This window comes from Solea senegalensis, linkage group LG20, assembly GCF_019176455.1.
Source record: "Solea senegalensis isolate Sse05_10M linkage group LG20, IFAPA_SoseM_1, whole genome shotgun sequence".
Taxonomy (NCBI): Eukaryota; Metazoa; Chordata; class Actinopteri; order Pleuronectiformes; family Soleidae; genus Solea; species Solea senegalensis.
Window position 1 is genome coordinate 9,888,464 of NC_058039.1, and position 54,657 is coordinate 9,943,120.

The 54,657-nt window shown below is 41.6% G+C and overlaps 1 protein-coding gene across 1 annotated transcript; it reads right to left on the reverse strand.

Annotated features, from left to right (window-relative positions):
• Positions 1-786: 786 nt before the first annotated feature.
• Positions 787-48,955, reverse strand: calcr (calcitonin receptor). The gene is given in 20 exon segments (XM_044051977.1): positions 787-1,446; positions 1,448-1,620; positions 4,708-4,749; positions 6,088-6,306; positions 6,392-6,458; positions 6,643-6,703; positions 7,601-7,754; positions 10,597-10,723; positions 14,082-14,173; positions 14,771-14,883; positions 15,087-15,197; positions 15,282-15,447; positions 16,619-16,731; positions 16,818-16,928; positions 17,092-17,239; positions 17,341-17,426; positions 19,805-19,912; positions 20,090-20,237; positions 23,121-23,187; positions 48,802-48,955. Coding segments are annotated over 19 exon segments (2,130 nt in total). The 5' UTR covers positions 23,166-23,187; positions 48,802-48,955; the 3' UTR covers positions 787-1,400.
• Positions 48,956-54,657: the final 5,702 nt, after the last annotated feature.

Consider the following 54,657-nt stretch of genomic DNA (forward strand, 5'->3'; position numbering starts at 1 on the left):
TGTGCTACTGTAAATGTCGATCCAGCACAACGTTGGCTGGAAATAGTCCCAAATGCATCACCTGATGCACTTTAATGAACATTTCCTAACAACTCAAGCGCTCGGCTACAACAGGAAAGTCAGAAAATCCATGTAAAGCATTAATATCTTTGATTTTCACATGTTGACAGTAAGATATAAAGTACCTTTTTCTTTGAACGCGTTCCCTTTTTACGAAGATTTAGTTGTAACTTTAAACTTTTTGCACGTAAGGGAATGCACATTTTGCACATTTTCAGTTGAGGAGTTCAAAACAAATATTTCAAGTCTAAGCTTTTTGCTATTGGCTCCTCGCAAGGATAATAAATGATTTTTCCCCGGGTGAACGTAAAAGTCTGTTATTGAATATGTGGGCTCACTGGGCTTCTGAGTAAATTTGATGGATAAATGCATCTTTTATTACAGTTGGAGCAAAACTGGTGGTTTTGTTACGGACACAGAGATTCACTGTGGTCCCGGGTTGAAATTAACATTTCAATGTGCAATTCTTAACTTTCGACGCCCATAATGACGACAAAACAACAATGACACCATCTCAGAGATGAATGTGAGCGATTCATTTCATCTTTTTGTTTTCTTTGTGTGTTCATAGCTTTTAGTTGTTTTTTTTCGCTCCTCGGCTCCGCGATGTCCAGCATTGGCACAAATGCAGCAACTGCAAAAAACAACAAAGCAGTTGTGGAGCGCGGCGTCACACAACAAACACACCTAGAATAAAACCTAAATAAAACAAATATTTAACCTTTTTGAAACATCCCTCCCCTCCAAAAAAAAATAAAATAAAACATGACGAAACATACATTATGTACACAATTCAGAGCAGAGAGGGTCTTCTGAAAGTTTGACTGCTATCATGGCACATCATATGATCCGGTGCGTGCGTGTGTGTCTTTTTGCGTCAGGATCCCACATCTGTCCTCATCTGGACACAGAACCGCTCGTCATAGTTGCCACAACAACAACACGGTGCCCTATGGTGTTGGTGAGGTTCGGAAAGGATTCTACTTCAGCCTCGAGCACCTTTTTTAAATCAGTCACTGTCGTGTTCAGTAGCACCAACTCCAACACACACCCACTGACGTCTTCTCTGTCTCCAAAGCAGCACAAGCCTGTGAGCACGTCACAGTATAGCAGCTTTTTAAAGAAGTGACACGTGTCAAAAAGCAGCTGTTGGTCCCGTGTCTCGAGTTGAGAGACACCAGAGTTCTTGATAAAGCAGCTACAATGCCGATGTAAAGTATAATTAAGTGTCAGATTCACAGCAAATCTGTCTCTGAGCTCTTTATTTCCAGAACTGTGTCATCATCATCACCATCACCATCCGTGCTGTACATCTCTGTGGCTGTTCTCACGCTCGTGACTCAAGCGTACGTCTCTCCTGATTTTAGCGCCACGATTTCAGATTTCCATGTGGCGCCCGTTAAATTGTTCACTGTTGCAGTCGTGGTGATACATGAAGGCGGGCACCTCTGTGATGGAGGTGGCTGTGTAGGACGTGGAGCGCATTGAACAGTGGTCCTTCCGTCTCTGACCCCACTGCATCTTATACTGCATCCACTGTCTCTTTAGAGCTGCCTGCACCTAAACGACACACACACACACACACACACAGGAAAAGGAAAAGTCAGTATTGCACCATATATGTATGTATGTGTATATATGTGTGCATGTATATATGTATGTATACATATACATACACATTTACATTATACATACATATGTATGTATACATGTATGTATGTGTATATATGTGTATGTATATATGTATGTGTGTATGTATAAATGTATGTATACATACATATATACATTATACATACATATGTATGTATGTGTATATATGTATGTGTGTATGTATAAATGTATGTATACATATATACATACATGTGTGTATATATGTATGTATGTATATATGTATACATATGTGTATGTGTATATGTATGTATATATGTATACATATATACATACATGTATGTATGTATGTATGTATATATGTACATATACAGTATGTAAATAGTTTATGGAGATTACAGTAGGAACATTTAAATAACAGTATAATGACAGTATTATATTGTAAAGTTTATATTGTGTACAGCACAGTACTGTAATATTATTTTCAGTCAAACTGTGATTACAGTAGTGACACTGTTGAAAAAGCAACTGTAGCTGCAGGTATTTTAGTGTAATTTAAGGGGGGGTTCCAATATTTGAGTTTTTCTTAGAAAGTGGCCCTAATGTGGAAGTCAAACTGAGTAATGTGTCATCAAAAAGTCATTTTTATGTTGGCTGCACCTGGATAAGTACTCTGGCAGTCTCATTGACGGGTGTGATTATTTACCTTTTTTTGATTTTTGCATTCTCCAGCTCAAAGTTACACAAACTTTTATTTTATTTTTTTTCCTCCACCATTTTGTTTTCTGGTCTACTTTCACTTCCAGCCCCAAAATGGCCGCACCAGATGTCCAGCGCAGGATGCGGTTACGTTGCAATAGGACTGAGACGAGGTTCATGGGAACACCATCTTGCGACAATATTAATCTGACCAATTCATGGACGCGTGTGTGCGTCGCTTACATGGGAACTGCATCATCAGAGGCCGGTGAGGAGATGCACACGACACACAGTAGTCACATTTCCTGAAGTGCGGCTCAATCCTCTCCTTTTTAATTTTATATTCTTTCCGACATCTGCTCCTGTCATTTCTTGAGATATCATTGTAAATAGTCTGCGTGTGTTTTTAATCATGACACATGCAGCACATGTTGACATCATTATGACATCAAAGAGTCACAGTTCTGACTCTCCTCCTGCAAATGTTGTACAAAGACAATCCATATTGTACAAACACCAAAGCCCATTATCATACCGAGAACATGCTCCGCCTAATCCCAGTATTTAATCTCATTTGTGATCAGCGCTCGTGTACAAATTGACGATTAAACTCCCAGATATGAGATCTGTTTAAGCTGAACAGCAACTCTTGTTTGTGTGATATACTGTAAGAATTTCAAGCAGAACGTGACACCCCTCGAGAATAAGATGCCTGCGATTAAATCCAAAAATGTTAATCACATTTTAATTTGAAATGTCCACAAAAGATTGTTCTTCTCTCTGGGGTGAAAACAACAACAACTAAACTAATTTCAGACTCAAACTGTTTGAGTTTTTGGTTTTCCATAACTTGATCAGTAGATCAGTGGTTCCCAAAGACTGGGTCGGGAACCACAGAAGGGTCACAGGAGATTTTAGCTCAACATTTACATGTATATGCTTTAAATAACGTGCAGAAAATGAAGCTCTGAGATGATTTTATGTCTTGTCACCAATTCTTTTTTGATTGGGTCTTTTAAAAAGTAAAGAGGGGAAATACTGTGGTAGATTTACTTTAAATGGGACTATAATCCACAAAATGCACATCACACCGAAGTGATTAAGACACGCGAGCATCTTCAGGAAAGTGTTACCGGACATAGTCTGTGTAGTTTGTGGTTGGGTTTTGGCCTGTAATAATCTAATCTTATAATCTTATAGCTTTACCTAGTGCATCAAGAAGGTGATCTATGGTTAAGGCAGGTTGTCAGACTCCAGTGTGTGAGGAGCAGACGGCTCAGGCACTTAGATCATCAGGCAGCTATTTCTCCGCGCGTTACAACTAATGCGCTCTTGTAATATTCCTGGAGTGAAAAGTGAAAATTAAGTAGTGAAATCTCCCCCTAGAGACAATGATGTGTTTTTTTTAAAAGTGTTTCTCTGCGTGAGAGCGAAAACGGAGCAGAGGAGCGGATTTAAATACTCAGCATGAGGTATCTGGCACGAGGAACGAGCATCCTACTGAGGGGTTGTGTTTGTTACACTCCGCCTGGAAAATAGGTCAGGCCTTAGTTCACGCACGGGGGAAAAAACGGAATGTTAAAGTGTAAACAATGTCTGGCACGTACTGTCTTTCCGCAAGTGAAAGGGTCAACAAACAAACAAACAAACGAACGAACGAACAAGAGTTCCTTTCCTTCACCCGCATAATGAACAATTCAGCTCCCTTAATCAGGACATGGGTTTCTGGGGCTGGGTTCAATCGTGTTTTTTGCTTTCAAGGCCAAACTGCACAGACCTTTCCTTGTTTCTTCAGTCGCCCCATTGTGTCGTTGGGTCACTGAGACAAACGGCAAAACATTCTACATGGACGCTGCTCTTTTTCTTTTGTTTGGTCTCGTTATAAGAATTAGTGTCCCGTTTGAAATCATTAGATCGGTGCGTGTTAATACTGTATACCCGCATCAATTAAATATGCAAATTGGGCCAGTCGCAGTACAACATAATACTATATAATGTACATAGCACTGAATGAATTACCATCTCTAAACAGCCAAACTAACTGTCCAAAGGTATAAATATCTGTCTACCGGCTCACCACTTAGATGTGTTTTCAGAATATTGAGAATATTTTCTATGAATTATTCAATAATCCTGACTAATTAGCATGCCTTGGACACATTTCCTTCCATTTGCACGTAGAGCCGGTCGTCTCATTCTTGTAAGAGTATTGTTTCCATTTTTAGGAAGTACAGTGAATGCTTATGTGCTTCCCAAAATAAAAAAAACAAACAAAACGACTTCAGTTCACTGCAGGGGAAAGCACGCTGACAACGTGTGAATGCATGAACTGTTCCTTACCTCTCCGTTGAAGAAGCAGAATATTGTTGCCACCAGTAAACCCTTGGGGGGAAAAAGACACAAATATACTAAATTAAACTAAATAAAGTGCATTCAATTTCACAAAAATGGATGTTTTAATTAAAAACCCAAACTGATTAATTAAAGGTTACATTTTTAATAAAAGGAAACAGTAATTGGAGGATATCTGGCTGAGCTCTGTAATCTCTTTCCAGCTTGAATAACAGCTAAAGCTCATTTGTGACTGGGCCACACGTTGCTACGTGCACAGCTGCAGCCACATTTATAAATTCTGCCAATTCTCATGGTGTCATTTAAAAAAAAGTGCGGCTGAAGTGAGTGAGCACAAAGCAAATCCAGCTACAGAGACCTTCACAGGAAAGCAAGATAGTCAAACACTGACTTATGTAATTATGAGCAGTGAAAAGAACGTTATATTTTTGATTCATTACTTGAAACTGTCGGAGGGGGAAAGTGGAGACTAAGGTGGTCCACCACAGCCTGTGAATAATGGCAGCCCCTGATATTACTCAAAGACGACCACATTGATTTCCAGGAAATTGGGTGGAAGTGTGAGGCGTGACAAAAATGTTGGAGTAAGTCTGATTCGAGGAGATAAATATGTGTTTCACAATCAGCATGGTTTCCTAAATCCTGGTCCTGGGGACTTCCTGCATGTTTTAAATGTTTCCCTGCTCAAACACAGCTCGGTCAAAGAAAGGTCTTTTGTAGCCGACGATGACAAGCTCAACATTTGAATCAGGCGTGTTGGAAGCAGGGAAACGGAGACAGTGGGTCCCCAGGACACGGTTTTAAATGAATATGCATGCTTTTTTTTTTTGTTTGAGAGGCGTTCTGTCCACACGGAGAAGGCTCTTTAGGGGACCTGAAACTATAGATTTTTTTTTTAAAACGCTTCCCAGAGTGGGAAAATCTCAGAACGCCGGCCTCACGTTTCCGTGTAGACGACACTTTCGGAAAGCGATGACGTCATATTCCCCGTCTCTCTCTCTCGTGCTCATTGTCTTGTGTTTGGGGATGGTTTGAATGGCCTGACGGGCTGTTCTTGATAAAACTTTCTGTTGGACTTTATGTTGTGAGATGGTTGTTTGTTGATATAAACACAATCCGTTCCTCCACAAACCACTGATGCTAACCTGAGGCTTGATTTAGATTCCCCCGTCAAAAATCGATCTGACTCGTCGTCATATAAGTCAGGCTGTCGGCAACAGATTGTTTTTATTATTTTAATTTTTTAAGCTTTTTAAGGCATTGAAACCTGACTAATGCATTAATCTTACAATTTGCCCCTGGTACCAGAAAGTGTTGATGCAGTTCAAGTGTAACTTTTAGAATTGGTCAAATTAACTTGTGTCCCACCTGGTAATGCATGAGTATGTGCATGATATAATCGTAGACCTCCCCAGCCAGCCGGTTCTCCGGCCTCCAGGGAATAATGACAAACTGTATTCCCAGCAGGGGCACGAGGATCAGCGTGGCTCTCACCGCCTTCATGTACATGTTGGACTCGGCGCGGTGTGTGTCTCTCAATTTGGTCACCAGCACTCGTATGATGTTTAGTAAGAAGAAGAGATTCACCTGCAGAGCAAAACAACAAAAAGTACTTTAATTCAAGAAATAAATCAAAATGCAAAGGGACGTTCCAGTGGAGTGACAGACTTACAAGAAGTGCTGCCATGATAGGACCGTGAACTGCGTAGAGCAGATGGGTGTCCACACTCATCCAACAGCTAACGGAGGGGAAAAACACAGTCAGTGGAGTCTGCCGCCCAAAATACACAAGCGCGCACACTCTCGTATTAAAACAGGCACATGTACGGACCTGCGCACTCTCTCTCTGCCGCACGCAGCTGAGCACATACAGTACGTACACATCCGTTGTTTATTTGCAGAAGTTTCTGGAACATTACTCACTTGTCGTCGAAATACTTTTTCCTTGCCACGGCGTGGATGGACGCGGGGACTAGTGGAAAGCCTGGACAGGAAAAATGGGAAAGACATGAGTGAACTTGTGGATTGATTTGTCCCGTCTGTAACAAGCAAACGGTTTTTAAACGACCTCATGAAGTGCGTTTCTGATCGCCGTTGAATGCGCACTTTATTTTTCTAGTTCTTCAACTCGCAGTGTGACATTTCTGCCAATAGCCTGGGAAAAAAATGCGGGAATTGCTCTTGGTTTTCCCGCGTGTTTGCACTTGACAGGGAAAGCTTTGGCAGCAGAACACAACGAGTGGTCGTGATCCATATGCGACAAATGCACAGTAAAAAGGAAAAAGACGTTTGAGTTTGGCCCTGGAAGTGTAAAGTGGATAAAAAAAGAAAAAACGGTATGTTACCTTGAACAGAAACATTCCATCCATCTCTACAAAATATAAAACATACCTCTCATTGTTAGATGTTGTAATGTAGGAATGCATCACATGTTTTTACAGAACGAATCATCCTCATTTTCAAATCTATTCCTCTCTATCGCGGTCGCCGCAGCCGATGATCCACAAAACGACGATGAAAAACAAACACTTGAGGCTATTCTCCCCTCAATCCGTGTACAGTCACCGCTCAGGCCTCTGCAGCATATCACGCACACAAGCACAGGCCTCGAGGTTATCCACCCATTTTTTTTCCATGACGACCACTCGTTTAGTTCCCTCGTCTACTCGTTGTACAGACGGACTGCGCTCATTATTCCTGTTTATGAACGCGTTGAAAAGCAGGACGGAAGCAGCGCTGCGCGACAGAGCGGCTAACAAAGCCGACGGAGCCGCTCCGCATGAGGGTCACGTCGCTCCACTTTGGAGCTTTGATTGAGTCCAATATAAAGCCACACAGTAGAATACACAGAAGTGTTCTTGTCCAAATGGAGACGACTCACCCCAGCCCAGGAGGTAGTACCAGTGTAGATGCTGCTCCTCTGCAAACACGGCTACCACGATGAGCGTGTGCAGGTAGATGCCTTCACAGAGCATCCAGAAGTAATTGCAGCCCAGCATGTACATGTGGAAGAAGTGGAGCACCTTACAGCCAACCTGCAGAGACGGACAACAGTCTTTATACGTCTCTCTAAACTGGCTGCGTTGATGTCTGGTCTTGTGATTGTTCTCGTTTATGATAAAGACCATTTTCTTCACGTATTACTCAGTTTTCCACATAATGCACATCCACCCATCAGAGAGCAGTAGCACGATAGCACGTCTCATAAACTGTTGCATTAAGCCAGACTTGACTATAAATGTGTGACAGAGATCACTTTGACAGCCCACTAATGCTGTAATTACCAGGACCTTTTACGTCAGCTCTACAGGCCATAAATCCTGACGGACAGTAGTGACAGACAGACAGTACAGTCATTTCCACATTTTAACGAGTGTTCTATGTCCCACTTTATTTAAATAATGAGATGTGTCTTGTGTCGTCTGTGTTTTTCACAGGTACACGGGTCATTATTATTGTAAAAACAAAACTTTTGTGCAGTGAAACTGCGATGATTCTGCTCAGTCATTAATAAATCAAGCAACTTAATATTGTGCTCTAATATTTCCCTTTTTGTATTCCAATGCTTTCAGTTGTTGTTTTTGTTGTGCCAGCACACTGCTGTGTTTTTTTAAATTATATCTCTCGGACAGGGTTCAGTCTGCATGGTTTCAAAGCACAAACAAAGCTGACAAAGGCGTTCCACAGGTATCACTGCTAGGCCCCCTGTAATTCATACATATAAATAATAATTATTTCCAAACTGGCCATTGTTCCTTTCTGCAATGTCTGTTTTTTTGATAAACTCACTGGCAGATTTGTGCATTCAAAGCTCGTTTCTAATCTCGGCAAAACAATAAAAATAAAAAATCAATGGATTGAGATGGTGCAGCATTTCCTTCAATAACAGAAACATCCACAATAATCAATATTATCTATTAGGTTTAGCGTGTGGCCACTTCAATTCTAACTCCTACTGGGTTTTATGATATTTACAATTGCAATTCATTCTCAAATTGACATGTGTTTTCGTCTTACCTCAAGACACACAACAGTCCTTTACCTCTAAACCTTTCACCATATGTCTGTCCCACACTTTGTTACCGTTCTCTGTCCAGTTGGGGAGTCGAGTTCCCTCACATTTCACCAGTTCACGACTTGTTTTGCTGTCTGAAGTTTACCGACAGTGCTCTGGTTTACAAATCAAGCCGACTGTAGATCACGTAGACGTTTGTCATTTTTCTTTCCTACTTTGACATAGGCTTTGGGGATTCACTCCTCCACACTACAGCAGACTAGAATTAAAAACTCTCTGAGATCCACTGGCCCTAAATCAGCAGTGCAGATTCACAACAGAGATGCGTGGATTCCAATCAGTTGGTACTTTTTTTCTTTTTCTTCTTCTGCTTTTGACGTCGTCTATAAAACCAGAGCCATTTTGACTGATTGGATTTGTGACGTGTGGCAGTGAATTAGCTTTTGTCCAAAAGTAACGGACTCGACACACAACGTTTTGACAAATGCCAGCGAGGCCAGATGTAAAAGATTTGACATCTTGTCATCACATTAATGATGAAAGCTGTTATTCCGATCGGCTTCTTGGACACACTCAGTGATGGGATGTGACTAAAGACAGCAGTTGGAATTTGCCAGACGCAGCAGGACACGGAACCAAAACCACATCTCCGCTCTCTGCTGGATGTTTCTACTTTGTCGGGCTGGAGAGAGTCCAGCTCAAAGCAGACTGAGGCTTTTGTGTGTGAGACGGGAGCCACATTCTACAATCCTATTGTTTTTTCGTGGCACTTTATCTTCAATTTTTTTGTAATCATTTCCAATTCTCACACACTTATATTAAGGAAATATTTATATATATATTTTTTTTTTTTATATATATCCTTCTGAATATGTTCAGTTTCATTCCGTTCTACATAAAAAGCAAAGATATGGAAAAAAGGACTTTTCATTATTTTGATTTCCAAAAGAGGAGTGGTCCTTGCAGAGTAACACAAGAATTTATGTTCAGTCCCGACAACCGGGCATTCCTGTGAGACAGATTTATCACGTCTATCTATGCGGACCTCTGCGATTCAAAGACTCCAAACCAGCAGAAAGTAGAGAGAGAGGCAGAATAACTTTGCCGTGATGTAGCAAAGTGAAATTGAAATACTACTCTGGATACACTTAAAAAAAATAATATTTATATATATCTACAAACCTTTTACGTATTTAAAATATAGAGCAACTTCATACTTGGCTCCAAACATGGAAGGAATTTTAAGAAGTTCAACTTGGTGTGCCTTTTTAGGTTTTGCATAAATTGTGAATGCATTTGTATCTCATTTGGAGACAATGGAACTAATCCTCCACACTCTGTCTTCACACGTACAGTATAATCCTCGGGATGGCAATGCTGGTCATCACATAGTCGCAATCCAACATTTAGTCATTCATTGTAATTCCATTGGTGTCTGTCTCAATTTTAATTAGTTAATTTCTTTGCTTTATGACCCCAACACCTGCAGACTTTTTACGTTTTACAGCAGCAGTTCTGTTTTGAGTTACAATCTCCACTTACTTTGCAATACTAAGGGAATTATCAGTGACATAGGTACAATGATACACATATGAGTATTAGGGTCACATGTAAAAGAAAAACATTGAAAGAAAGAGAGAAAAAAAAACCCCAGCATGAAAACTGAGATTAAAGAGTCAGAATTCCGAGATGAAAGAAGGCTTTTTCTTAAATCTCAGTATTCTGAGTGACTTTATGCTGTTTTATTTATCTATTTTTTTTAACATGTGGCCCTAATAGTCTTCCATAGATAAACATAGACACATTAGCATTTTCATTCTCTTATTGTTAGCATTTAGCAGAAGCCATGAATAAAGACTCACCGGGTTTCTGACCACCACATCAGGATTGCTGACCACTCCCCCCAGGTTTATGATGGTGAGGGCGGAATTGAGCACATAGGAGCAGAAGAGGTTCTTATGGAGCGTGATCCTTTGGCAGCTCAGACTCCTGTGTGTGTGTGTGTGTGTGGAGAGATGTCCTCATTGATTTTGAACAAGATGCACTGAAATAAAATCTAGTAAAATAACCTCAACACAACTGTACTAAACTCTTCTCGGCTCTCAAACATAGAAACAAAGCTGTTTTAATGAGGATGTCCCACAATTGCACGTTCTCCTCTCGTGTCATTTTTGTGGTCGTTAGGGTAAAAAACAATTGCTTTACTGTAACAGCAAGTCAGGCTGTTAAATAATGCCTAATGGATCCCAAGGGTGCTTCCCCGTGGCCTTGGCCGGCTCTTAGTATTAAGCTCACAATGGAATGCCTGACAGGCAAAGCGCAAAACAACTATGAGTATCAAATGATTTCATCCGTTTCCAGTAGCTTTACTGTCGGTAATGTTTAATAATGTTTTAATCACAGGGCAGAAATCAAACGGGCTGCAGTTTTTATTCGGCGTTAAACTGGGCGTTTATGGGTGAAGGAAACTTCACAGCCAATATGTTTTCACAGAACATGGCCTCCCATAAACATGTCTGCAGTTTAAGAAATGGTATCCTTTTCCTGCCCGTGGCCAGTTTTGTCTTTGCTGCGTCTTAAAACCCCCACGAGACCCATGAAAAGCGGGAGGAGAGCAAGACACACACACACACACACACACACACACACACACACACACACAACTGTACATTCTTCGCGGCCTCGTACCTCAACCAGAAAACATCCCAGACATAAAACGAGACGCGGGAGCTGCTGAAAGCCTGTACAGACAACATCTAAAAGAAGATGTCAAAAATACAGGCAAATCCTTTTGGCAACCTTGCTCATGCTGTCACCAGCCTCGACAGACGTTTGACCAACTCCCAGTTTTTTTTTTTCATGGCATCGCGGAGTATTTTTATCTGGGGAATCTTGACAGTGTTGATATAGCGTCATAAATAACAGAGTGCAGCTGTACACCAACACATGCCATTGTAAGCTTCACATCTGGATCTTATAAGACATTAAGCCTCCAATATTTTAAGTGTTCGGCCGATAAGTAACGCTTAAGAAGAAAGAAAGTGAATAAAGGGACTTTGTTGGCCAATAATCTCGTCGGGATATTGTCTTGATGAGTCGTGAATAAGTGTACCATTGTGTGGCTCATGGGTTTTTCTGTGATAACGCACCTGCCCTGAACATGGCCTCTGGATTTATGAGCGTGTTTAAAACTCGTACAAAATCCGCTCTGGATAACATCTGCATTCAGGAGGTCAGCGCCCGTCACCATGTCAAATTTTACAACTGCAGCGTTCGGAGAAACGCGAGGCCAACAAAGTAACTCATCCAAATATTGTTACAGAACACAGTCATTTTTCCCCAGGCTTCATTTCAGGGTTTTTAAACGTAGTGTGCCATTAAAAACAATGAGTATTAAGTCCCTTCCCAGATATAAACTTACAGTGATATAAAGCATGTCCAGAGACTCCAGACTTTGGTGCAGTCTTTTCCAGAGTTTACATTGGATATTCCCACATTACATAGATACTAACTGAATATCACGTCACTTCTTTTGTGTTTGAATTTCGTTTAATTCATTTATTCTGTAATTATATGTGCTCTTTTCCCCTCCTGGGATTAAGGAGTACATTGGCAGGAACATCCTTAATGAGCAAAGCACCGAGTTGCACACGTTTCTAATAAGACGAGCGCACACCAGCACACTCCATGGATGTCACACCTCCGCCGGTTTGAATCCCAAATATCCATGAAATAAACTGTGCTATAGAACAAAACCAAGTTGGCATGAAATTAGTGAGAGTTAAGTTGTGTGTAAGTTATACTCCGCGAAGCAGCTGAGCTGTTTTCACGGGCTTGCACTAGTTTGCATTAATTTGTGGCAGCGGAGATGGGTATTCATTTTCCATTAGAGTCTACAGTGATGCTTTACACCAGCAGTGTTCTTCTAACATATTTATTCTATATTTAACATTTGCACAAGGTTATGAATGAAACCATCCTGTTTTCTAGTTTAATGTGGCTGAAGGGCAGAATGTTTCAAACTATGCCTGTGCAGACTGAGACCAGTGAGCTGACTGTGACGAGTAATTAAAGAGATTGGAGGAAAACAAAGCCCAACACCATCTGTGTACCGATCAGATCTGCTGACGACAGTGCAAATCTATCCGTGATCCATCATTTTAATCACCCCTGCTTACTAATGAACTGTTAGCCATTTTCACCAGTCACCAAACATCACCATGAAAGCCACACTTAAAAAAAACAACTGTCGAAATCCTTTTCTTATCCTGATAGCCATCAATAAACTGAGCCTAGAAAAAAAGCGAAACAAGATCTCCAGCTATGAGATCTTAAAATATGTCAAGTGATCCTAAATAAATTTAAAAAAATCACATATGGTCTATGGGATCAATATTATTGTTCCCATAGACCATATGTGATTATTATTTTTATTTTTTTTCTTAAATCACATAAGGTCTATGGGATCTTCCAGTTTTCTCAGTCAATTGGGAAGTAAGAATATATTAAAATGAGGAAAATGGAAAATAAAGCACAGCACATATGAGTGGACACCAGTGTCCAATGTCTCCCCTGGTTGCAGGTGATATTTGAGAACTTTTGTTTGGTGCCAAATCGCAATTCTGGAGTCTTTAAAACTAAGACTTCAGATTATTTTGGGCGACGTCACGACTGGTTGCCAATTAATTAATCCACACTTCAGTCCAGTAGGTGGCAGAAATACATTTGTAAAGTGTTTTGCTGACCTCCCAATAGAATCCCCACCCACAGAAGAAGCTGTTTCCTGTTTGCCATGTTGCTATAACAGATATTAACTGGCAGCCAACGTGACCCAGTGTGAACCAAAGTGTCTGCAGAAGATACCCCTGACACTTGAGTGATTTGTGTGGCAGCATTTTTGGACACGGTTATAAATCCAGTTCTGAAGGCCAAGTAAGCAAAAAAGGTTTTCACAGTGCTTCAAAAATCATATATGACCTTATCCTGTTTTTGAATTCATTATTTTTCATAAAGTTTAAATCCCGTCTTAATCTTTTGTGCCCAGCCTTGTCTCATGAGCAGAGCAGAGCTGAATGTTACACCCCCGGAGTCTGTAACCCTCAAAATTTTGCAATGAAATGAAGTGTGAGCTTTTCCATTTCACCAGCGTGTTTCCTCCTTTTTACCCCAAACAACTTCATTTATTGATGGCTATACAGACATAAGGAGGGTTTAAATAAATAATATCAGAAACATGTTTTGAAACAAACGATGGTCTCCAGCTTTAAAGCAGTAAATGCATCTCGAGCTACATGTTCATATTGTCACAATATCACACGGGGGGGGGATATTACATTTCATCCATTACCTGAAGTAGAAGAAGATGGCCAGAGAGATGAGCAGGGATGCTATGGACAAAGCGTGTCCCACAATTGCCATGTAAAACAGGATGTAAGCTGACTGCAAAAAAAACAAACAAGATAGAGATGATGTGCAGCGTCACACGTAGGAAAATGAGAGTAAAAAAACAGATGTGCATGTGCAGTGCATGTGACATGTTCTGTCATTATGTCTCGTGACTTTGTGCCTTTTATATATTGTTGTTGTTGTTGCTTTTTTCTCTTACCTCTCTGGTTTCAGATTTTAATAATAGTTTGTGGGGGGTGAAAAAAACCCTCTCTTTTTGTTTGCACAACAATAGTGAATAGTGGTGCTGGTGTGGTGTTACATTTATGTTGACTAGTTTCATGTATTTACTATGGGGCTGCTTCTTTGGTGCAGATGAATGAGCAGAGTAAAGCCGTTTAATATTATTTTTGCTGTGTTAAAATATACCTTTTTTGGTTCAATGACCCAAAAACTTCTTCCTTCTGTCCTTTTTTATAAATTTCTATTCCTGCAATGAACTCACTCTGTGAATTTACCCACTTCTTTCCATTATAAAATACCTAATAACAAAGGTTTATGGTACAATGTTAACGTCGGGTAACAGGAAAAAAGAATTATGCCGTCATGCAGTAGATTAATTATAGCGCCACTTCATCTTCAGCAGATTACCTTTAACTTTGAGTTGGTGTTTTCATTGCAGAGTGTGTAGTTGGACCAAGTCCTGTTTGTGTCCGGGTGGCGAAACCACTGCCCGTCCTCCCCACAGTACTTAGTGGCCTTTTCTGCAAACAGCAATTAAGTGATAAATATCAGTCATTTGTTGACCGACTATTTCCTCAAACCCGTAGACTCAAGGTAGACGTATAATTAGGTTCCATTAAACCTGGTGAATAATTCAGCATCCAACCAATTAATATTTTATGCTTCCAAAGGTCTTTTAAACAAACTGAACGTATCGCGAGAAGGTGAGCGCTTCCCTGCTCACCTGTTGGGTCAAAGTCCATGAAATAATTGGGGCAGTTTTGAGACGTGTATGTCCCTGCTGGAGTATCGTCCCAGCACAACCAGCCATCCCAGTTCCGACTGCAGTACAACCCTAAAAATAAATAAATAAATAAAGGAAGCGTAAGTGTTAAATGTTCCCAAACATGGTGAGAATCAGAAAAGACAATATAACCACCTGATTTATTATAAGCGGCGTCTCGATTCATTTTCTCAAAGCACTTGTACTGGCTGTCGAGGATTTTCTTCCGCTCGATCTCTTGCTCCTCCCGGTGAACCGCCGGACTGACCGTGGCCCCGTCGGCGGGTTGAACCTCGATGTCTCCGGAGAGCTGTGCAGCTGCCTTCATTTTAGTGACACACATGCACAAACACAGCCTTTATCAGTCAGGATAAGCCACTAATATAATCAATATGCTAATGCGACGGAGAAAGCAAGGCGGGGGAATTATGTGGATGCTAATTTTATTGAATTAAATCATAGCAACCTGGTCATAGATGAAATCTGTGCTTATTGCTAAAATATATTGAAGTAATGTTACAGTCAAAGTGACGCGCTCATAAGCACACGAGCCAAAACTACGCCGTGGTGGCACACCATTTTGTGTTGCTCAATTCCACATTGGCAGACATTGACAAAAATGGAATCCGGACCACAAATGGGACGTTCAGGGAAAGCAGTGATGAACAATTTGTGGTTTTGGGGCTTGAGGACTTGTGGCATGGATATTAAGAAGCAGAATTAAGTGAAGGACATAATTATTGATCCCTCGTCTGCTTCAAAACTGCTGAGTGTGATTCCCGAGCACCGCTGACCTCTGCAGTAGAGGGTGAATGTGTTTGTTTAGAGTGACAGTAACTGTATCCTCAGTTTATAAAGGATGATAATCAATGGCGTCTTGCTTACTTTAGTGTGTGTACCTTTTTAACAATAAAGGAATAGTATGTCACTTGTGCAGCTAGCAAAACAAAAACAAACATCCTAGTTTGATGTCCTGAAGCAGTGTGGGATCATGGGAATTGTTGTCTTGTTGTCCTGTTTGGTTCCCCTTGGGATATGGTCTTTATGAGCTTCAGTGACAGAAAGCACCACAAATGGCAACGAGTAATCATTCCTCTGGGTTTATTGAGTTCCAGAAAGTCCACTACTTAACAAAATATATAAGTCTGGTATTTTTCATCTTTAACCATCGGAGCTCAGAGAATTTTGTTTCTGTATGTTTGTTTAAATGTACAGTATATACAGAGGCTATAAGAAGTAGAGTGACTTGTATCCTTTTTCTTTTTCAGCACAACCTAGAAAATCGGATAAAAAAATATAAACACACCTGAGCCAAAAGTACTGAAAATGTTTAATTTGGAAATACGCCACAGTCACAGTCTAAGTTCACTTGGCTCGTTTTTATGATTAGCAAAATCCAACAATATATACTTTTTTTTAATCACATATTTCAAGGGAAAACCTCGCTTGGACAGACTCGTCATGAAAGAAGTGCATACGAGATCATTTATTACCCTCTGTCTCTTCTCATAGGTGCTTGAACAGAGAGTATAGTTGGTCCAAATCCTTTCGCTCTTTGGTTGGTGAACCCATTGCCCGTCCTCTCCACAATACTTGGTTACCTTCTCTGAGAAGGAATAATTATGTGATTAACACTAATCAGTGGGTGAATTCACCACGAGAGGGTAAGAAGATAGAACTCTTATTGTTCACCTGTGGCCTCCATGTCGGCAAAATAACTGGGGCAGTTTTGGGACGCGTGTGATCCCGCTGGCGTGTCGTTCCAACACAGCCAGCCGTCCCAGTTACGACTGCAGTACACACCTAAAACACCAAGAAATACACACTCGTCACAATAAAGTGGGTCGTTGTCAATAGTTAAAGGGGGTAAAGCCGTCCCAGATACGATTACAGTACAGACTGTCTTTCTTTTTAAAGAAATGATGTTTATTACATTTAAAGAAATGTCAGTGGAAAGTCTCGGTACCTGGTTTGTCATATTTTGGATCGTTCTTCATTTTCTCCGAGCATTTCTTTTCATTTTCAAGGATCAGTTTTTGTACACCGCCGATGTCGACGTCAGTGGCGTCTGTCGTCATCGCTCCGGCAGAGTCCCTTAAAAATTGTTTCTCTTGCTTCATAACAGAAAATGTAGAATTAGTAAATTAGTGTACAAAGAAAGAAACTGGGGCAAACTTCGTCTGGTGTCTAAATAAAGATACGAGCATTCAAATACCTCTAATTTGTCCTTTGACGCGAGCTGACAGGCGGAGCCAATCTCAACCCAGTTCCCCATTCTGTCGCAATATTTGGTCACTTTTTCTGTAAAAGAATAAAATGTTTATTACTCTATTGGCACATTGATACCAGCTTTAACCATAAATTAATTCATTCATTCGTTGTCTACCACTTTCTCCTCCACATGAGGGCCATGGTGCTGCTGTGGCATAGACCATAATCCATCACAGAGCCCACACACGGAGACAAACAACCATTCACATTCACACCTGCGGTCCATTTAGAGTGTCCACTTAACCTCCTGCACGTTTGGAATTTGTGTAGGAACCTTTGAGGGACAGTAAAAAAAGGTTTATCCTAAAAAGCTTTATATACTGTACAGAATTACCAGTGAAGAACACCATGCACTGGTTTAAGTTCATGCCCAGCAGAGAATCTCGATATTCTTTGGCTCCCCCTTTCTCAGTGGTACGGTTTGCTGGCATCACCCAAACCCATAAATCTGACCCCTGAATTTTTGCATCGCAGTACAACTGTGATTATTTAACTTTTTAAATGGTTTTTGGAGTCATTTTCTGGAAGATTCTAAAAATGCTGCGCTTAAAACCACATGTACTTGGGATCCACGACCGGGGCTGAGAATGAGATCACATTATTGCTGACAACACCGACCGTAGCACGGATGCCGACTCTTCTCCGACAGCTCATCAAGTGTTCAACAATCGTCTCCCCCGCAGCCTGGAATCGGCAGCTTCACTTTCTTTCTTTTTTCTTTAAAATGTCATGGGGGACCATTTATGTCAAAGGCATTTTGGGAAGAACCTTTATGGGACTTGTCTTAAAAAAACACCGTCTCGGTTTTCTCATTTGCATTCTCTCTCCTCATCCATCACTCTGAATTTGAGCTCCCCGTCTTTCGTGTAATCCCCCGTTCCCCCCCCTTCTTTTTTCATCATATGAAATGTTCACTCTCACTCTGTCCTCTGTCACATTATGTAATAACAATTCAAGATTTTCAGACTTGCTCCCCTTTGCCAATGAAACAAACCTTCACTATGTTTGCAGGTTAAACCGAAAGTATAATACAAATTGAACTCATAATTGAGTTATTTGCTGTTATTGTGTGGACGTGAAATGGTCGCAATAGGTGAGATGTTTCCCTGGGAAGATGACATTTTACTTACTATGATGTATGAATTTCAAATGTAAGAGGAGATGGATTACAGAATATTAATTCATATTTATATGCACTATAGTTGGAAATGCTGACTTGGCATTCCCAGCCATGAATAATAACGAAAACAGGAAAGTTGTAGTTGGAAAAGCATTCCAAACTAACTAACTGACAATCAGCCGTTTGTGTGGTTGCAGCTATATTTCAGTTAGGGACTTAACTGATGTCCTATGGACTGTTATTGCTATGCCTAAAGTTGCTAGGGCAGCTAATACAAAAGAACAAGTGTGAACCTCCGCCAGGACCAAGAAGGAAAGAGCAACAGAAAATGAAATCTAAGGAAAGTAAATTGCAGTACGAGCTTGCACTGATGCAATGAATAGCAGAGACTTTGGCTGTGGCTATGCTAATAATAATAATAATAAGACATTTATTCACTGCTCAACATACATCACATTTGCCTCGGGATATGATGCGTAACACACAATTACGCAACTGCCTGACACCCGTACGTCATTTGGCAGAAAGGACTTCTGCCGTACGAGGAAACGGTAACAACATCTCGTCTCAGCTGGAATGAGATTGTGCATATCCTCTAATAAAACTCGCACGGTCATTAAATGCCTAACTTGAAATTAAATGAGAATGCTGTGGTTGTGGTGGAAAGTGCGGCAGAGTGAGTTTAGCAGCGATGCAACGGTGATAACTGTCAGATTATGGCGGCCAAGCTTTTAATCTGCATGGGTGTTTTAGGACTTAACGAGTCATCTGGTTTCCGAACAACTTGTAAAACAGCCAGCGACGGTGGGGTATAAATGAATCAGCTAAAGCCAGTGAGGTAATTCAACAACTCCACTTCTATGTGTTTTAGCTCCCCTGATCACCTCACGGATATATTTGGTGAAGGGAAATAGAAAAATTTGGAACATAAACTAAAATCCTTCTTCTTTTTTTATCTCAATTACACTAAAGACTGGATCATTTGTGTGTGCTCCCTGCTGATCTGGAATAATAAATGCAGAAAACTTTTCTCCAGGTTCTCCGCTTTCCTCACACGGTCCAACAACATACAGATTTGGAAATTAGGCAAATTGGACATTCTCAAATTGACCGCAGGTGTGAGTGTGAATGGCTGTTTGTCTCCACGTGTCCCTGGCGACCTGTCCATCACGGTGTGACCCCGCCTTTGGCCCTATGTCAGCTGAGGTTGGCACCAGCCAAGCAGTCGAAGATGAATGCTGAAAACTATTCCAAATCCCGCCCCCTTGGTGTGTGAGGACATTCTTACCAGTTGTGTCCAGGTCGGGATGATCTGGACAGTGTTGTGTTACAGATGTCCCGGCTGGTGTCTCATCCCAGCAAAGTAAACCGTCCCATAAACGTCTACAGAATGAGCCTCCAAAGAGGAAAAAGACAAATGTACAATGTTAAAGAAAAGAAGAAGCCAATCAACTCATTTGTGTCTTCAGTTGTGTGTGTGTGGCTTCTAAAAGCCCTTGAAGTGTTTTCAACATCCACCATTATCCCAAATCGATTTGGGATTAAAAGCCTACAAATAATTTGGACTTCTCACCAGTTGTGTTGTCTTGCTGGTCTTTGTTGGACAGCTCAAGACACCGGTATTGACTCTGGCTCACCGCGGGACTCGGCCCCTCGGTCATTTGCTGTCCAGGCCTGAGTGATGGCTCTGAGATTTGCTCAGTGTCTGTCGCAGCCCTGTGCTGTAGAGACAATACAACATGGACGTGAGGCGGTGGAAGAACACATGGCGTGTAGATGGTAGAGCGGATTTGAGTAAATGATAAAAAAAACTATTTGTATAGCACCTTTCATACAAGGACTGCAGCTCAACGTGCTTCACAATAAAATGGAATATAAAACACAACACAGGGTGGAATGAAAAAGGAAAAACCCTATTTTAACTTTGAAATAAAACAAAAGATGCAAAAAAAAAAACCAGTACAATACAACACAGGGTGGAATAAAATGGGAAAGGCTCGAGTCAAGAGGTTAAAATCCAGTTTTAACTTTAAAATAAACTTCTCCGCTTTCCTCCCACAATCCAAAAACATGCAGATTTGGGTATTAGGCCGATTGGACACTCTAAATTGACCGTTGGTGTGAGAGTGTTGAGTTGTCTGTCTCCCCCTCCACGACCCTCATGAGGAGGATAAAGTGTCACAAGATGGGTGAGATTTAAAACAAGATGGAACGTCAACGCATGAGATACCATCAACATATTAACTACTATACCCCGTAGATATGAAGTGTTTCTAACACAAAACATAGAGCGATCAAAAGACGGAGCGTTGTTATGAATGCAAAGCATTATTGTTGAGGCCTAATAGATGCGTGGAGGCGGAAAAGTGGGAGTCCACGTTCCCCTGACTGTGAAAAACAACATGAAGCATAAACGTCCTGGGAGAGGATTTAAATTAAAATATTCAAATCGTATGCAATAAAAACAACCAAGTGGAAGAATGAGCTTACAAAGTTTTTGAGGACTCTCTTTTGAGCTGATCTGACGAGGATTTCATTCCACTCTAAATTCCGTTCACATTTCCACTGGAGCTCACGGAAGACGCTATAAGCAGCAAGTAAATCTCATCCATTGTTGGTGTTTGGAGGTTTCGTCAAAGCACTGGCTGTGCTAAAATGTTGACTTTTGATAATCCCGCTCACATAAAGATGCCATTTCGCTTTGACTTATCTCAGACACGCCTCTCAGAGTGCCGGGCTCTCACTCGTGCTTCTGAATCATTTGAGGAGTTTTGATTCTTCCCCTGATAGATTGTCTCCACGCTTATTTCACACCCCCAAAAAAAAAACGTTCTTACCTGTGTGACTCAAGGTTAAGACTTGGAAAAAAAAGAAATGGTGATAGCGTTGCTGTCCCGTGTAGCAGTTTAGCAGCCGTACATATGATGTCACTCCAAACATTGAAGTAAATGACGTCATACATACGACCACCAGGCCACCACCAATATCAACAGACGAGCTGGATTTTCTAAAAGAAAGAAAAACATCCTCTCTGTCGCCGCTCCTTTGCTTTTAAATTAGGATTCATTAATCCGTCAGAAAAACACAGAAATATGAAGCAGAAAGAATACATCACACACTGATATCATTCACAACCTCAATGTCAAGGTTGATGCTGAACAGCCAAGGAAAACTTTCATTCCACTCCACAGCATTGATGAATAGTGGACCGACTTGTTATTCTAATGCGGGGCAATAACTCAGGAAGGACGTGTGTTTTTCTGATGTGAAAGCTTCTTTTTTTTTAAATCCTGAAGTGAAACACGTCCACGAGGTCTGATGAATACTTGTCGCCGAGCGTTGGAGAAATGAAGAGCTGCTATTTTTAACCGGGAGCGCTCATTAACCCGACTGGAGTGATTTAGACGAAGGGTGGCAGCTCCATCGACGGGAAATCTCACAGTTTGATTGGTTTTTATTAAAACACTGTCGTCACTGTCACTTTCACAAGAGAGAACGCGGCGCCCCGACGTGTCACTTTAGCGACGACATTGTTAAAACACTTCCAAGTGGTTGAGTGACGACATGACTCCACGTCACGTTATGTGTTTGCAAACACTAGAAACGCACTTTAAATACGACTCCACCATTAAAATCAGGCAGATTTTTGCATTTGGCTACTCCAAACCCCGGCATCCATGTATAACTTGAGGAAATAAATGCATATGCTTGTGTGGATTAAGACGAAGCAGAGCCGTGGTTCTCAAACTTAGTACCAGGTGAGGAAAAGGTTGAGCTCTTGAAGTCGAAACTGCCCACACAATTACATATTTGCAATATATGTATGCACAAGTGATCACTAATGCACTAATGCATCTTGGCCACTGTTGGACATTGTCTCATGTTTAATCGTACTGATGCGCTGTGGCCTGCCGAGGGACTGAAGATGCATATTTAATCTTGCCTATTTACATTCATATGTTGATTTAATATGCGCTCCCATTAGGAATAAATATAGCGACAAATCTACGCCGTTATCATCGCCAGCGTTAAACCACAGTAGTGTGAATGGGTCGAGCAAAGTCTTTACACAGGAGGAAGATTTATGCCCAATAAGATCATTTGCTCTCTCGTTATCCTTCTCCTCTTCCTCACGTATACTTCACACACTGGTGAAGCGAAATTAGATGAAGATGGAGCCCGAGATAAGTTGACTTTAATTGTTTTTATTTCATTTATTATCATTTTTTTTGTCTGCTTAATTTTCTACGCACTCCACCAGAGGATGCTCGCGTAGTGAAGTAGCGTATATGTTTTGCACATGTAGAATAAAGATTAGTTATAGTAAGAAGGGGACAAATGCATCCCATCAATATCCTTTGTGATGAAGCGGCAAAGCAAGTGATAAACTCTAATTCATTTGAAAAACTCTGAGAAGAGAAAAGCATTAGATCACAGCACATGACAAGTCTGCAGCAGTTAAAGATAATTGAATCCTGGGCTGCGCCACATACAGTACATGCAGCGCACAGCGCGGAAAGAACAAAATGAGAACGGTGTTCTTTTAAAAGGTTTATCTTACAGAAATCCTTTTCAATTAAAAAACAATACAGTGAGTTACTCACCACCAGGAGAACCCAGAGGGTCCACAGGGAGCCCACACACTTCATAATCGTCCTCTCACAGGCAAGTCTGAGAAAAGGAAGAGGAGAACGACGAGTTTAAAACTATCATAAAAAAACACGCCAGTAAAGACAGTGTGGCTGCACCAAATCAGCAAGATAAACTCTCATCAACAGCAGTGATTATTCTGAAATGCAAAACACTGCAGCAGGAGCAGTCTGTGACACTGCACACGTGTGTGTGTGTGTCGTAGAGAGAATGTCGACATGTGAAACATCGGCACCAAAGAGTTACGGCGTTAGAGTGTTTGAGGAAGAGGACAGAAACAGACGGAGTCACGATCGCACATAGAACGCCACAGTTGAAGGTTATCCATCGCCTTGTGCTGAGTCTCCACTCCTGCTGGAGTTTAGTAACTGATTGCATGGGAGATTAAAATGAACTTCAGGTCTCTTTGCTTTGGCGTGCCGAGTTCCCCCGCAGTTTGAACACTTCGGACGAACCACTGACTGTGTTTCACAGACCACAGAGGCCCAGGGAGGTTTCTATCGGACAGGAGCAACCCCTGCACCGCGTGTCACGTGAGAAACATTCTGAAGATGCTTTTGGAGGAATAATAACATTACTATGACAAATAAAACACCTACATTTGCAAAGAATTCAAAGTTAGGGTTTCTGATCTCTGACCAGATTTCCCCTCAGATTCCAACTTTCTCTTCCAAATGTCTTTAAAAAAATTAAACTAACTGTAAATATGGTAATTGAAAGTATATGATTTTTGTTCTGGATCTATTTAACTCAGGCTCAGATATATCCCCGCCCTCTGTCTCATCTGTGTATAACGGAGATTATATTATTAGTCTGGTCAGATAATTAACACAAAAATAATAAACTCTCATTCTTTTTTCCAACAAGTAACAGCTCACATCTGCTGCAGCTGCAGAAATCTGCAGATAAATGACTGTATTTGTATTACGTGATTATGCACGGGCTTTGTGGATAAAACCAAGAGATTTGATTGAGGAATGAAACATCAATAAACATTTATGAATCAACAGTAAAAAAAAAAAAAAGAGAAAATAATATATTAATGGACAAAGAATAAAAGGGAGCTTTTCTGTTGAAGATGAATGGTTTCACCCCTGAAAAAGAAACTGTATTTTTTTTCAATTTCAGGGCCTATTGCTCACAGAATCTCAACCCCGGTGCCTCTCACTGTTTCTGCTCAGCTGTTTTGAGTCCACATCTGAACCGCGCTCATTATTTCCAGTACAATAACAGCGTTTACAGTTTACCCATGTGGACCGTGCCTGCCCAAACCATTCCATAGCTTTGCTTTGAAAAGAAGCAAGAGAAGAAAACCCAAAGAAACATTTAAAAAAAGTCCAATCAGGGACAAATGCATAACAAAAGACGACGTATGGATCTAAACACAAGTCTATCTGTAAAAACCATCATTATGCTAAAGCAGAGAATTCACCGCGGTCGATCGTCAGATAATCGCCTCCGGGTGAGCACGAGCATATGAATGAGTCGAAAAGTGAGATCCATGTTTCTGCAAGTCCAGCAACAACAGATAAACGGCTTGGATGTCTGACCAGTGTGGCCAGTGAGGAAAGAAGTCTCTCGAAGCAGTAAATTAGGTGACACTATCACCTACTCTGCATGATTGGCCTTGTGTATGTAATTGTAATGGTTTGCTGTCGGAGAGAGGAATAACGTCTGGAAGAGACAAGAAGTGGAATATGTGTAAATGTCATTTTAAGTCACAATTCCAACTCTCTGACCCAGAAGAGACGCTCAAGCGGAGTTTCTTTTAAATTATTTTTATTGATTTTCTTTTCTTTTTCCTTTTTTTTTACTGCAGGGATTTGTTTTAGACAAATACAATTTTAGCGGTAGCTTTATGCATGCACGGTTCATTTGGAGTGGACCGCCGGTGGGAAGGAACGCTGCACTAGGAGAGGACCGGGCCTCCTGTGAGCGCACTGGGACGGGGGAGGGGCTTTCACGTGGGATTTTGTCCCTACAGTAGTTGTTTTTTTTGAAAAAGAGTCACCAGAGGGGTTTGAAGACTCGCTAAGTTGCTAAGTTGGCAGCATTGTTTCTAATGTGTCCTTCACGCAGTAAAGGCCCACAATAATAAGTCCTTGTATAGGATAGACGACTAGTGATGTTAAATGTGCACTTCACATTTTAAACCCATTCAAACTACAAAACTAACTCTGTCTTTTTGAGTAACAGGTTGAATTACATCAATAGAATTTCTCAGTGTGTCTTTTGAAACCAGAATGGTGATACTTTCATGTCGTGCCTCGGGCAACACACTGGGTAGAGCTGGCCCTGGAACAGCCAACTAGACATGTAGACATGTGTACATGAGAAAACACTTGTGTGGCAGGCAGATGAAAGTATTCTCACATTATCACACCAGCCTCAGTCCATTATTAATACATTTCTCATGCTGCACACGTGACACCTCGCTCCAACTCAAACCTCCCGGCTATATTTGAATTTCAGCAGGGACTCTTTATGCAACTATGCTTTTCTTGCCTTGCCCATTAGCTTTACGTTCGCCGCTAAACATAGACACCGGCACATTCTTCCGGGCCATTAGGTTCCGCCGCGCTACGAGAACAGTGGCACGAAGCATGTGGAGTTCATTACAGAGACGAGACTCCCTGCGGTGATGACAAAGGAAAGCACTCAAAAGCCTGAACGCGCAGTATATACACGACTGTACATAGCTCCAGAAACGCTGGTCAGCACTTTAGCCACTGTGGCGCACATGACGAGGCAATTATAATCTTTTACAACATTAATTACTACAAGCTCATGTGGTGACTGTTTGTGACCATGAACAGACATGGTTTTAGTTTGGAAAGAGTTTTAGTGTCGTCACTAGTAAGTCATGTATCATTTTAAAAGTCATGTCAGGCCTGAAATACAGTACATTTTTAAGTTTGTGAAAGCCAAAGACATAAACTTAAGTCGATGTGATCTTTTTGCTTCATTTCGTGTCTTCGGTCGCAGTCTCTCTCCCTCTTCCCATGTTTTCCCTTCGTCTTAATTTAGCCCTCTCCTCTCTTTCATCTCCGCACTATTCTGAGATCATTGCATCACTCTGGCAGCAGAAGAAAACCCACATTTTTGTGATGAAGGATGCAAGAGGCAGATCCCCCCGCCATCATCAGACCCCATCACTCAGTCTGAAGGGAGCAGCCATACGGACGTGGGTTGGCGTCCTCTTCCCAGGCTGCAACAAATGAGCTGGATTACAATAAAAGCTCCAGTGCGGATTATTTTGAAAAATGGACAGAATGTGAGCGTTACCCACAATGCTGTCATACACGTCTTTGTGCCAAACTATACAATCTTAAAGGAATCTCTTCACTGCCTGCACATCTAACAGTAACACTTCACGTCCTCCTGACTAAACTGTGGATTAGACATCATTTGCTTCTTCTGAGATGAATGCATGACTGAATAATGTTTGCATCACAAAATATTATCTGCTTAAACCCTCACTTAGGTTATATCGCGTACAGTACTACATTGTATGTCTTTTTTTAACGACTATAACCATATTTAACATTGCATCAGTTCAGAGGAAGTGAGCGTAGGTCTACTCGTAGATATAATATCCGGGTCAGCACAGAGAGAAATGTTTTTTTTTTACTGTGCAATAGTAGCCCGAGTGAAGAGGCTTTGATCTATAAATAAAGTTATATTTCAATACTTCGGTTTCAATGATTTTATGGAGATTAGGAAATATTGCAGAAAAGAATGTAGAAAGTTTTAACGTCATATTAGATAGCGATCATATAACACATAATGAGAAATCAGTAAGTGCTATCAGAGGTGAGCTACATTTACTTAAGTACATTTTTGGATAACGTGTACTTTTAAGAGTATAATTCTGAATACAATAATGCAGTATATATAGAACTGTAACAGTAACGGATTGCCTTTACATTCTGCATAACATTCTCTGTGTTTGCCAGATGCATGTACAGTGAATTTGGTCAATATCACTCCTCGCAATAAAGAGTTATAGTGTGCAGTCACTTTTTGGCACTTAATATGGACTGAGGTTTAACCCTTTAACCCATCTGGCCTTTTTTTTTGCTTATTTTAACCATAAAAGAGCCAGGAAATGAGTGCTTTTGCCCATTTTTCCAGAATAACCTTCAATATCTGGCAGTTACTTATGATGCACTGCATGTTAAAATAGTGTATTAACAATTTAAAATAAAGGAAAACAAAAAAACCCCACTGTGTTTGTATCTGAACAGTGTTTAACATATTTAAAATAAGATTTGTGTACAGCCGTTTTTCCAGCTCTCTCCTCTCTGGTGACAAAGACACTGATTCGCCGGCTTCCTGCAACAGCGCATCTGAAATGACCATAATAACCACACATTGGCACATTTGATGTGCAACTTCCCAGCTTTCAGAAACCGTTGGAATTTTCCCGATCGCGCAATGACAGTAATGCAAAGTGCGCTTGTGCAAACGTGTCGTCTTCATTACGCTCGGTGTTAAAGGGTTAAATAATCATTGTTGGACATGTTAAGGACAATCTAAACATGAGACTATACATTTAAATAAATAGGTGTTGTGAACACCACGAATATCCTGTCGTACATTTTATTTCCTGGGGTGTTTTCATAATTTAGTGTTTAATAATTTAGTAATACTGACAGACGTACACGCCTCATATGGATAAGAGGAGTCGTGGCACTTCACACGCCCGGCACTGCACTGATAAATAAGTTTGCTCCCTGACAGAACATTGATGCGGAAATCATATGTGAATCCAATATTGCCACAGAGCAGCCGTGCTCACTGATATACAGCAAGCGGATTAATTAAAGAAAAGCCACACTGTTATAAACATCTCATGTCATTATGTTACATTGCCCATGCCTGAAATCACATTATATTCCTACAGAGGTTTGAATAATATATTTGTGCATTATGTTCTAATGATTATGTGACTTATAGCCTATCAGAAAAAAAGGTGAAGGCAAGTTATACAGAATTAAGTGGGGAAAAAAAAAGACCATTTAGAAAGGAAAAACCTATAGCATGCTTTGGAAAAGCAAATACTAGACTGGAGAAAGTGCCCAGAGAGCACAAACTTCCCCCACGGCTGCCAAGAGTTACTATTACACGATTTCTCCAAAGAAATAATGACATTTTCAACCGACTTTTTAAGGTTAGCATTTAGCAAAAAAATCAGACAAACATGGCTTCTCTGAATGCCTGCTATATAAATAGCATCATAATGACGGCAAACCCGTGCATATCGCTGTCACTTCTCACACAACAGTGAACACCTCCTTGTGTCTGCGTCAGCACCGAGGTGAAACAGGTTAGGCGTGGAAAGCTCTGCAGCTTCACTCTTTAATGTGTTTTTTTTTGCTTCGTCGTCAACCTAAAAATATACCGTATATAGCGGTTTCTCCAGGCAAGGTACAAAAGAACAAGCTTGCATCATTTCCTTACCCTCCCTGTCTTCCCTAAATCCCACCCTTCTCTGGGTTCTCATTTCCTCTGGCCTCTATTCTCTCACGTATATATCTTTGCTGCTTTAATCTATTTCCTTGCTCACCTTCTTTCCCCATCTCCCTCTTGATTTCACCCTGACCCCCATCCCTTCAAAAGCTCTGCTCTACCTGCTCCAGTCACCTCTCCGTCCTCCAGGTGCGTTTTCTCTTTCATTCGCCCAGGTGATCCAACAGATACATCAGTGACACGTCCTTTAAATACTGAATAGGTTCCCTTTTTTTTTGTGGTGACACATCATATTTCCAACTAATCTGTCTGTGCCCCACAGAATACACTGGTATAGAAATGTCCTGGCGCCTGTTCCGCTGCCTGTGACAGGACAATCACACGAGACACAGCGCTGCACCTAAATGACTTGAAGGAAAAAGCAGCGGATGCATCGGACACCGGTGTTTAGATCTACAGTGCTTGTAGTTCACATTAAAGGGAGTTGTGATCATGCAGCTCAAATATTCTTACAAACGGATCATGTCTTGTAGTTCGATATGTTTTGTTCCAAATGTTAAACTTCATCTGGTATAAAGTTGAACTCCAAAGTGAAGGAGAACTTCAGGGCTGTATATCAGACATGAGAGCATGGGAGTAGTTTCTCCAGGAGCTGGACGGTTGACTCAACCTGAACCTCCTCCACACAATCTATCAGCACATATTCTCCTCGAGGCAAAAGAAGCCTGTCGTACTTTGACTTACTTGACAGTATAGGAGAGCCTCACCTGACTTTAAAGGATCCAGCTTCTGATCATTATAGGAGTTTGCCTGTGTTACTTCACTGGCCATTTTTGTTGTTGTCGGTGATGTCATTATTCTGCCTCGGCCTCATCTTTGTGAACAGAAACAATGCGATGTTATTATAACTGCTGCGTCCTTGATATGAAAACAGACTCTGTCAAGCAAAGATAATTAGTAATTATCTCAGCATTTGGAGCAAAACTGTGACAGACAGAGCCCCGACAGTAATTATTAATGGTGGCTAATATTAGTGGACGTTTGTGTGAGGTCTGCCAATAGATATGCAGGGAAACAAAGCACACGCAGCTGAGCGACTACTCCGTCTCTTCAAGAACCGCTTGTAAACTAATCTCTTGCAGGAGCACTTCCTCTCCTCCAAACCCCTCTAAGCGTGCGTCAGAGCACTATTTCACCCCATCTCCTCTACTTTATTACAGATTTAGCACTTGTAAGAAACTGTGATACAAATGTATGATACATGTGTAAATGAAATTGAATGCACTCCTGAAAAGCCCTTTCGGCTGTTTGTTTTGCATGATAATGATTAGAATACTGAAGTTACGGCCCTGCATTAGTGAGAGAACAGTGAGGCCTGGTTTACTGTAGTTTGTGATGATGGTCGACCAGTGGGAAACCAAACTGGTTATGACAAGCTTACCCATCTCCACATTGGATTAACAAATTAAGACGCAACTGAATGCACAAAGTCTTCATAGTCTCGGATTGATTAGTCCCGGTTTGGTCTATTTAAGCTATTTTCTCAAAATTTTGCACATGATTATCTTCCAGTAAGAGCACAGAGCTGATTTTATTCTAAGTGGCACCAAAGGTCACCACTGCCCCCCACCCTTTCATAAAAGCTATTTCATTTACTTTTTTTTGTCTGGCGTTGACGAGAGAATAAGTCCTGCTACTCACCCTGAAGCAGAATTCTGTCTTTCAGCATTTGCACTTGAGCATCGTTCTCAAAAAGATGGATCTCTTGTGTGACATTTTAAGCTGATATAGAAGCAGGAATTTATGTTTGAGGTCACTGAAACGACACAGCATTGTGTGTGCTTTGTTTCAACTGTTCATAATAATCAGGACTCACACTGGCTCCGAGCTCTGATACCTGTCACATACCTGTGCTCCATGGCGACAATGAAATTGAACGGGCAGGTGTGAGATAAATGGGATTTTTTTTTTTTTTAAAGGGAGATTAAGGAGGGAAACACAGACAGAAAAAGCTAAAAAGGGAGCTCATCACATCTCAGGTCGAGACATTCTCCAGATGCAGTGGGGGGGTAATCAAGCACCTATCGCTGCCTTTAAACTCCACTCTCCTTTTCATTTTTCGTCTGAGTGGCGTAGAATCCCTCTCGGTACAAGTGACATACATCACAAGTTACTTATCCCGTGTAGGAGCCTGCTTACTCTTTCCTTCACTCACCTATGACTACATGGAACAGGTTTGAGCCTCAAGGGCCATTCTTCAACTCCAACAGCTAATAACTCAGCTGTGGTTAGGTTTGCCCTTGCATCTTGGCTGTCGCAACCCCAATTTTTCATTTTTGGTACATTTAGCAATCTGTCCTGGACGGATGTGTGTTTTTTTGCCTGCTATAAATAAAACATGCTTCTCTATTGGTGGTCACTTCATGGCAGTGAGTCAAGCTGTAAACATTGCACTGAGAGTCATCCAGTATTATGACCATTAAAGGTGACACATTTAGCAAGCATGCAGAAACATTATCACTCCGTCCTCTGGTGAGTCTAATCTATTATCCTGAGCTCGAGTATCTCTCCCCTTTTCTCATTTTCTCTTTCATTTTATGACACAAAATAATGCACCACAGGTTTACAGCTAAAGCTGCAGTAGGTGACTTTCAAATATAAACAAATGCCTGTTCAAACCATTGACAAATTAGTTCACACAAAGCAGATTAAGCCCATTAGCTCCACCCGACTCTCTCTGTGTCGCACAGTATAGCAGTGTTTTGTTTTCATGTCTTAAGCCTGCCCCGTACTCCAGAGGCTTTTCAAATCGGACTTTCTGATTTTAAGAAACGTGGGAGACCGCGGACCCAGCAAACTTCTCAGTGTTTTAATCCTGAGAAAGCACAGACGAGACAATCCAGACGAGACGCAGGACCACACACTTGGCATTTTAATCAAACCATTTCAGGGAGGATATTCCAGGGATTTGTGATCTCACAGAAACTCGTGTAATTTAACGTGACTTCACAATGTCAACAGACATAGAGGTGGACTGTCTGATTAATAGCTAGTTGTGCATGCAATGTTTTGTGCTGAGAAACCCAGAAAAACCGTGAAAAAACAACTTGGCTTGGTACAAGTTACCTTGTTTATACAGAAGTACTCAGAATTCATTTCTCGCTGTCAACTCGCTCTCATTGGTTGGTGATTTTAAATCGGGCACACTCTGAGTCTGTAATCAGTCTAAAATCTGTATGAGACATTTGACATGACTGAGGAAGCGCAGCAGCTTTAGTAAAGAAAGGTGGCTCAATATCTGTGAAGGATCTCAGTCATGCAGAATTGAAGAAGCCTCTTGAAGGAGAGGCGAGGTGTATCAATTCTAGTGGACATCATAAATCCAGAAGGACTTCATAATCATATTTCAGACACAATCGCAATTTTGGCTTCTTGCGAATGTGATCATGCGGTATTGAAAATGAACGCGCCGCCAACAACAACTTCCAGCATTTCAGAGACTCCCATTTTCTCATTCCTTAATGACCTTAGCCAAATGAAGGCTTGTATAAGTGACCCAAAACTCCAAATCATTAACCGTAACAATTAAAACAAAGAGCTGAAAGATGATACAATGCCTTGTCGGGGAGAGCAGCTGCAGAATCAGGTCATGTTCTTCAGTACATACTCAATCACCAAAAGTGAACTCGACTCCATCATTCAATTACATGCTCCATATACATCCTGGCATGACCTGCACCCATTATGCTCAGCTTTTTTGGAAACGTCTTCCATTCCTTAGTCCCACTCTCCTGCTCTCTGTCTCTTTCTTTCCTTCCCTCTGTCTGTCTGACTGTCTGTGTGTCAAGGCTACGGTCATGGTGGTCTTTGCATTAATATGCAGACTCAAACGATCCACAGGATTCCCCGTGTGCCTCAGACCAGTTCACAGCGGAACGAACCCAATTCCCAGTTCACGTCAATGTCAGGTCTTCTCTGTTGTTTTTCAACAGTGTGTTGGGGATCATACCTCAGCAAACAACAAGTAACGAGTGTTCCAACACCTTTATGTATTGCATGATAAACGGGAAAGAAAACCCAAATGAGCACTACGCTGATTCAGTATTTGTTTGTTTGTTTGTTTGTTGTTTTTGAAGAAAGCCTGGGTTACAATCTGAAGGTGTACATAGGTGAATATAATTTAAATCTGCATATAAAGGAGGAGACGGAGTTAGAGGCCAGATGACCAAGACTATCAAGTTGCTTTTCGGGAAGTATAGCATGCAGCTTTTCTGAAACCACACACGCAACTGAAACGTCTGTTTTTTCCAATTACCTAAAATGTATTTACCCTAAATGACTTCCATTAAAAGGATAAAGATTATTAAAATTAATCTTTAGGTTAAACCTAATATAAAGCTCTAGTTTTCATGGAGTCTAAAATACAAATGATTAAGGCATAATTGTTATTGTATAACTTAGTTCTCCCCAAAAGCCTTGAGAGAGCTTTTTAGAAATAATATAATACAACACATTTCAGTTCATCATAATCAGATATTAAACAGTGTCACACATACAGGATAACAAAAGGAGAACACAAGTGTGATACGGCTTTCGATGCTCAAGCTGATTTGCATACAGGTGATTAATTCACACTAATGTCACCAAATCCCCAGGGTCACAGCTGGGATGCTTTTTGGTTAGCGAGTCAATTTCCACATCATAATTCTGAAGTGCACTGAGGGCACTGAAGAAAACAGTTCAAGAAAGGCCATAATCACAACAGTCCTGGCATCAGGAGACCGTGAGCATTCTTGACGACAGCTGTTGCTGTCATTACTGTGTGAGTCTGCATTTACATAGCTTTACTTCTCTGGGACTTGCCACATGGGGAATCTTGAGTACCACACATACTAACGAGACGTAGCCGTTATCATATACACTTCATTTATAAACGTAATGTGCATTTCATGCTGTGAGTATCGGCAGATTGTCTCCTTGTGAGAGTGAACTAGAGCTGCAACTAACGATCATTTTCATAATCGATTGATCTGACGATTAAAAAATGTTGAGCGGTGTTCATCAAACCTGGAAATGATGATGCTCTCTAATGTCTTGTTTTGTCAACAAACCAGAATGATTAACTTGTGATGATTTCTTCGTTATCCAGAGCAAAGAAATGAAAATATTCACATTTAAGAAGCTTAAACAATCAGAAATCTGGTTTCAGTCGTGAAAAAAAGCTTCAAACCGATTAATCGATTATCAAAATAGTTGTCGATTAATTTAGTAATCGATTAATAATCGATTCATGGATTAATTGTTTCAGCTCTAGAGTGAACACTTGTTCATCTCTGTATGTTGGACTGGACTGGTGACCTGTCCAGGATTGTACCCTGCTTTTGTTGCCCTATGTCAGCTGGGATTGGCTCCGACTCCCCCGTGACTCCCCCCTCTTGTGGAGGATAAAGCAGTAGACGATGAATGGATTCATCAACATTTTCTCCTTAAATTTATAACGTTGTTCTGTCAAATAAGCAGTTCCCTCCCTGAACCGATTATGTGTCAGCCTCTCAGAAGTGGTGTCAACTTTTCCAGGCACTTGCAGACATCTGCCACAGAATTAAGGGTATGTTCAGGGGATCAAGCTGTTATTTGTTGAGACACAGTTGCAGGGTGCTTCTCTACAATTTAGGACGCAGCATATCTCTCCCAGACTTCATACTTTCTCATTTATCTTATTAAGTACTCATCCTTGTTGTAAAAATATTTAGTTTTTGATGGTTTCTCACATAATCAACCTCACTTTTTTTACTTCAGTGATGCTGCATCATGTTTTTTATTGATTAGTGAATTGACAGGGAATATTAAACTGAAACTTGTCTTGTCACAGATGTTTTGGAGCATTTACTTAGGTGACTTCTGTGGCAGTCAAAATGATTATGACAGGAATTGTAACAGAGTAAAAAAGTCTGCTTTATGAGGATAGGATGAGGGAAAGGGCTTATTTCCCCCGATTACCAAACACTTCTCTTGAATCATATACCATTTTTATTTTAAGAGAACGTAAGATGTATTATTAGTAGTGAGTATAAACTGAATCACTGAGGTCCTTGGGATTTTTCCCCCTCGTTCCTGTTGCAGGAATTATGAGCTGTGTGCGTAGCTTTGCAAGCAGAGCCCTCTAGGAGTCCTTCACTTGAACGAGATTAAAGGTTATGTCTTAAATGAAAGCCCCACACAGAGGCTACAGACAGTAATGCAACATTATGGATGCCAAACTGCAGAAAAACGCAGGGTATACAACAGTGAGTGCAGCGAGCGATGGGCAACGAGCGGACAGCAGGTAGAACATGGCTGCACAGATCAGCTCGTCGAGGCATTAGCAGAGGAGTGGTGCTACAAATCAAAGATAAAAGGTAAACCCCTCCGGATCAGGGATCGCAGTCAAAGTGAAAATGGATGCGAGAGGATGAGATCAGAGGCCCCCGAGGGCAGAGATCACACTTAATCCAGCGACTGGATCTCAAACTCAAACAAGGCGGTTCAAAAAGCAGCAGAAGAGAAACGGCTCTTATGTGGACGGTAAATGATCGGCAGCTCAGGGATGTGAATGGAACAAACAATAAAAAGAGAAAAAAGACACAGCAGGTACACAGGATAAGCACGTTTAACAGAGCCTTAAAAGGTTTATAAGTCTTACACGATCCAATAAGCCCGGAAAATAAAGCCTGCGAAACACGCACTCATATACAGATGCGTTGGAGAAATTCCGATATACTGAATACAAAATACTTTAGTTTCTGTCTGTGCCATTGTTTGCTTGTGTGTTTCCGTCAAAGAAAAATCTTTAGCAGACACAAAAAAACATATTTCCATGAAGGCTGGAAAGCATCTTTCTAAACTAATACTAAGTTTACTTCCACACAAAATGTCTATTGTGCTGTAAATATCACCATTCCAGGCACATCTGCAGGGATGACAGCAGAGAAAAGGTGTTCTGGGAGTCTTTCTTTATACTGTGTGTGTGTGTGTACGTATTATTTTCCTCTTTATGACCTTTTCTGGCACAAACACTGATCGTGTGAGGACCAGTAGTCCTCATGGAGACCAAAACCCGGTTCCCTAATGAGGCAGAACTAGTTACGTTTGGGGCTAAGATTTAAATTGTGATGAGGTTAAGGTTCGGGTGAGCCATTAACTGGTTATGGTTAAGGTCCTTAAGGTTAAGGTTACGCTCTCCATCACATATGCTTTTTTAAAACATGTTCAGTTCTGGTTCACTGTGGTAAAATATCTTTGTTGTCTTCATGTATTTGATTTATTTATTTTTTTAATGTGCCTATAGATGGATCTTCTTACTTTGAAATGTTGCCATATTACCAACCAATTGTCTGGTAAAACAGATTTACTGCGGGGCTAACTGCTTTGCTGTTTCTCCTGAGAAGCCTTGAATTTTAATTACGGTAAATGTGTAACAGGGGACAAATAACAAGAAAAAGACAAGATTTAGACCTGATTTAGTGGTATTACTACATGTGGAAAGGCCTAAAAATGTGTTTATTGTTTAATTATATATAGAGATGTTTAATATTACATGTTAAAAGAACATGCCACCTGTGCCATTTCTAAACCAAATACCTCACCGCTAATTATCACTCACTGTTGAGCTGAGATGTTGTTGTGATGTCACCTTCGGAGGCCTCCAGCACACCTGACGCAGAGCCAACGGCACCATTACGAAAGAGTCGTTAAGAAATGATCCGCATGAAGCAGAAGAAATGATGCATTGTTCACATTGTTAGTGTTTAATACGATAATTTGATCTGTAACGATGCACAAAACTCTTAACAGATGAAGACGGCTGGAAACACCAAGGGGCCTTTAGTCGGAACAACGTGAAGAACAGACTCACTGTTTTCCCAGTGAATTCATTTCAGATTTCTTTTTGTGCCAGTGTCCATGAGGACGCTGCAAAGGCGCAGCCCATACTCGCTCACATCAAAAATAATTTTACATTAAATGCCTCAGAATCAGACACCTGAAAGCCTTTTCTTGTCAAGATACAATTATCATCATCTGACAGGTGAACTCAGAAAAACCCCCAGAAACAACAAAGATTTATATATATATATATATATATATATATATATATATATAAAATGGAGGTAGCAGATAATGACGGGTGTAAGTGCCGCTGCTGTCTGAGCTGAGTGAAGTGGGATGAATCCAAACCTTCATTGATGCGGCTCCTGAATCGTCACCAAGCCAATTTTATTGTCCCGCATCAGCTCATCTAATTGAGGGTGGAAAGTGCACGTATCCTTAATGTGACAATATCTATTCCAGGTAGCCGTTTCTCGCTGCTGCACATTTATATAATTGCTTTATTTGCAACTTCAGTACAACTTTCCTATGACTGGCAAAGCAAATGTCTCTTGATTGCCTACTCCGCAACTCTGATTCAAGCTCGATTGTTCTCTGACTGTACGTCTTGCCCTCCGTCCACAGCTGTGCAGTATTTAAGACATTTGCAATTCTAATTTACGCTAAATATATAATGTAAAGTGGGGAGGCAGTTTTTCACACCCTCTAATTGCTCACGCCTTGGCACCTACAGTAAGACCACATTAGGATGGCTTTGGCAGAGCACGGATTATTGACTGCACTTTAAAATAGTGGTGATCCCTCACTCTCTTTCCAGTATTTAAAGAATATTTTTTAAAGTTTGCCCTTTACATTGTTAGGTAAAGGGCCTTTTTAAATTGCTAATACACTACTTTAACACATAGTGAATTGTTAATAACTGCCAGATATTGAAAGTTATTCTGGAAAAATGGGCAAACGCACTTAACTCACAGGACATTTTATGGTTTAACTTTTACGGTTATGGTTAAAAGAAGTAAAAAAAGGCTTGAGATGTGAAAGGGTTAATGTATATGTATTAAATGCATGCACTGGTTAAACGCAACGGTGTATAAAACCTTGCAAACCCACATCTTGTTTTCACCAAATATATGAACCCAAAAAAGTTGACTACTGGTTATGTTCCGTATCTCATCAGTATTCTTTACACACACATTGGTAAGGTACATATTTGGCTAAGAAAGTGTGTCAAGTTACTGTATATGTCACACACATTCATTAAAGATAATAGCCAGACTGTGGAAAGTCCGCGCGCATAATAAGCGTGTCTGCAAACCTTATATTGGCGACAGACACGGAGAGACGGCAACAGGCACGCATGCATCCGGCCAGTGTTTGAGGGAGAGCACAGGACGAACAGTATTTGAACAGGAAAAGTGCAAATTGAGGGATTTTGAATGAAAACTAATTAAGTGGACTAAGTTATCCTCACATTCCTCTCCTGACCACACGTCCCTCCAATCTTACTGTCTGCGAATTTGTGACTAAGCAAATTTCACAAAATGTTATTCCTTGTCCTTCAGAAGTCGAAGGATAGTGTCCAACATTTGATATTTTCACAGCGAAAGACAGAAGATATAAGATATAAGTGTGTGGCTGGGTTACGGCTGAATAATCAATCGTTCTCTAATCGATGAATGATTAGAAACAACATCTTCAATTTTTCATCATTGCATTCGTGTATAGTGTCATGTCATGTGATCATGCTTTGAGTTATGTGAAATCTAGACAGCATCAAACCCCACGCTGTGTTGCCTTGTACCGTCCAAATACATCAGCCATGTCGCTTAACACCTTTCCATCAGGTACAAACTGTATCAGCCAGTGTCTTTGAGGATTATTTTATATTATTTATACTTTTAGTTTAGAAAGTGATGGATATAGGATCGTTCTGAGGAAACCGCTCGTGGAGAGGCTACTTCATCAGCACTCATGATCAACAATAGAGAGCATATGAGCAATATAATGCAAATGCCAATTAACTGAAAGGTTGGTGATATCACGGCTCTAAAAATAGGTATCAATGAGATAATGACTCCTGATTTCAATTGATCTGCCTGTGCATGCATTTGGTTGATGAGTTCAAAGTGGTTCATCCCAATGAACGTCCGTGTTCATCTGCACCCGGGGTTTGGCTGGAGAGGACGCATGTATTAACACACGTGGCTATCACACACACACACACACACACACACATGCTCCCACATATATTCACAGAGGTGAAGAGAGTCTCTCTCTGTCTTCCATTTCCTCTCTGTCTGATACCATTACCATTATCTGGGTTATGCTCATGGCAACCATTTAGAGCCCAGGAAGAGTCCAGGCAGCAAAGTACACTGCAAATTGCCATACTATTAACTAATCAGTGGATGGATGTACACTGATGTGTCTGATGTTCCGCACTGTCACCGTCGCGGTCCGCCTCGTCATAGTAATAATCCATTAGCACTTTCCGAATTAGCTATCGACATGAAGACAATATGAAGTGTTTCCGCTGCTCTGCTTCATGTGGAAGGATCGACTCGTTAAAATGTCACTTGTTTCCCAAGTACCAAAGCATTCATTTAGCAATTAAAAACATGGATTATTATATTTCAACGCTTATCTGACAGATAAATATTACACTCTTGGTGTCCACGTCGACAGAGACGCATGTATTTAATGCTTAGTGACCAAATGAACACACGACTTACCACCTAACTATAGTTTTTGAATAAATTGCTCAAATATGCATTCATGGCAACGCGGTATAATTATTTACAGTATAATATATGTTATTATGTAGTCGGGAGTACTGGGAGTGTAAGCATGCAGTAAAGAGAGGTGGCAAAGGCTGATAGTGAGGTGTATGAGAGGCTGTACACTAAGGAAGGAGAGAAGGACCTGCATCGATTGGTCAAACGGAGCGACAGAGCTGGAAAGGACGCGCAGCAGGTGAGAGTAATTAAGTACAGTAATGTCCTAACAAGTGAACGGAGTGTGTCGAGAAAGTGGGAGGAGTGTTTTGAGGACGCGATGAACGAGGAGTATGAGGGAGAGGGAGAGAGAAAGGAGGACAGACGGAGGGGAGATAGTGCCTCAGGAAGCACAGAGGATTATTAAGGAGGAAGTGAAGGGAGCTCTGAAGAGGATGAAGAGTGGAAAGGCAGTTGATCCAGACGATGTACAGTACTTGTGGAGGTATGGAGATGTCTCGGAGAGAGAGCAGCGAGTGGACTTTTTGACCAGAATGTTTAACACAATCTGGGAGAGCGAGAAAATGCCTGAGGTAAAGGGGGAAAAAAGTGTAGTGGTACCGACCTTGTAAAGTAATTACAGGTATTTAGTTGATCGGCCACACCATGAAGATGTGAGGAAGAGTTGTTGAAGTTGGCAGGTTCATGCCAAGAAAGACTAACACAGATGTGGTGTTTGCTTTTGAGAGGGCTGATGGAGCAGTATAGAGAAGGTCAGAAGAAGTCGCACGGTGTCTTTGTGGAGGCAGAGAATGTTTGCTGGTTCTGCATGAGGAGGACAGCGAGACACTGGTGAGGTGAGCGCTTTTAGTGACAGGTGGGTTTACATCAGGGATCAGCTCTGGGTGCCTTCTTGTTTGCAATGGTGATGGACAGGTCAACAGATGAGGTCAGGCAGGAGTCTCCGTGGACTGCGTTGTTTACAGACGATAATGTAATCTGTGGTGAGAGTAAGGGACGGGTGGAAGAGAGCCTGGAGGAGAGGTGAAGGTCTGCACTGGAGAGAAGCGGGGTGAAGGTCATTGCAGCGAGACCTGTGTGTGTGAATGACAGTGAGACAGGTGGTACGGAGAAGATGCAAGGAGTAGAGGTAGAGAAAGTGGATGAGTTTTGATGAGTTTGGGACAGTACACAAGAGAGGTGAGGAAGAGAGCGCAGGCAGGGTGATGTGTGACAGAAGGACAGCAGCAAAAGTGAAAGAAGGTCTACAAGACCAAAACAAGACCTGTTATGATGTATGACTTGGAGACAGTGGCATTGTCTAAAAGACGAGGGATGAGACACGATGTTTGATACTGGTCATAATCACTGGATTGGATATTGGACAGATACAATCCAAAACACATATATCACATGCTTTACTATGCACGGACTGTAAAAATGTAAGCTATAATCAGGAAGTGTGTGGGCTTTTTATTTCTTCTTTATGGGAGAAGAGTATTGGCTTCAGCAAAAATGTGTTAATAGCCTCACAGTAACCATAGCAAAAGGCCTAAAATGACTGATATTGGTTATCGTGCCAAATATCGAAAATAATAGTCTGATTTTTCAACACTTTCCTCCACAAAGTTGCTTTTATGTTTCGTTTTGAAATAAACTCCAACAAACTGAGATCATCTTTTGACAAAAACACCCGGTGAAGATCATCAGGAAAAAGTGTTGAGCTGAGGCCTGCGCTGTCGTAGGTGACTTGATTCCTTTTCTCCACCTGCACCTCATTATTCACATCCTAAAGATAACTCCTTCTGTTTTTTTCTCTATTTCCAAGAAAGAAAAAAGAAGGAAAGTGTACAGCATTCTTCCTCCATAGTATGCTCTCAATTATCACTGAGGGAGGATACTTTCCCAGGAGGTCTCCCCTCTCAACCTTCGCTAAGAATGGGAAAAAATGACAGCAAACCCCAATACGTGTTAAAATTCTCTATTCAACAGAAAGCTGTCAATATTTCCTTTTGTTTTTTTCTCCCTAACTAAATGTTTGAATGTGGATTTTCCCATTTTTCCATTATTTACTACTTTAAAAGCTCCACATCTGCATTCAGTACAGATCCGACTCGGTTACGTAACTTGTCCTACATCACTCACTTCCACTTGCACCCGTGTGCAATTGAAAGGGATGAGTCCTGCAGCTGAGCGCCATGGGAAAGCAATTAAAGAAGAATTTTGTGGCTGGACTTCAGCCACTGACTACAATTCCCTTGTGTTCTCGAACCACGTTGTTGGGTCAGGGAGTGGACAGTGTCTGGGTGCTACAAGCTGCTCTCACAGAACGAGATAAAGAGCACCGGGCAGGGCCAGAGGAAAACATGCTGTCATCACATCACCGATGCACAGTGGCAAAAAACAACACAGGACTGCTCTAAATCAGCTTTCTCCCATCCCAATCTCATCTTCTTACTACTGTGTATCTGCCCATACCGAGTCCCAATACTTGTATTTGCCTTAATAACAGAACTGCATTGTACACCACTTCCCCCCCATCATTTTCTTTATTATTAATAATAATAATAATAATAATGATATTCCTGACAGGTGGTTTGTGTGTAAAGCCCAGCAGCTGGAGTGAGAGGGTGATTGGCTCTGATTCAACACTTCAGGCCATGATTGGGACATCCCTTTTTATTGCTTTTTAATAATCCTTTAAAGAGCAATGTTATTATGTATTACCGCTTCTGCTAACACGTATTACATGGTATGAAAAGTAATAGGGTACATACTTGTTATTTTACTATTTTACTTGAATAAATGCAGTCAAAAAGGGAAGTTTGTTTTGGAGCTGAATCCACTTTGAGACAAAAATTAGCAGTCAAACTGCAGAGCAGCAAACCTGGCAGCTTCTCAAAGCAAAGAATCAGTCTCTTCCAATTTCTTTTACAGTTTTCTGCCTCCAAAGGACAAAAAAAAAAGAAAAATATCACAGTAACTAGTAATTGTACTACTGTTTTGAAGTCATTAGTCTTAACACTTAAGTTATCACAGTAATAAAATACTGAGGACTGATGTTACTGCCCATCGCCGACTGTGACATGATGGTAAAAAATATAAAGGAGCAAGAAATGAGCAATATAGGCAGCACTGAATTAACACAAGCACATGTTTCCTAAACGATAGGAAGTGAAACCAGTGACAAAAAGGAGGAAGATTAGGATGGAAGAGTAGAGCCTTTTTGTATAATGGAGTAGCTACGCTGAAGATCACTCTCTCTTTGCACAACAAGCCCCTTAAGCATCATTGTGAAGCCCCAGAAGCCCTTTTAGACCACGCAGAGAGTCAGCCTGAACCATTTACTCTGACATGCTCTTACTGAAGGACACATTTGCCATGCACCAAAGACGCTTAATGGAAACGGCACAGAGTTGTATTCTGTATTTGCCTCAGTTTTGTTTGTATCACGCGTTGTTTTGGTGCGATTTAGTACTAAACGAAAAGAACTGAGCTTGTAACTGGAGGGTCACCGGTTTAAATCCCGGGACAGGTGCCCAACCACCATTGCTCCACGGGTGCGGATAAATGTCGCCCACTGCTCTGTGATGTGTGTGTGTTCACTGCTCGTGTGTGAAAAAGATGAGTTCAATGCAGAGCTCAAATTCACCACCACTAATTGGTGTGAGTGCAAATAAAATGAATTCTAAGAACCAGGAGACACAAGCTATTGACGTTTCGCAGACATTATGCGGAGAGTATGTTTGTGCCAATTTAAGAATCCGGGCAAGGTGAGAGAGAGGAGAAAACCACACAATGTTTAAATGTTAGCTTAGTTGTGGGTGATTCACCTGGAGTTACACACCGCCCTGTGAGTCATGGGGAAACTTGAAATACACACAAAAATAAGGACGGAAAAAACAGCCGAACGGCAAAGGAAATCAATGAGCGGTCAGGTAGTCTGGTTCGGACATCGTAATAAATCAAATTGCCAGTGTTACACACACACACACGCAACCTGCTCTGGCCTAAACGGCTGTGTCTAATTTTTAACCACTGTCTTGTGAGTGAAATCAATGTGGTGCATGCAGGTCTACGCTGAACACGAAAAATCAATATTTGGTGGTCATTGTTGCTATTGAGGAAGTGGCCACAGAGTAATCAATGCGCGGAAACTCTAACAAGAAGAGGGAAAGTGCAGCGAGTCAGAGGCCAGGGAGTGGATCTCTGCATTCACACCTGTACTTAGAACTTTCTACATACGATCGTCCAAGATGCAGGTCAGGGTCAGAACAGGAAAAGCAGAAGCTTAAGGAACCAAGTAGAGGTGAACTGTTTCCTCTAGGCATCCCTTTCTATCTCTTTTAGTCTCTGTGCTAATATAAGTCTCCTTGCTCAAGATACATTTACCGTATGTCATATGAATGGCATCCATCTCCCACATCTGACTCATGGCAATAAAAGCAGATTATCTTATTTGCCCAAATGTCAAATTATCCCTTGACCTTTACAGTGTCTTCTTTGACATGCGCCGTCTATGCAGTGAAAAAAAACAAACCCAAAAGGTTTGCATGAATAAAAAGATCACAATCTATGGCACTATCATGACAGATTGCAGGCACATTTACAGACACATTGGTGCTTTGTGAGAGCGTCAGATGTGGGGAACCGGAGCCAAATATATTCTAGTGCGTCACTCTAAATGTCAGTGTTTGTGAGGGGGGGGAAAAAAAGGTCGAACATATCGGGAATGATAATGTGGACACCTGGTAAACAGCAAGGGGAATGTGAGGTGAATTATGGACGACGTATAGAAAAGGAACCGCTCATTGTCAGTGACGTTATACAGCTGAGACTTTCTTTCCACAAGTCTCAACCAGACATAATTTGACATACTGGAATAGATGTGCTGGGACAAAAAAATGCAAAAAGCATATTTTCGAGACAATCCATCTGTGTCTGTGACCCTGAGTTATGTTCATGTTGCGACTGCTTGCCCCCTTCAAGCAACATAAAGCTTTTAGGAGTTGACATTTTGGCATGGAAAGCTCCTCAAAAATGTCTGGGCGAGAGGAGAAAAGGTGGGAGGACAGAGGGAAACCGGGAGATGGGCAACAGACAGGAGACACTGAGAATGCAATTAACTGTGAAGGGCAAAGAGTGAAAGGACAGAGTGACATCAGAGGACAGAAATGAAGAGTGACAAGGCGGAGAGGAAAAAAAAATGGAATTGCATAAAAAGAGGCAGGTTTGTTCATCAGTCTGGCCCACGATGGTGAATAAAGAAGGTTGTTAAGGGAAAAGTAGAGATCGTAGAGGCACATAAAGACGTGTGACAAATGACTATCAGCAAATTAGCAGCAAATCAAAGGCACGTCAGCGAGATGAGTAGAAAAAAGGTGTAATTCCTTGTCGCGCTGCCTGATGTGAGATGTGGACACTGTGCTAAATGGATCCTTCAAAAAGATGTTTCATTTACTGTCCAACTCGTCCACAAGTTTCAAGACGATCTGCCGGAGTTTGATTTGAATTAGGCAGCATGTTGATCACAAGAGACTCTGGTGCATGTTTGGTTACCAGTAGTTAGCAGCAGTTAACCTTTAAAAGTTTGACAAAGGCGTTGAAAACTTTGCAGTAAAAGTCAAAATGTAGGACACTTTACGGTCCTTCACATAGAATAACAGCAGTTATTCCGAAGTGACTTACCTCACCATGTTTTTAAGTTATATAAGCACCCAGCAGTGAATATGCTCTTTCCTCTCTCCCTGGTCGACAAATCATTTCCTGTGTTCCCGAACACATACGTTGTGATGTGTATTAAAACTCATGGGATGAACTCTGTATATGAACAATAATAATAATAATAATAATAATAATAATAATAAAAACTGCATGATCCTTGGCTTTTACTAACAAATATTGGTGGTTTGACAAACGGAGCATTCTATCGGTCAAGGTAGTGCTGTTAGTTGTGGCGTCTTGAGCAGCGGTGCCACAAATTGAAATTGTGCATTAGAAGTGGGCGATATATAAACATCACACGCCGGAAGAGACACAAATGCGTTTTAATGAAATGCATTTTACACACACAACAATCTTGCCGTCTCTTCATGTTGCAGATAAGCCTGTGATCACTCAGCTCTCACCCGATCACTCTATTGCAGCACCCCCTATTGATTCTACTGTTGCTGTTCACTCTGTATAATGCTCCATTTTCACAGGAGGTGCATCCATGCAGGAAAAGCACACATCTCCATTTATATGAATGTAATACCTAAGCTGAAATCAGGACATTTCTGTAATATTAATTCCACGTGCATCCCTTCCCTGCAGTCTTAAGCTCCGCCATAAATCATGCCAATGTTTCTAGCTTTTATTGCCGCGCATCCAGCCACAGAAGCGAAACGGAGCAGAAGTAACAGCAACAGATGACTGTGAAATTGACGTTCCCGTTTTCACAGAAAATCAAACCAACAGGAGCATTCACCGACGTAAAGTTCAAATCTGATTCCCAGTCGGGACGTAAAAAAAAGAAAGGCGGAGGAACATGCATCGCACAAAACTGCTGCAGCTGTGCCGCACATATTGCAACACTTGAATAGCAGCTTTAGTCACATCCTATGACCACGTCGACTCGCTCCCTAGTTTAAGCGAAGTAAACTTCAGTGACTCCTGCTTCTCCATAAACATCTTCACCAGTGTACACAGAGCCAGCAGCGCACTCCTGAGGTGAGACATCTCTGGCAGCATGGAACGAAGAATGAAAGCCTGACCCCCGGCTCCAAAAACACAGTCCTATTCATCATGAAATAAAAACGGTGAAACATGGGGAACTCTCACCTATGACACTGCAGTGTTTTTCAAATCACGCATTTTAGCCTGGCTCATCCTTCAAGGTCCAAAACAGCCAATGTCAGCAGTCAATAGCAGAAAGTTTTCTACTCTTTGACCGCTTTGGACCGATATCATGTTCATTCTTATTATTCTTGACTCGTGTGATTTGTTTTTGCCAAGAGAGTGTGAGGTAGCAGGATAAATACTACTGGAAAACCTGAGGAGTAATCACAGCATTAGTCTACATGCCAGTGTGTCCCTGGGCAAGACGTTTAACCCCGTGTTGCTTCTGACGGCTTGTGTGTCTGAATGTTCGAGCGAATGGATGAAGGGCAAAGCAGCTGTGAAGGTTGGAACTTTCCACGTTTGGCGTCGTCTCGTCCACGAACATGTCAACTATGATGCACGCGCAGACAAAAGGAGCAGGTGACATTTGACGTCCTTGCATGTCCGTATTAATAAAACATGGAGCAGATACTTGATTAACATCGAGGAATAACAACAGACAGACGACAGCGTGCTGACCTTCCCAGGGATGATGAGTCTCACTTACATGACCGTGTGTGTGTGTGTGTGGTTTATACAGTCATATCATGCGTGCGTGCGTGCATTTATTCAGTGTGGAAATGGTTTTCCTGCGGTGACTGGCCGCAGCGCAGCAGAGCCTCACATGCATTTCGTTGTCCAATATCCAGCACAAGTTAAAGAAGCACAGATGTGCACCTCTCCCGTTCATCCATCGCTTTCAACTGGACGTAAAGCTTTAAGAAGCTCATACAACATCACACACACTCCTCTAAAGGCCTGTATTTGATTTTTTTCTTCTTCTTTTTTTTATCTCAGACAGACCGTTTTCTCTCTCTCAGACCTCTTGCTCCTGTCCCTTGAAATTGAGATCAGATTTGCCGCTTGCTTGATCAACCGCTCACCGCTCTCTGACCAGAGAGAAGGCGGACAGGCAGACAGGCAGGCAGACAGACAGACAGACAGACAATGTGTGGGATGATGAATGACAAACTTATCTCAGAAAGCAGCCAGACCTGTTACCGACCAAATCCCAATTCACTGCAGGGCATTGTGTATAACTCAGAGAGTCTGCCTGCACATTTTCTCTCCATTGCTCTCTTTCTCATTCTGTGCCGTTTCTGCCTCCCTTTCTTTGACAGCCTGACTGAGTGTCTGTTGCTATTCTTGTCTCCCTCTGAACTGCACGGCGTATCAGCGCTCTGTATATGTGCTCAGGAGCCCTTGTTCCTCAGTCATAACTGCTCGCCGAAGCCACTTCACTCACCATTGCCTCCTCTGACAAAGCCCCAGATGACACGAGCCATTACTCCAAACACGGTTATGTAAACACAAAGGAATCCCCACATGAAGCACCCTAATTTAGCCACAGACATCTTCAAGGCAGGCACTTCAGTTTCTGCTCTGCTTCTGCCACAATCTGGAGACCGAGGTGAGGTGAGACAGGCAGCGTTCAGTAATGATTTTGGCTTCTATTGTTTCCGGCTTGCGGTCCAGTCTGTCCATGTAGGAATGCTTGTTTTCCCTCCTCAGTGACTTTGCTAATATAATCAATATGAGGGGCGAGCGCATGCTGGGGCAGTTTAAAGCGGTGTCAGAAATTCTCACCGAGAAAAATCCTGTTGTGGATTTGGCTTGTGAAATTCTACATCTAATGCAAAGTCAACAGTGCTTTTCTTAGAAACAGAAACAGCAGCTTCGGTCTCGCTCGCCACACGGTGCTGCGTTTTCGGTAAGTGTGGCATAATGATTAATACGGCAAGTGCAGAGAAGTGGCACGCGCTGACCTTTCCTTTGCGTGACTACTTATGTGCAGTATGTGCTGCATGGATGCTCCTGTGTGTGTGTGTGTGTGTGTGTGTGTGTGTCCTACTGTGTTTTTAATGAGCAGCTATATTCATCACTGGGAATGAAACAGATGTCTCTCCATTTTTTTGTCCTTTGATTATCGTTTCTGAAGAGAAGCAGGAGCCTGCACACACCCGTGTGTGTGTGTGTGTATACTTGTATTTGTTTAGCTCTTTAGGACCTTTTCTGGCATAAACACTGACCTTGTCAGGACCAGTAGTCCTAATGGAGACCAAAACCAGGTCCTAACAGAACCTAATTGCCGAGGAGCTGGTTTAGTTCAGGGCTAAGATCTGAATTGTGGGTAAGGCTGTCCAAATGAAAGGAAGTCAATGTAGTGTCCTCCAATAGAATAGTATGCACACGTGTGTGTGTGTGAGACCTTTCTTCAGAACATTTACAGCAGCAAATGGTATAAACATCTGTCTTCACTGATGGAGCCCTCTGTGAATTTGCATTGGTTTGCCATGGAGATTCATTTGCAGCTGACTATTACATCCCTGTGCTTTACAATGTATGAATAAAACACCTGTGCAACACAACACAACACAACACAACATGGGTGTGAGTGACATGTTGCATTTCATATGCATTTATTTCCCCTTTGCCCAAAAATCATCTACCCTGTGCTGAGAGCAACCCGTGTAAACGCTCCCCACGACACGGCATGAGTCCACCCACAGCGTGAACGCAAACATAAAAAACAAGATTGAATTCATATTGCGTCATCAGTCACGACAAAATCCAAGAGTAAAAAAAAAAGAAGAAGAAGACATGTATTAATGAGACTGACAGAACAGAACATGTGTTGTTGTTTTTTCTCTTGATTCTTCCAGCAGCTGCTTAAAGAAGTTAACACTCACAGGAGGGAAAAAGAACAGAGTCAGAGACTTACCGTACTTAGAAACTGCACATAAAGACACAGAAGCCCGGTGTTTGGTGTCTTCCCTCGAAAGAATGACTGGATGCGTCTGCGCTCCAAGCCGATTCAACGCAGTGTCAGGTACAAAATAATAATAATAATAACAATAATAAATAAAAAAAGAAAACTTTTTGTTTTCTACTCCAGCCTCAAGGAAAACAAAGAAATGAAATACTGCTGTGGCCGCGTCTTTTTTTTTTATGACATGAATGAATAGGCGGCGGTGCGCGCGGTGGAGAGCGCGGGGCAGCGCGCCACTCTGCAGCCGTTGTGAGCGGTGACAGTCAACTGCCCGGTAATCCAAGTGCGTTTAACAGCCTCTCCCGTTTGCGCAGACGAGCGTGTGGCGGCGGAGCTCCTCCTCGTCGTATCTCTGCTCCTGTGCGTTAAAGACACACACAGCGAGGAGGAGAAAGGAGCAGCTTCTCCTCCACATCAGCTTGTGCGCGCTCGGGCTGCTGCTGGACTGGACGCTCCTTTTGGACACTAATCACACGAAGGGGAAATGACAGCACATGTGATTCAACACTTAAATGTGACCTTGACACAACGTGACAATAGCCTTTAACATCACCCTGCAGTTTTATTAAGATGTGGTTCAATTGAAGGAGAGTAGTATTGTGGCATGCTGCAATATTCTGCTGAAGTGGGCTATAAGGGAATACTGTTGTTTGTTCTACATGTCAAAATATCATCTGTAAAAAAAAAAATCAAGATTTCCCACCTGATGACTGTCCAAAGCACCACAGCCTCATACTTCTATAGTGCACACCCTGCCCCACAGTCATCCATATGATGTGATAGCAAATATTTATCCGACCAGACCACTCTGACACTCGGCCGTCTGCGGTGATGCACCGTGTGTGTGCTGCAGCATTCTGTCACAGGCGGTGTTAAAATGTTCATCCATCTCCTGCAGGATTGGGCCACGTTGGCCAGCCTTTGCTCCCCATGTGCGTCATGTGGGTTTCCGGGGGCCTAAGACCTTTGCCCCCTTGCTGCCACTGGCCTTCCGTGCTCAGACACTTTCGGGATGAAGCTGAGTTACCAACCACTGTTCGCTACAAACACTCCACAAGATCAGCCTGTATGGAGGCACTTCGATGTGCAGTCTTCACAGTTTGGCCCTTCTCAAAGTCCCTATGGTCTTACTTTCAACATTTCCACACAAAAAAATCTATATCGTTCACTGAGTCAGCTTGATGAGATCTTGGCAGATGTCCAGTGTTTCAAATTGTGCTCCAGATTAGAGACTAGCTAGTGTTTTGCGAGGGGATATTACTATAGGTGAACCTGTTTTTTAAATAATAATAATCTAAATTACTGTGTGTATAATAGAATCCCCCTTGATGATTGCATGATGGTAATTTGATTTCTGGAAGCCAGACTTGGCATCTCGAAGCTGGTGCGGTGTATAAGGGAGAAAACATCTGCGGCTACTTTGGAAACAATTAGTAAGCGTCTTCTTTGTGTTGCCTTTGTTGTGCGACAACTTTCTCTCTGTGCTTAATTACAAAGCAAGCACTGTTTGTCAGCAGCTCATGTCATTTCAAATTGAACACTCATTTCTCTTCTTCTCCTTAAACACACACACACACACACACACAGAGACACATGTCAGTGGTAGACATGTAGCTGCATATTTATTACACATTATACCAGTGAAAGACACAATAAGCCTATCATCTCTAAAGCCAGGAGATCTGAAAACAGGCAGTGCCACCACCTCCAAACCAAAAAAAAGAGGAAACCTCCATCCAGACAAGAGTGGACATCACAAAAACACAACAAATATGACCTTTCTTGAGAAATATAAGTGCAATTTCTACAATATTATGCCTAAATTTACCATTTACACATGTGCACTACAACCTATAGATCACAGGCACAAACATTTAGTCCCAGGTAACTGGAAGTGAGAAATAACGATTTTAACAAATTTGTCCTGTGGGCCGGTTCTGTCCCGCTTGCCGTACGTTTGACACCCCTGCTTTAGTTCCACCCGATATAAGGATGTAAGTTTCCTGGCAAACAATGATTAACAGCATCTGTATTATGGTTGTTATTTCATGTCTTTTTTCCCTTACCTGATTTTTGTTTTTGATGCAAACATCTGGACATCAGTCTCGTGGCAAATCCCCCCCTTTCGCAGAACCACTGTGACTCGTCGCATGTGAAGCCCCAGAACGCTGCAGTGTTGAGCTCAGAGGAGAGAAGTGACTCTCCATTATGGTCAGTTGTGGTGATGAGGGAAGGTGGAGGATGATGGAGGAAAATTGAGCTGGAGAAACGCCTGCTTTGTGGGACATGGTGTGTGGTTATTAAACCAGAGTATAATGAGGCCCGAGACAAGGCCCTGCGAGTTCGGTGCCAGTGCGCTGTCTGTGCACAGTTTGTATTTAATAGGACGTCACTGCATCACATCCTGCCGCGGAGAATGTAATTATTTTTTGTCCTGGAGCTGGAGAAATCCCAATTTGTATGGCAGATGAGCACAAGTTGTCTCTCTCATTTGAATTGTTTTTTTCAGTGTTTTAGCCTTTTTTTAGCGCAGTGTTTTGTTTTGCTTTCACCCACCTCTTACTGTTTTGGTTCATGAACCACCAGTCACACACGCAATGAGCTTGTAGCCACAGTGTTGTTGCATGCTTCCCGAGGGTTGCCAACCATTCTGTAAAATAAGGATTTATTCCAGAATGCACTTTGGTCCTTATTTTTTTGACAATCAAAGTCGGTGCAAAACGATGACAGATTAGTCCGCTAATGAAGATGGCATGATTTGTACGAGAGGAAAATAAAATCCTCCTCCTGCTGTCAGGCCCTCTCCGTCTGTCTGTCATTCACTGCCGTCCAACAGAAAATGGGCACTTTTAACTGGTCGTCTGATTCACTGTGAGTCCTGTGTATTGTAGCAACAGAGACGTGGCGAGATGTGAAAGTCAAATGGCGACAGGTGCAAAAATGATTATAACTTTATTATCCCACAGGAGTTGATGTATTGTCATGTGACCAAAAACTGGACTAAGAATTTTTGTCATGTCACGTTGCATCATGTCTCTAACAGAAAAGTTGAAAATGAAAGGATTATAATATGTCAGCATTGTTTTTACACCTTGTTTCCACTGCAGCACAATGTCCATAAACTAAAAAAGTATGTTGTTGCCAGGTGTTTGTCTTAAGTTCTACTTTTAGGGTTTTATAATTTGACACTATAACCAGGAGGAACAGTTACAGCAATCCTCCATCATATTACATTGAACTTGCACCTGTCCTTTACTACCACCTTAACGCACAACTACACCTTTTAAGATTCAGTCCAAGCAGAATAATCATTTCATCGACTCACTCATAAACCAAAATATGTGCACCACACATGCTCATATCTGCGATTGGTTTCCAGAAGTATGTCCCATTTCATTTTACAGCAGGCGCCACAAAAGACAGATTAGTCCTTCACCTTCACTCCGATCGCAATCTGCTTCGTCAGGACTTCTTTTGCTCCCGTGCTCCACCCACTCATGGGTTGGCATGTTGTGTCCATGTTATTATGCGAGTCTGTTGCAAACTGCTGAACAGGCGGTCAGTGAGAAGTCTAGTAGTTGAAGCATAGAGTCAGCGTGATGGAGGAAAGGGGCCGTAGTTCAGACTAATGTGTTTATATTTATTTTTAATTTCAACCCCCGAAGTAGCTGGAAGAGAAGCAAAGTCATCCGTATTAATTTGCTCGACTCGAATCATTTTTGATCTTGCCAACCACAAAAAGCTGTCGATTTTATGAACAGCAATGAGTCATGTTCTAGTGGAAATAACAGCCTGCCACACAAAATAGTTTTCTCTCTTTTTTCCTGTTAAATCATTCAAAGTAGAGTCTGCTTAAGAAAGTGTCCACTGTAGCCACAGCGGAGTGATGTTAGGAGCAGGGTTTGTGGATGAGGGAGTGGAATCATTATTAGTGTTTCTACATGCATGTCCATATGCAACACACGGATATAAAAAGACAATCTCTGTGAATAATATGACAATGTTCACCTGTGAGGGCTTGATGTGTGTGTGTCTGACCCCCAGATGGACAGTGAGGGGAAAAAAATAATCCAGATTCTCATCACATCAGTCTGAGGTGTGTGTGACAGAAGAGGAAGAGAGGGATGGCCAGAGATTTCTCCACTTGACACAACAAAGGGTGATAAATGTTGGGGAAACTCTAATGCCAAAAAGCCATCTGACATGTTTGGTCTACGGTTTTAAACAGACCCGAACGCTGACATCCCAGAAACAGAGTCTTAAAATAAAAGAAATCAGTTCACTCTGTGGTTCAGGGTCTGTCAGCAGGTTTGGTCCCTTTATTTTTTTGTGCTACATGCTTGAAACCGGTCAATGTATACGTGAGAGGTCGCACGCAAACCCTGTTTGATATTCTGCTCGGCACATTTATAAACCACATCCTGTCATATTAGCGAGGGAGTTTTCATGAACGGTGACAAACTATCCCACAGACTAGGCATTTTTCTGTTGGTGATCATGTCACAGATAATGTATTGTTTCCTGTTTCCTGTATTGGAACACTGAACTGGACTGATTTGTCTAAAAACTACACAGTTCTAATGTAAGGGTAGAGTCGGTGTGAAATGTGTCCGTGTCAGAAGTGTGACCAGTATTACAAATAAATAAATGATTTTTAAAACTCCCCGTGTAATCAGTCAGTGTTTTTTGTTTTTTTTTAATTCTTTGATGCTGCCAAAGCTGCGAGAGCGCTCGAAGCGTTTCATCAAACAGAGTCCACCTACAGACACACACTGGTAGAATAAACGCTGCTGAGTCATCATCTCAACTGCATGACGTGGGCTGCTCTAGTATTCTGAAGCATCATATTAGAGGGGTGTTTTTATGGTCCCACACATTTTTACAATAAGTGCTTTTTAATTGCAATTTAATTTAGTGTAATTCCACCCTACAATAGGAGTTGCTGACATTAATGAGATATTTCAATTTGCCACCAGGGGGCATCTTGAACTACTTTCCCTACAACACGACTGAGCTGCAAACTCAGCTTGAACTGCAGTGTGTTTTGCTCATGCATTAGGATTTTGTATTCCGTAACCACCTAACTACACGACCACGGTGACGTTTGATATCTTCCTATATAAAAACGACACGCACGTTTAATCTCATCTCATCATGAGAGGCACGTTTCAGTGGGAACTCGACTTAATCACCGTCAAAACGAGAGAGACAAAATTGAGTAGCTTAATGCTGTGCAGATAATGAAATAACCAGAGCGGGATCCGATCATTTGGAGCCCTCTGAGCCACACCACAGTCATTTATTATCAGTACTATATTAACACTCATTAATGGTCCAGGACAGAGCGATGTTATAATTGCAATTTACACTTGTCATGTTTGGCGGTTAAACCCTGAGATCATGTTTGTGCACAGCTTAATAAGACTCTGCAAAGGATTTGTAATCATTTATTTATCGGTATTTAATATTGGACAGCTTTACAGAAAGACTGGAAGGTTTATATCTCGTAAAATCAGCAGTTGAGGCGCTTACTTTCCTTTCAAACCGTCTGAATCGGCCATTATGTACAAAGTGGGAGAGTCATGAACTACAAAGACGTATTGCATGAGATTCAACACACACCTCTTAAATATTCCATTCTTTTTTTTGTATTGACCTAATAGTGCAAATGGGGGAAATGCAGTTTACCTCAAAAGACAGGAGATCAAAATAACCAAAATTGCCCAAAACGACCTGCTCCACCACACGCTGCAGTCATGATTTAAAGAGGACACCTGGCTGAGCAGCGTGAGGAGGACATGCTCTTTT